General features: G+C 46.1%; 1 protein-coding gene across 1 annotated transcript; it reads left to right on the top strand.

The window, feature by feature from the left end:
- The first annotated feature begins 22,137 nt into the window (after nt 1-22,137).
- HEY1 (hes related family bHLH transcription factor with YRPW motif 1) lies at nt 22,138-26,974 on the top strand. The gene is made up of 5 exons (XM_073550612.1): nt 22,138-22,427; nt 22,727-22,802; nt 22,881-22,964; nt 24,486-24,567; nt 25,625-26,974. Exons 1-5 carry the CDS (start codon nt 22,342-22,344, stop codon nt 26,197-26,199), a joined length of 903 nt encoding a protein of 300 aa, XP_073406713.1. The 5' UTR covers nt 22,138-22,341; the 3' UTR covers nt 26,200-26,974.
- Nucleotides 26,975-72,089: the final 45,115 nt, after the last annotated feature.

Below are 72,089 nucleotides of genomic sequence, written 5' to 3' on the forward strand. Positions count from 1 at the left end.
CCTCTTCTTTTACAGTGCTGTCACTTGCTGGCTTCCATCTTCTCATTTCTTTTTATGTTGCACTGTTACAGATCTCACCTTCCTTGTTTCCGTGGAAAGGTAATATTCATTTCCCTTTCACTTGTTCTCTTTAGAATTAGATGGTACTTTTTTTTTCTTTCTGCCCCTTATACCGCTTTTTACTTGCTTTTACTTACATTTTTTAGGACTTACATTTTTTGGGCTCTGACTGTTATACAAAATACCATAACTTTCCCTGCTTATTTATCACCCCTCTTGATGTGGGCCCGATGCTATTGCATCGGGAGGGCAGTGGCAGGAAAGACGGTGGTTTGCGGACTGGAGATGGGGTACGGCACCATCAGAGGGCACCTGCACCCCATCTCCAGCACAGGCTGCAAGCCGCGGTCTTTCCTGCTGGCTGTGACTGCAGAGGTGGGTGGGCAGGCAGTGGCAGGATCCGGCGCGTATCCAGACTGCGTCGGGTCCTAGCGGGGGTCAGGTGGCGGGTCCTGGTGGCGATCCGGCGGCAGGGGGGTCCAGCGTGGGTGTCCCGGCGGTGTCCCACTGGTGGTACTGCGCAAGGGCCTGGTACCACCAGCGGGTGCCATATTGGAATACACATCACTTGGGTATTCCAACATGGTGGTCGACATACTTCCGGACGGAAGATGACGGACAATTTTAGGTAAGTATATAATAGATTTGATACCTGATGTCCGGACGACCACTTTTCCTCTCGTTAAGCACTTACTTGCTCCTATGTCACATCACAGCTCCAGAGTCTTACTTATGCATTATATTTGGCACTTTATAACTGTGTTAATCCTTTATTGCATATTACCTTGTCTATATAGAGAGATTAACATATCTTTACCAATTTCAGTATGTGCACTCCCATACATATGTGCACACAGACTGATATTCAGTATCTTGATATGTACACACATATTTATTGCTTTCTTTCTTCCTTTAATTGCTTCCAAAGTCTTGGATACAAGAAATTCTCCATTCTTCACAAGTACATTTATTGATGCCATTTTCATCATGTTGTCCTTTATAATCAGTGTACCTTTTTGAATTTATTTTTCTGTTGTCACTTTGTTACATGTGATATCTAAATAAAGCATAAATAATTATTCATAACTGTGAAGAAGGCCCAAGTAGGCAGAAACGTTGCTCTTGGCGTCCGTATGAGACAGATCTAAACCTCCTTGTTTCACTGGAAGGATAACCGCGAACAAGGCCGAAACGTTGGTTCTGTTGTTCATGCCATATGAGAGTCTACAACAAAATTACACAAGTTATACTTTCCCGCGACTTATTGTGCCGAATTTTTTTTTTACGCTACATGTGCCCATTTTTTCCAAACGGCACATTTTAGGGATTGCGTATCCCTTCTCTACAGCTTACATTGTAATGGTTAAGTGCACAGACTACGACATAGGAGATTGGGGTTCAAATCCCGGTTCTGCCCTGTGGAAAAAAAATAACATATCCCAAGGCTCCAAACACTATAATACCTACCTTAGGTGGCTGTTGTAGCATAGTGGTAAAAGTGCACAACCACCAATGTGGGAGACTGGGGTTCAAAGCTCTTCCCAGTTGGAAACCACTGCCTTGTAACAAGATTGTCAGTGTTATTTATTACATGTAATGGATGATCTGTACGCTCACATAATGCGGGGTCAACCATGAAAACTTCAGGGAATGAGAAGTAATATTGTTGCTGAACATTTTTAGTGTGTAAACAATGCTATTATTACATAAATGAGGGGAGGTATGCAGCCACCTACGGAGCGAGCCTGGGTGGCTGTGTGTCCACCTGTTTGTGACAATGTCATCTGCCGGGAGGATGGAATGTCCTCCATTCATTCTCACTATCCCGACATACTTCACCTTGCTCCCTGCTCTGCTGGTTGGAAGGATCATATTTGTATATCCAGACTAAGAGCTTATTTCTAAAAAGACGACCAGGGATATTTTTACAACAATAAGTTACGTACTGTACATCTCAGACTCAAGCAGGCGATTCATGGTGACACTTATCATGTGTGGTCCTGTCTGGAACCATTGAGATCCAGAACTAAAAGCATCAGGGGATAAGCAGCAGCCAATTAATTCAACAACTGCTTATCTCCTGGGAAAGAAAAAAAGAAATTAGGAAAATTAAGCTGTTTAGCCCATGTCTTATTTTGCAAAATACTAATTTCCTGTACCCCATAGACATTAGATTGCAGGTAGGTGACTTTAATGGGATCGTACAAGACTACACAAGAGTCTGCTGTTATTTTTTCTAAAATCAGTGCCACACCTGTCCATGGGTTGTGTGAGGTATTACCAAATTGGGGTTCAATTTTGTAAAAATAAGAAGTAATCCCCTTATCAACCACAAAAATAATATGTATAGGGCGTAAATGATGAGGAAGTGAGGATAACAGCTTGTCTCACTCGTCCCCGTTGAGAGATAAGTGGTCGTCAATAGTTCAGCCACTGCTTATTGCCATGATTCAATCTGGATATCAATGGGAAGCTCAGGATTGATGCTATCAGTGACATTTCCCTCTCCTGTCTCGTCACTTGGCCTCTTCTGGATGTTATGATTTCATTGAACAGGGCAGTGTCCTACAGCACAGACAGTACAGGACACGCTCGCTCCAGGAGTTCACACATCCATTTATTTCCCAGCCATTAAATGCAGATCACAACAAAGAACACTGATCTGTCACCAATCTAGATTGTATTTCCATTATCTGGCACGGAAAATATACAACAGAAAACAGGATGTCCTTCACAAAGGAAACTAGAATAATGAAGGGAGCGTACAATGGCCGCTACAGACAGAGTGCAGCCTATGTTCCCAGTTGAGGGGAAACCCCTCGCTCTATGAATCCATCTCCTATTAATGAAAAACACACTGAAAAGCCACCGCCTAAGGTCTCATTCAGATGTCAGGGGTTTTTCACATACGCAAAAAAACGATCTGCATTTCATCGGTGTTCGGTCATTTCTACCATCAGGGTCTCATCCGTGATTTAGATTCATCAGTGAAAGGATGACAAAGTTTCTCCTATTCATTACCGATTGTACACTGATGCCATCCGTGACTTTCATAGAAGCATAGAATTGGGTGATATTATCCAAGTCAACAATCAAAAATGGAAATGTCTCCAGGATTTTTCTATGGTCACATGTTCTTCAAAAGTACACGGACATGTGAGCAGCTTCATAGGCTATAATGGGTATGTATTCTCTCCGTGAAGACCAGCAGATAGAACATGTACGTGAAAAGCGACATCTGAATGAGGTCTAAATACTGACATAAGTTTTCAGCTCACACATGACAGCAGGTATTTACTGCATCGGGCTCCATAATTGGTAATGGAACATCTACATTCTACCACTTAGAATATTATCTAAAGGGGTAGTCTTACAGCGCAGAGTGAAACAATCTAGGCTCTCACCCTTAAAGGTGAACTCTTCAGTGCCCATGTATGAAGTTTCAGTGTTAGCGAAGAGGTTTACTCCCTTCACTTCTGACCACAAAACGCAAGATCCCACTAGCGCAATGGTCACACTTTCTCTGATATTAAAGGGGGCTTCTGGAGGTTATATAATTAAGGCCTAATTGGGTTGTACGTTTTGAAAACCTATTTATTACACCCTGTTAGGGTATTCTAAGGTAAGAGAGATCAGGCTTTTGGTTAGGAACCACAGTGGAGAGCACTTACAAGGAGCAATTTTTGCTGGGGAGGACCTGTCCTGCATTACACAACCCCCCTTGCCATCAATGTCCTGCTTTTTCTTCCATTGTATTCATTTAAATATGGATAGCAAAAAAATAAAAACTACAGATTTGTGAATTTAGACCCTTTTTTATTTTAAATTTTTTTTGTGATTTTATTTTATTTTTTTTCATATCACTTTTTACATTTAAAACAAATCGTAAAATAAAACTGAGCCCCATAATTGCAGACTTCCTGTTCTGTAAGGATCACTTTTCACTATTAGGATTCAGGTTACAATGGCAGCTCAGCTCTTGGTATTCTCCTCAATAGTTGTTGTGCAGTACCGGGCAGTGGCCACTAAACTGTGCATGGAGCTGTAGTGCATCCGTATAAAACCGGTATCGGAAAAAACAGCATCGGTGTCATTAGCGTTATTCCGGCATGAATAAAGAAATAATGAAATTACAAAGCTTCTTGTACCTTGCAATGTTAATCAAGTATAACACACCAATTTTTATGGATCCATAGACTGTACTGTCCCTTGTCATCTGTGCTGCCAGGAAAAAACAGCCATGTCTGTGTGGTTCAAAAGGAAACATAGTCCTTGTGAAAACACGGACATGTGAAGATCACCATAGTCTATGATCGGTATATGTGGAAAAAAAACGTGTCCCACGTTCCGGAAGCATGGACATGTGAAGGCAGCCTTTCACTGTTTGTATCATGCCGGAGGTGATTACAGCTGACCGCCTTTTAATAATACATGTTGTGAGGGGATGACTCACTCTGCTGATTCACAAGGCAGTCACAGGAACAGTTCTGGTAGTAATTCATCTGCTGGTTTATTGTAGACAGCCTAAACCTTAGCAGGGTTCAGAAGAATAAACAGAGAGTTTCTGGCATAATGGTAAAACAAAGATAAAGTCTATCAGAGTCCTTGTCCTGCAGGCTTCACTGCAGGTAACTAACGCACACCGCGTCCATAGCTCCCATGGGAGCCACGTGGAAGTTTCCACCTCCCTCCCAACGTACTATCCAAACTGAACCACAGGTCCAGGTATATACCACATGTACTGGTCACGTGATCATGACCTCACTGCAGGTCCTCAAACACCTGCAGGTGTAAGAGTTAGCAGGAAAGCGGAATGCAGTGATGAGCAGGAGGCAGAGCAAGAGTTAACGGGTTTATTACAGGGGATACTCCACACAGGGAGAGTATAAGAGGTATAGCGGGTAAGGCTCAGTATAGTAACAGAAAGGGAATAAATGTTCATATAACAGGTAAACTTATCAGTCTGATGTTTCCAGATGGTGAAGGCTTGAAATCCCGTGGTGGCGCCTCAAGTGACACGTGAAGTCTCTGGCCATGTTCTGTAGGAAAGTGAGGCACTGTCTCCTGATGGCAGAGGCGTATCCCGACTCTCCTAGGTGCAGCCTTGCGGTCTCGGGTCGAAGCACACGATGCAGAGTAGTCTGTGGCACCGCCATAGAATGACTGGGTTCAGAGGTGGGGGTCGGGGTTATGCTACCTGGCTCTATGTGTTCCACCCGGTCACAACTAAGTCGCGCGCCAGCAACAGTCAGCGGAACGGGACGTCTTCTCTGTATCAGAGGTGAGTGGGCACACAGTCACAAGTTGCTTACAGTCAGTATGCGCGAGGGCTGGTAATATGCAGCACGGTCCTGTACTCTGGCGTCTCTCTGCGGAGAGTGAATCAACCTTCTCCTGCTGCGCACTCTGTCTTCCTGCCAAGAACCCTGCATTGGCGCGCTCCATCCCTTTTAAGTCTGACCCGCCCCCTACAGTCGAGTGCAAAGGTCTGTCTTGGTCAGAAAGCTCTCCCACAGGCAACAATGGTGACAGCCCCAATAGTCCCGGCCCTGACACGAGAGTGGTACCACTAGACTGGTCCAACTCCCTACCCTGGTCCTGCAGGGAAAGGGGTACAGTGAGTCCCCTCCCGCACTGCGGGTGCTCACGTGAAACGGGCCCATTGAACTCTGTACATGGCCACTCAGCACCTAGTGTGCTGGAAACACAAAAACACTCAGGTTTCACATCACTGATCGCTGCATGTGCAGTGACACGTACCTCCCCTCCTCTACAAAGCCAGTGACTCTGTTACATATTCTCCCCCTCTGCCCAAAGCCGTGGGTTTTGGCATCATCAGACAACAGACAGGGAATTTGGGAGAGGGCATCTGTGTTACCATGTAACTTCCCTGGCCTGTGTTCGACATGAAACGAAAAGTCCTGAAGAGCTAAGAACCACCTAGTCACCCTGGCATTTTTACAGTCATATGTAAAAGTTTGGGCACCCCTATTAATGTTAACCTTTTTTCTTTATAACAATTTTGGTTTTTGCAACAGCTATTTCAGTTTCATATATCTAATAACTGATGGACTCAGTTATATTTCTGGATTCAAATGAGGTTTATTGTACTAACAGAAAATGTTCAATCTGCATTTAAACAAAATTTGACCGGTGCAAAAGTATGGGCACCCTTATCATTTTCTTGATTTGAACACTCCAAACTACTTTTTACTGACTTCCTGAAGCACTAAATTGGTTTTGTAACCTCATTGAGCTTTGAACTTCATAGCCAGGTGTATCAAATCATGAGAAAAGATATTTAAGGTGGCCACTTGCAAGTAGTTCTCCTATTTGATTCTCCTATGAAGAGTGGCATCATGGGCTCCTCAAAACAACTCTCAAATGATCTGAAAACAAAGATTATTCAACATAGCTTTTCAGGGGAAGGATACAAAAAGTTGTCTCAGAGATTTAATCTGTCAGTTTCCACTGTGAGGAACATAGTAAGGAAATGGAAGAATACAGGTACAGTTCTTGTTAAGCCCAGAAGTGGCAGGCCAAGAAAAATATCAGAAAGGCAGAGAAGAAGAATGGTGAGAACAGTCAAGGACAATCCACAGACCACCTCCAAAGACCTGCAGCATCATCTTGCTGCAGATGGTGTCGGTCAACAATACAGCGCACTACAGATGCATCGGTCAACAATACAGCGCACTTTGCACAAGGAGACGCTGTATGGGAGAGTGATGCTAAAGAAGCCGTTTCTGCAAGCACGCCACAAACAGAGTCGCCTGAGGTATGCAAAAGCACATTTGGACAAGCCAGTTACATTTTGTAAGAAGGCCCTGTGGACTGATGAAACAAAGATTGAGTTGTTTGGTCATACAAAAAGGCATTATGCATGGAGGCTAAAAAACACAGTATTCCAAGAAAAACACTTGCTACCCACAGTAAAATTTTGTGGAGGTTCCATCATGCTTTAGGGCTGTGTGGCCAATGCCGGCACAGGGAATCTTGTTAAAGTTGAGGGTCGCATGGATTCAACTCAGTATCAGCAGATTCTTGACAATAATGTGCAAGAATCAGTGATGAAGTTGAAGTTACGCAGGGGATGGATATTTCAGCAAGACAATGATCCAAAACACCGCTCCAAATCTACTCAGCCATTCATGCAGAGGAACAATTACAATGTTCTGGAATGGCCATCCCAGTCCCCAGACCTGAATTTCATTGAACATCTGTGGGATGATTTGAAGCGGGCTGTCCATGCTCGGCGACCATCAAACTTAACTGAACTGGAATTGTTTTGTAAACAGGAATGGTCACAAATACCTTCATCCAGGATCCAGGAACTCATTAATAGCTACAAGAAGCAACTAGAGGCTGTTATTTTTGCAAAAGGAGGATCTACGAAATATTAATGTCACTTTTATGTTGAGGTGCCCATACTTTTGCACCGGTCAAATTTTGTTAAAATGCAGAATGCACATTTTCTGTTAGTACAATAAACCTCATTTGAATCCAGAAATATAACTGAGTCCATCAGTTATTAGATATATGAAATTGAAATAGCTGTTGCAAAAACCAAAATTGTTATAAAGAAAAAAGGTTAACATTAATAGGGGTGCCCAAACTTTAACATATGACTGTACCCTTTTTCTCACTCAACCATCTCAGCGGGCATGGTTTGACACCAATTTGAATCTACAGCCTAGAAGGTAGTACTTTAGTGTATCTGTGGCCCACTTTATGACCGATCACTCCTCAACAACTGCATAATTCTTCTCGCAAGAAGAGAGTTCTAGGCTCAGATACAGGACGGGATGCCCTTCTCCATTTATTTCTTGTGAGAGTACTGCTCCTAACCCAGCCTCTGAAGGATCGGTCTGTAACATGAACTCCTTCTTAAAGTCTGGTGCGACCAGGACCGGATGCCTACACAGAGCCTGCTTGAGTTCCTGGAATGCCCGCTTTGTGTCAGGAGCCCATTTTAACAGTCGGCCTGGTTCTGCTGAGGAGGTAAGTTAATGGTGCAGCAGTCGTGGCAAAGTTTGGGATAAGCCACCGGTAATATCCCACAATCCCAAGATATGCCCTCACTTGCTTCTTGGAAAGTGGTTGCGGCCACTCCTGAATTGCCTCTATCTTATTCCATTGGGGCTTGATAACTCCGTACCCGACGATGTAGCCCAAGTACCTGGCCTCCTCCTTCCCGACGGCACATTTCTTTGGGTTTATTGTAAACCCCGCTTTCCTCAAGGCATCGAGGACCGCCTGTACTTTTGGGAAATGTGAACTCCAGTCATGGCTGAAGGTGATGTCATCCAAGTAAGCGGCTGCATATTTCCTATGTGGCGCCAAGATCCGATCCATCTCCCTCTGGACGGTAGCAAGGGTCCCCTGCAGATCGAATGGCATCCTGGTGTAATGGAAGCAGCCATGCAGTGTAGAGAAAAGCCATCGTCTCTTTGGCGCACTGACATGAGAATCTGCCAGTATCCCTGTATCCCTTTGTTAGGTTGAGGATTGTGATATACCTCGGGGGCTCCAGTCACTCAATAAGTTCATCCATGTGGGGCATCGGGTATGCATCAACACCGGAAACTTCATTGAGCTTGCGGTAGTTGTTGCAAAACCACCACTGGGCTTTGGTACAAGGACGATGCGACTGGACCAGCCACTTTTTGATTCTTCTATTGCCCTGAGGTCCAGCATCCTCTTCACCTCTGAGATTATCTGCCAGCGTGCTTCGGAGATTCTGTAGGGTTTTAGGTTCAACCATACCTGCGGCTCCGTTAGTATGTCGTGTTAAACGACCTGTGTGCGCCCTGGCAATTCCGAGAATAGATCACGCTTCTGCTGCAGGAGCTCTCGACATTGCTGCTTCTGGGTCGGTGTTAACGTCTCTGCAATCATGACCTCCTCAAACTTGGCCTCGGAACGGGCCCCCTGGCGAGGAGCCTCCAGCGATTCATGGTTCCGCCAAGGTTTGAGCAGGTTCACATGGTACGCCTGGTGAGGCTTCCTGTGACCAGGCTGAGGTACCTTAAAATTCACATCCCCAAGTTTCTCCACGACTTTATACGGGCCTTGCCACTTGGCCAGGAACTTGCTCTCCACCATTGGTATGAGTACTAGCACGCGGTTGCCGGTCTGGGACTGCCTTAGACTTGCTGATCGGTTGTACACCCTGACTTGGGCCTCCTGAGCCTGGAGCAGATGTTCCTTCATGATGGGCATTACGTGAGCCATCCTCTCCTGCAGCTGGGTGACATGCTCTATCACGCTTTGGTGGGGCGTTACCTGGGCTTCCCAGGTTTCCTTGGCGATGTCCAGGAGCCCTCGTGGATGTCGGCCATACGGGGCTCAAACGGCGAGATCCCCGTGGATGCCTGTGGAACTTCTCTAATGGATAAAAGCAAGAACGGGAGCAGATAGTCCCAGTCTCGACCATCCTTCTCAAAGGCCCTCTTGAGCATGGCCTTCAAGGTCTTGTTGAAGTGCTACACCAGGCCATCGGTCTTCGGATGGTACACTGAGGTTCGCAGCTGAGCGATCTGGAGGACTCTGCACAGCTCCTGCATCACTTTTCTTATAAATGGTGTTCCCTGATCTGTCAGAATTTCCTTGGGCAAACCGGTCCTGGTAAAGATGTGCACCAGCTCCTGGGCAATACTCTTAGCTGAAGAGTTCCTCAGTGGCACTGCTTTGGGGTATCCATAACCACCAAGATGTACCGATGGTCTTGTGCTGATTAACAAGTGGACCCACCAAGACCATGGCAATTCTCTCAAAGAGAATTTCTATCACCGGCAATGGACCTAAGGGGCTTCTGAAGTGAAACACAGGGGCAGTTATCTGTCAGGTCGGGCAAGACCTATAGAAATCTTGAATCTCACGGTAACAACCTGGCCAATAAAATCTCTGCAGTACTCTCTCCTGGCTTTTCTCTACCCCTAGATGACCACCCAGTATATGTGCATGGGCCATATCTAGAACCCTCCACCGGTACAATGTCGGAACCAACAGCTATGCCACAATTTCTACACCCCTCAATTTAGTCACCCGATACAGTAGCTTACTAGTCATAGCAAAATGAGGGAACCTGGTGTCAGCCCCCTGCTCTTGAGAAACCTGTTACATACAGTGACATTTTCAAAATCATATTTCAATGTGAGGTTTCATAGCTGAGCGGTCCCGAAGTTCTCTACGAGCACCTCTAAGTCAGGGGAACTGGGCTCCTCCAGTACAGTTTCGTTCTCCTCTCCAGCAAGGACACAAAGCGGAAATTCCATCACCTCTGCACCCGACAGTTACCTTCAGAAGAGCCTGGCTTTGAAGTGGGACAGTCAGTACAGCCTCCTTGTGCCACAAGTCCCAGAATAGAGAAAAGTCACAACCCAGTATGATGGGATGGATCAAGTCTCTCATTACCTCAACCTCATGGGTCTTATCACCACAGTCCGTCCCTATGGTTGCTCTACCGACAGAGTAGTCCTTGGCCTCTCCATGTATGCAGCGAACACCCACCAACTTATTGGTGATTAACTGGTGGGGTAGTGCTGCGCTGATTAGTGCCACCAGACTTCCAGATTCCAGCAGCCTGAGGACCCTCACCTCATTGACGAAGACAGCACATGACTGGGGACCATCACTGGGTTTACAGTCCACACCGCAGACCGGGTAAGCGTAATACAAGCACCGTCTGCAGAGACTGCAGTCCATAGGTACAGGGGGCATATTGCAACAGGAGGCTATGTGCCCGGGATTGTAACACCACCAACAGACCACTTCTTTCATTCCAGTCTTAGAGGTCCGTTCAGCACGATTGGGTCGTCTCCCAGTTGTGGGCCTAGCCACCCTCTTTGGTGATCCTGCCCCCTTTTGGGTATCCCAGTACCAGGACGTAGTAAAGTCTGGTCTCCCCAGGAATTTATCCATCTAGTACCTCTCATCCAGTCCAACCAAATCGTCTGCATTCTGGGGATAGCCCTGTATTGGCCTGGGTAAGGAATAAATGAATTGGTCCATCACCACCCGCTCAACCATCTGGGCCGGAGTGGATGACTCTGGCTGCAGCCACTTTTGGACCAGGTGTAGCAAGTCGAACATCTGTGAGCGTGGTGGTTTATCGCCAGCATATGACCAACGGTGGACTCTTTGAGCCCTTACAGACATTGTCACCCCCAGGCATTCCAGTATCTCAGTTTTTAATTTCTCAAACTCCTTGGCATTCTGGAGGGCTGTCATAATATGCCTTCTGGGGCTCCCCCGTCACATATGGCGCCAGTACCTCTGCCCACTGCTCCGGAAGAAGTCTCTCCCATTCAGCCACCTGCTGAAAAACTGTCAAGAAGGCTTCCACATCATCCCCCGGGGTCATTTTCTGCATAGCTCGCCTTACCGTTTTCCGGGCATATGCATCACCTTCCAGAGATGAGGAGACCGCCGGCCTTACCTGAACCGCCTCTGCGAGGAGCTCCATTTGTTGCATTAGCGCCTCCTGTTGCTGCCGCTGTTAAGAATGTTGTAGCGTCTGTATCAACAGCTTATTCGTTTCTTGTTGTGCTAGCTGTGCCTGCTGACTATCCAGCTGGTGGTGTTGCTGCGCCTGCATGAGATGTTTCACCAACTCCTCCATGTTGCCAGACGTCTCATGCTGGATGGCGAATTTCTCCCAGGACGTGTAATCATCCTCAGCCTCTTCCTGGATCGCTGCCCGCACTTGAACCACCATGTGTGAGAGGTGTTGACTCACTCCGCTGCTTCACAAGGTAGTCACAGGAACAGTTCTGGTAGTAATTCACCTGCTGATTTATTGTAGACAGCAAAAACCTTAGCAGGGTTCAGAAAAATAAACAGAACCTTTCTGGCATAACGGTAAAACAAAGATAAAAAGTCTATCAGAGTCCTTGTCCTGCAGGTAACGCACACAGCATCCTTAGCTCCTCTTTCCCAATACACACCACAGACTGAACCACAGGTCCAGGTATATATCACATGTACTTGTCACGTGATCATGACCCCACTGCAGGTCCTCAAACACCTGCAGATCCTGCAGGGAAAGGGGTACGGTGAGCACCCTCCCTCCCGCATTGCGGGTACTCACATGAAACCAGCCCATTGAACTCTACATGGAGGATTCTCCTATTCTCCTGTGGGCCAGTCCAAGCCTGCATTCATGCGCAGAGAAATCCAGGGCTGCAGCTCGATTCTGACTTCCTCTTCTTGCTCAACTTGTACTAAGGCGGGGAAAGTGACACCAGCACTGATGGGTCGTGGGGCAACACGAGAGCCCCGGGACCGCGAGTACCGACACTACTGGAACAGCACCGATACAGGAGGTGAGTATAGGCTTTTTTATTTTATTGGGGCCAAACATTCAGATGAAGAAGGGGTCATCCTAGTAGTCACCAACCCCTTTAAGGAGTCTTCTAGCAGAAAATGGCTCAGATAACAGTTCCATTATTCACTCATCACAAAATCACCTCTAATTATAACTCATAGCACTGAGAAAAAGCAAACCTGTCATGGAAGCTGGAGTATGTGCGTCATAAAAGATGTTAATGTGGAAACAATCCCAAAGGGCAACCAGTCCTCCCTACATACAGACAGTAATAAGCTAAAGGGTATGTGCACACAATAAGTAGTTTCTGCAGACATTTCTGCTGCAAATACTGAAGTTTTGGCAAGAAAAACAGCATAAAATAAGCCCCTTTTTCTTCATTCATTAGAATAGGTGAAGAACACTGAAAAAACGCTGAAAGAATTGACAAGTTGCAGAACTGAAATGTGAATGTGTGCATGAGACTTCCGAAGTCTAATACACGTTGCTGGCAATAGGAAATATTTCAGTTTCTGTAACAAAACTGGTGGAAAAAATGAGTCACAAAGGCAACAAATACTTAAGGTGTGCACATACCCTAATGATCGCAGCAGAAAGCATTTTTTTGAAGAGAAAACAATAAACAAAAGGGAAATGAGCCTCACCGTGTGAATAGTAGGTAGCCTCCAATGTTGCAGCTGGGATCCAAAAGTCCGTCTGACCACTGGATATGGGCAAAAGAAAAAAAGAGAAAGAAGCGGCAGCGCGGAGTTTTAACTACGAATTCCCTTTGAATACAGCTAGAAATATTAGCATGGCTGGGGCTTGTGGTGCCGTGTCCGGAGATAGGGATCTGACAGAACCCCTAACTTCCTGCCTATCTCCCGTATACTAGAGGTAAAGTCAGAGGTCTCTTCTATGACTAGACGACGTATGCAGGGTCTACATAGCTTCCTTCCCTGACCGTCTGGAAGGGGAACCCCGCATTCGGCACACTCTCTGTGCTTACTTTTCCCAGAGCACTTTTTCCCCTGGCAGAGTGGAGAGAGGGAACATAAGATCACTAAGGTGAACTTCCTCGTAGCTCACTTACCCCTTGGCTTTTAACAGAGCGGTACCGGGTTCTGTGGGAGGTCCATCAGAGCCGCCGATCCCTTACGGCTTGTGGACTTTTCTGGTTTCGCCTTCTGGGTAGATCTATGCTTCTCAGAGCGGCTGCTGCTGCTAGACCGCTGCTGGGACATTTCCGAAGGCTGAGGTTGCGTCTGTGGTAGTGGCTGTGGTTGCTCATCCAGAGACTCTGCCTGCTCCTGCGACACCATTATAAATTAATACAGGGCCAGAAGCGCCTCGCAGCTGATCTGAGGCAGCTAAGTAGCCGGCCAACCCCCCGGGTACCGCCCCCTATGGGGCTCGCAGGTGTCGCTTATCCAGGTCTGCCGAGTACCTCCTGATGTCCGGCTCCTCCCCCTCCGACTGTGCCCGCGGCGGGGACCGGAAACCCCTGATCGGGCGCGCGCCCCCCGGGTTACGCCGCGCACGCCACGGTCGCCGAGCTCCCCCAGAGGCGCCCACCCTGATGTCACGGCCACAGCCCACAGCGCACGTCCGGTGCGTCACACAGTGCGACCAGGCCGTGCCACCGGTCCGTGCCCGCGAACCAGCGGCCCCCTCCTCCGGTGGAAGCAGACGCCCCAGGTTACGCCGCGGACGCCCCTGGGTCCGCGCCCGCAGAAGGCGACCGCCGCCCCCCAGGATCGGAGGAGGGACTGACTGGACCTACTTACCAGGCACTGGCGCCGGGCCCTCAGAAGCAGGCTCTCCCCCTGAAGGCCTCTTCCACCTTCTGCCGCCTGCACCAACAGTCCCCCTGCCGTGCAGCGCTTCCAGTACTCCGGACAGACCGAGGCAGGGGACCCCCGCTGCCTGAATTGGCCTGCCAGGCATGGGATTCCATACGGAAGCATTCTGTACTCCTGAAGAGGTATGTCTGAAGGGATCCCGTCAGGGACAGGAAACCAACTGAGGCGGGAGAGAGGGCAGCCCTTTTTATGTCTGTAGGTTTTCCTGTCCCCGAAGGGACTCTCTTGTGGTGCTGTCATGGTGACTGAATAAATGACCCATTCTAGCACAAATCTACAGCAGCTCAAAGGAAGCGTAAAATGGATTAGACTTTCAAAATTCACTATATAAAATTTGTCCATGACTTTCACGCTCTATGGACACATCTTAATCATTGAATTTGGGTTTTTCATTCAGTCCCATTGCCACAGGTGAAGAGGTCCCAGTCCCTCACCACGCCGTCTGCCATTACTAGAGCCCCCTTTACATTTAGCAATGCACCAGCGATCCCGACCACGATATGACCCGGTCAGGATCGCTGGTGCATCGCTAAATGGTCGCTAGTGAGCTGCCACACAGGCAGATCTCACCAGCGATGTAGCAGCGGTCGTTACTTACCTTTCAGACGTGGCGATGAAGACGTCCTCCCGCCCGCGTCCACGTGTCGCTCGTCGGCGCCAGCAGGAAGCAGCCGACGAGAAATGGACCTGGACGATCTCGCGCAATCAGCGATAACCAGCGGGGGAGCCGGTCGGAGGTAAGTATCACACACAGCAATATCGCTGCTGCGTCACAAAAACGGTGACGCTTTAGCGATATTGCTAGCGATATCACTATGTGTAAAGGCCCCTTAACATTTGTCAGAGAATGGCTGGTGGTAACGATCTCACCGATACCAGCGTAGTCCTGTAATAAGAGTCAACAGTGTAATAAGTCACTTCATGATTTCTTCCCTTTTAAAACATTCTATGATCAACTGAGTGGTATTATATAAAAAGAGGAAATGTTTGGGAACTGCAACAACTTAGCCACAAAGCGGGAAATTTACAAAGTTACAGAGAGGAGACATCGAGAGCTGAGATACATGGTGCATACAAGGCGCCAACACTCTGCTGACCCAATAACTGCAGAGGCTAAACCTCTTATCTGGCATTAATTAGCATCAGCCGAAAACGGCACCAGAATCTTCAGGGGTGGGCTTCCATGGGTGAGTAGGCAATGCAAGCCTTACATCGCCAAGTGTCGGATGGTGGCATGCTGCCACTGGGCTCTGGAGAAGTGGAAACACGTCCTATGGAGTGACGAATCCTAATCCAGTATCTGATGGACATGTCTGGGATTGGTGAATGCCAGAACATTACCTGCCTGCACTGTGCCAACTGTAAAGTCTGGTGGAGGAGGCATAATGATATGGGGATGTTTTCCTAGGGTTGGCCTAGGCCCCTTTATGCCAGTAAATAGAAAGGGGTTGTCCGCTGCTAGGACAGTCCCTTCTTAAACCCAATGTTTGGCCTTGATAAAATAATAAAGCCTATACTCACTTCCTGTGCTGTCTCCGTTCCCTCGGTGTCGGCACTCGCTCTCCCCATTGCTGTGGAATGACGCGTGATGCCTGGCGCCCAATCAGCGCTGGCGTCACTGTCTCCGCCTTTGGACAAGCTGAACATGAAGAGGAAGCCGGAGCTACAGCTGATTTCTGACTTCCTCTTCATGTTCAGTTTCAGAAGGCGGAGACAGTGACGCCAGCGCTGATTGGGCGCCAGCGTCCGGTGTCACAACACCGCATCACAGCCCCAGGGAGAGTGAGTGCTGACACTGGAAACTGCCAGCACGGGATGCGAATATAGGCTTTATTATTTTATTGGGGCCAAACATTTAGTTTAAGAAGGGTTGTCCTAGTAGTGGACAACCCCTTTAAAGGGAACCTGTCACCAGGTTTGTCCCATATGAAATAAAACCTATACCTTTCAGCCCTGATACACAGCATTATAATATGCTGTATTTGTGCTTCCAATCTGGCCAGCAAGACAAGAAAAACCTTTCATTATACTCACCTGTGGGGTGGTCGAGCCTGGTGCCTCCTCTCTTCTTGCGACACCTCCTGTGTCATCCACACAGACTCCTGCGCAGGCGTACTTCTTATCCCTGACCAGGGAACAGCAAAGTACTGCAGTGCGCATGAGGCGGAAAAGGTCAGAGTCCTGGCGCTCACGCACTGCAGTACTCTGCTCTGGTTAGAGAAATAAGCCTGAACAGGAGTGTGATGCTGGGGTCGCTGTGTGGATGATGTAGGACGCGTCATCCACACAATGCACAGAAGGAAGACGGCATCGCAAGAACAAGTGAAATGCCGGACCAAGACCAACAACGCAGCTTGGACTGTACCACCCCATAGACGAGTATTGTAAAAGGTGTTTTTCTTTTGTTGTAGGCCGGCTTGGGAGCAGATATACAGCATATTATATCAGGGCTGAAAGGTGGTGGCTGTACCTCATATTGGACAAACCTGGTCACAGGTTCCCTTTAAACTGTGTTCCAAATTATTATGCAAAAAGAATTTAGGAGTGATAAGGTTAGGATTTTTTTTGTTTGTCACTTAAACTCATTGATGGTGATGTGTGTCAGGGCTCTTTATATCACTGAAAGCAATAGCAGATACCTGTGCAAATTAGTTTGGCAGGTGTGTCCAAATAAAGGCAAGACTACTTAAGAAGGCTGTTCCACATTATTAAGCAGCCTACATTTTTTGCCAACATGGAAAGAAAAAGGATGTGTCGGCTGCTGAGAAGCAACAAATTGTGGAGTTTTTAGGTCAAGGCATGACTACAATTAACATTGCCAAGACACTTCATCGTGATCATCGCACAATCAAGAAGTATGTAGCTGATTCCCAGCACACACATGTGCGTGCTAAGGAAAAATTGAGGACTCTTTCCAACAGGCAATTGCGTCAGGTTAAAAGAGCAGCTGCAAAAATGCCTTGTCATAGCAGCAGACAAGTTTTTGAAGCTGCTGGTGCCTCCAACGTCCCCCGAACAACAAGATGCAGGGTCCGTCAGAGGTTTGCAGCTGTGCGTAAGCCATCCTGTCGACCACCTCTATCCACTGCACACAAGCAGAAACGGCTCCAGTGGGCCAAACGATACATGAAGACTGACTTCCAAACTGTTTTGTTCACCGATGAGTGCCGGGAAACGCTCGATGGTCCAGATGGATGGAGTGGAGGATGGCTGGTTGATGGACACCCCATGAAAACACAGCTAAGGCGCCAACAAGGAGGTGGTGGAGTAATGTTTTGGGCTGGAATCATGGGGAGAGAGATTGTCGGCCCCTTTAGGATCCCTGAAGGGGTAAAGATGAACTCCATAATCTATAAAGAGTTTCTAAAACAGCACTTCCTGCCATGGTTCAAGAGGAAGAACCGTGCTTTCCACAGCAAGATCATTTTCATGCATGATAATGCACCGTCTCATGCTGCAAATAACACATCTGCATCTCTGGCTGCTATGGGCATAAAAGAGGACAAACTTATGGTGTGGCCACCATCTTCCCCTGACCTCAACCCCATTGAGAACCTCTGGAGCATCATCAAAAGGAGTGTCTATGATGGCGGGAGGCAGTTCACATCTAAGCAACAGCTCTGGGAGGGTATTCTGTCCACAGGCAAAACAATTGAAGCACAAACCATCCAAAAACTGACAAATTCAATGGACGAGAGAGTTCAGAAGCTTCTTTCGAACAAGGGGTCCTATGTGCAAATGTAACATCACCTAGAATAAAGTTTTGACTTGAAAACTGTTTGATTTCATTTTGTAATAAGCTGATAATTTCACAATTTTTTTGTTCAAAATAAATATAAAAAGGTTAAACTCTGCTGTGCATAATAATTTGGAACATGCATTTTGAGTGTTTCTTATTTTTAAAAATATACTGTGGTCATAGGCAGTTTATTCAAAAACATTGCAATTATACTAGAATATTAGATGACTGGAAAATAACAATGACTGCAATTCATATAGGTAATTTAGAGAAGATATGAGGAAATATTTTTTGCATAATAATATGGAACACAGTGTAAATGGAACCTGTCAGCTGTTTTGGCCGATATAAGATGCGGCCACTGCCTTTCAGGGCTTATCTTCAGCATTCTATAATTCTGTAGATAAGCCCCCGGTCCAACCTGCAAGAGAAGAAAAATGTTTTATTATACTCACTCGGGGGGTGGTAAGGTCCGATGGGTGTCGCAGGTCTGAGTCCGGCGCCTCCCCTCCTGCTTCATCACTCCCTGGCATCGCGCTCCTGCGTAGGCGCTCTTCTCTGTCCTGTTGAGGGCAGAGCACAGTACTGCAGTGCACCGGGTAAGGTCAGAGGCCCAGCGCCTGCACACCGAAGTGCTTTCCTCTGCCCTCATCAGGACAGAGAAGTACGCCTGCGCAGGAGCGCGATGCCAGGGAGTGATGAAGCAAGAGGGGAGGCGCCCATCGGACTGGACTGCCCCCTGGGTGAGTATAATAAATCTTATTTTTCTTATCTTTCAGGTCGGATTGGGGGCTTATCTACAGTGTTATAGAATGCTGCACATCAGCCCTGAAAGGCGGTTGACGCATCTTATAGTGGCCAAAAGAGGTGACAAGTTCCCTTTCATTTTTCAGCCTAGCAGGACATTCCTGATAACTGTATGCTTCCAACATATTGGGAACAAGGCGGTGGACGCATCTTATAGTGGCCAAAAGAGGTGACAAGTTCCCTTTCATTTTTCAGCCTAGCAGGACATTCCTGATAACTGTATGCTTCCAACATATTGGGAACATTTTAGGGAAGGCCTTTTTCTGTGCCCCCAGTGCGTGAAGCAAGGTCCACACATACATATCTGGGGGAGAACTTGCCTGGTGGCACATTGCCCTGACCTCCATCATTCTGGGATAAACTCAGCTCCTCATGGCTGCAGAATGGGAGATGCATTGTTTCCAATGGCAGACCCCCTGAGCTGGAGCCGGGCTGCCTCTTACGCCATTTTCCCACTGTCCGCTTTCCTAAATGTGCCATTGGTCTCTTCCTCGGTCCGGCACAAGCAGGGGTGGGATTCAGCCGGTTCTCCCCGGTTCGGTAGAACCGCTTGTTAAAAAAGCAGCCGGTTCCCCGAACCGGGGAGATTCATAGCTGCGATCCGGTACTTGCAGGCTTGCAGCGCACAGAGGAGGAGAAGGGCGGGCTCTGCTTCCAGCCGGAATGAATGGATACCGCGCACAGATACCTGCACAGTCAGTGCAGTAATACGCACACCCCGCCGGGCCCCAGCGCACTGATACCTGCGGAAGTGTGGCAATTAGGGTAGACCGCTGGACGAACAGGACAGGTGCGTGTGCTGCGGGGGCTGAGCTGAGGGCCGCCGCCATCCAGCCAGGGGTCATCAACGCCGCCACGCCGGTAACCACAGGCAGGCTGCAAGAGAGTGCAATCACCCTGTATGTACTCTGGACAGTGGACTGCTGCACGCAGCTGCACCAACAGCAGGTCAGACTCAGAGGAGCCATGTGTGTTGTGTGGCCTGGCTGTGCCTGTTGTGCCCCATTATACAGTAATGCCTGCGGCTGTGCCCCATTATGTACAATGTGTGCCCCCCGACAGTCTCTATGGGATATGGGATCGATTGAGGAGGCTGGGAGTGGGACTCTATGGCATGTGGGATTGAGGCAGCTGGGATTCTATGGGACCTGGGATTGAGGAGGCTGGGACTCTATGGGATGTGGGATTGAGGCAGCTGGAATTCTATGGGACCTGGGATTGAGGAGGCTGGGACTCTATGGGATGTGGGATTGTGAGGTGGCTGGGAAGGAATTCTATGGGATGTGGGATTGAGGAGGCTGGTCTGGGCTGGCACTCTATAGGATGTAGGATTGAGGTGGCTGGGACTTTATAGGATGCAGGATTGAGGAGGCTGGGACTCTTTGGGCCCTGGGATTGAGGAGGCTGGGACTCAATGGGATGTGGCACCGAGGCTGCTGGGACACTATGGGATATGGGATTGAGGCGGCTTGGACTCAAATGGATCGGAGATTGTGGAGGCTGGGATTCTCTGGCACCTGGGATTGTGGAGGTTGTGCCATTAGGAGACTTTAGGCACCTTGGGCACTATAAGGCCTGGGAGTGAGACGAGGAGGCTGAGACTCTATGGGACCATAACTTGTGAAGACTGGGACATTATGGTGCTTAAGGCAACTAGGGCACTATAAGGCCTAGGATATCAGGAGGCTAGGACACTATGGGACCTGGAGTTTTAGGCAGCTGGGGCACTTTGTCACCCGTCAATTGAGAAGCCTGATACTCTATGGGACCTGGGATTGTGGAGGTTGGGACAATGTGGTTCATGGGGCTGTAAACAGCTGAGATACTATGGAACCTGGGACTGGAGGAGAATGGGACACTAGGTCACCTGGACCTGAAGAAGATGGGACATTATGGTGTCTGGGCTTGAAGACAACAGCTAGTTAATTGAGGAGAATAAGACTTGTTGAGTCTGAAACACTATTGGATCAAAGCTTTGGGTGTTTGGGAATATTTATGGAGCATAGGATGTGTTGATATATGGGTATTATTTGTTGTCTGTGACTTGTCAAGACAGGTATTTTGTGGGATCTTGGACTTAATAAGGTTGGAAATCTATGAGGCTTGAGGGGACTGTGACACTATTAGGGTGTGTGCAAACATTGCAGAATCTGCGGAATTTTCTGCGCGGATTTGTATAAATCCACAGGTCAAAAGACCTGCGGTTTATCTGTGGATTTTCTGCGGATTACCCTGCGGTTTGACACCTGTCATGGAGCAGGTGCCAAACCGCTGCGGAATCCGCACAAAGAAGTGACATGCTGCGGATTTAAAACCGCAGCAAATCCATGCGGAAAATTCTGCACCGTGTTCACTGTGTTTTTCATTTTGCATTGCCTTCAATGGTACTGGAGGATCTGCAGAAGAGTCTGCAACGTGTGCACGCGCCCTTAGGCTTTAGACTTAAAGAGAGTGTGGTAATTTGAGGCCTTTAACTTAAGGTGGCTGGGACTCTAAATTTATTTTTTTTCAACTGTTTGACTGTACTCCTACTTGTATATGTTTGAGGAAAAGGTGTGTGTAAATGGGTGTGGCTTAAAAATGGGTGTGGCTTAAAATGGGTGTGGTTTTCCTACACACAGACCCTGTTGTTAAAAATTTGAATCCCACCCCTGGGCACAAGGACAATATTCCTAAATTCTTGGGTTCCATTAGGTTTCTGCAGGGCCATGGAGCTTTGCCAACTTTTTTTTTTGGGGGGGGGGCGGGGGTCCAATTATAGGGTCCTAGGACCCCTCATGCCCCAGTGTCCTATCCTGCCCTCACATTGGTGCCCTGTGTATTCCCGGCCCGCATTGCACCTGGCTGGTGGTTGTGGGGCCCCAGTCACAGCTATGCACAGGGGCCCCAGAGATGTCAGCTTCATCAGCGCTATGGGGACGTGCCATTCATACATCGGCAGCAGCAGAACGCTACCGGGACCCGTCTCCCTTCCTGCAGCCGCACTATTTCTAGTGGCTGACACGCTCTTTGCTGGAGGAGCTGCTGTCCCGGCAGTCACATGCGCGCTCCTGGGGGCGCAGTAGGGAGTCTGGTTCCGGCTGTACACAGCGCCGTCTCCCCGGGGCACATGGAGCCGAGATTACATTACAGGGCAGAGCGCCGGCGGGTCACTCCCCGCTCCCGGCCGCAGGCTCCCACCGCCCGGGCAGACTACTTTCCCACGCCCTGCGCGTGCTAACATGCCGTCCTGCAGACTCCGGCCTGGCGCGGCGCCCAGCCAATCAGCCGCTCAGTGGGCGGGGACAAGTCGCGAGCGCTCTCTCCCGTCCATCAGCCATCTGAATGAAGCCGGTTCTTCCATCCAAGTGTGTTGGCCGTGACGTCACTGAGCGGAGGGGCGGGGCGCCGCGGGAGGATTATTGGCTACAGGCGGCTGATTGTGTTCCCGCAGCCGGCGCCAGCGCGCGGCCTCCCCTCCCTCTCCCACACACCATGTAAGAGGCGAACCGTGGGAAAGAGGAGCCAGAGGAGCAGCCGCCGGCCTCACAGCAGCAGCAGCAGCGTCACTACTCCCGAGCGCAGCCATGAAGCGGACGCACGACTACAGCTCCTCGGAGAGCGAGCTGGACGGGAACATCGAGGTGGAGAAGGAGAGCGCGGATGAGAACGGGTAAGAGAGCACTCCCCTGCGATCACATCGATCGGAGCCTTTACTGCTTTTATGCACAACTTCCCCAATCCGTGCAAGATCCCTCCATATCGGGAATGGTAGATGATCGCACAGACATCGGTGCAACTCGAGTCTCCAGGACCCGCGATCCCGGCTGCAGATCTCCTGTGTGTGATGTAGCAGAGCTGACCCCGTGTCTGGCCCCTCTGGCACTGCTGCACAGCTCCGGATTATTACTCTTTTCTAGTATATGTCGTTTTCAGTATTAAATTAACTTTTTTCATATTTTTTCTAATCAGGAATCTGAGTTCCCCTCCCGGATCTATGTCCCCATCCACGACCTCACAGATTTTGGCAAGAAAGAGGCGCAGAGGGGTGAGTGCCCGGTGCACCGAGCGCAGCGCCGTCCAAGGTGTCACTGACTTGTCACTAAACTCTTGTGTCCGCCAACAGATCATCGAGAAGCGCCGGCGGGACAGGATTAATAACAGCTTGTCGGAGCTGCGGAGGCTGGTGCCCAGCGCCTTCGAGAAACAGGTGATTAGGTTGTGTGGCCGGGGGCTGTGCGCAGGGAACTCGATGTCATGAAGGGATCTGCGCTGATGCAGCAGAGCAGAGTTTGTCATTGAGCCTAGTGACGAGCTCTGCTACGTGCATTAAACCGGCCGATCGATGGGATGCACGGAGCGTACAGAAGCGGTCGATTACACAGGTCAACGAAAAAAATTTTTTTTTCTGGTGTCCAAAATATTTTAATGAATTTGGGGTATTTTTGGGGTGCTGATTCTGAATATGTCATCAGTTTTGCCAGATTGGCTCAAGTTTTTGAGATTTTTGGTATCTTATTTATAGCACTTGTTGGTAAATGCGACGCATCATCTCATTAATTTCTTTGGATTAGTACTTGAACTGAGCAGTTCTCAATATAGTTTTGTGTTAATTAGTGTTCTAAAAGTTTGTTCATAGCTTGATTTTTGCACTAACTTTATGTTGTTGTCTGTTTTCCAGTGAAAAGCATGAACTCATCATGAAGAAGTTGTCTTAACGATCCAGACTCATTCTGTTACATTTGTGGTGAATATACACTGCCAAAACATAGAAGAAACATAACACACTTCGTAAAAAAAGTGTATTTTGCCTATTTTGGGGTTATGCTTGGGGACCAAGACAAGTTTTGGGCACCACACATAGTGTGCAAAGCATGTATCGAATTATTACGAAAATGGAGCAAAGGACAAAGAAAAAGCTTCAAATTTGGTGTTCCAATGGTGTGGAGAGAGCCAAAAAATCATCATGATGACTGTTATTTCTGTGCAGTGCAAGTGCAAGGATTCAATAAGCATAAGAAACGAAAATGGGAGTAACATGGAATCTGCAAGAAGGCCTGTCCCTCATTGTGAAGATGTGCCTGTACCTGTGTTTACCATAAATAACAGTCATCATGATGATTTTTTGGCTCTCTCCACACCATTGGAACACCAAATTTGAAGCTTTTTCTTTGTCCTTTGCTCCATTTTCGTAATAATTCGATACATGCTTTGCACACTATGTGTGGTGCCCAAAACTTGTCTTGGTCCCCAAGCATAACCCCAAAATAGGCAAAATACACTTTTTTTACGAAGTCTGTTATGTTTCTTCTATGTTTTGGCAGTGTATATTCACCACAAATGTAACAGAATGAGTCTGGATCGTTAAGACAACTTCTTCATGATGAGTTCATGCTTTTCACTGGAAAACAGACAACAACATAAAGTTAGTGCAAAAATCAAGCTATGAACAAACTTTTAGAACACTAATTAACACAAAACTATATTGAGAACTGCTCAGTTCAAGTACTAATCCAAAGAAATTAATGAGATGATGCGTCGCATTTACCAACAAGTGCTATAAATAAGATACCAAAAATCTCAAAAACTTGAGCCAATCTGGCAAAACTGATGACATATTCAGAATCAGCACCCCAAAAATACCCTAAATTCGATGAAATATCTTTGGCACCAAAAATGCTGTTGACCAGTGTTATCAATGGCTGATCCGTGCTCCGTTCATTTCTTGCAGGGATCAGCGAAGTTGGAAAAAGCTGAGATTCTTCAGATGACGGTCGACCATCTCAAGATGCTGCACACCGCAGGGGGGAAAGGTGAGCGGGGACGGGTTTATGTCGCACATGCTGGTATTCTAGCGCATAGTGGCGCTCATAGCGTCTTTGGTGGCGGGATTTACTTTTTTTTAAACCAAAAGTATTCATGCTCCAAAAATGTTGTGGTCTAATAATACCCCCCCCCCCCCAAAAAAAAAAAAAAGAAAAAAAAGCACATGCTAAACCCCATTTAGGTACATTTTATGAAATTGTCTGGTGCCCATCACAGCACAGGCGTCACTATTCAAAAGCAGAATCTGACATTTTAAAACTGTGCAATGATTGGTTGTAATTCTTGAAACACGGGTAGCACAGGGTTGTTGTTTGTGTTTGCCCCCCCTTCCATTCCCCATGTTAGGCTGTGTGCACACGCTGCGGATTTTGCTGCGGTTTTGGCCGCTGCGGACCCGCAGCAGTTTTTGCTGCGGTGTACAGTACCATGATTCCCTATGGGAATCAAAAACCGCAATGCAGACGGTGCGGAATTTTCCGCGCGGATTATCTGCGGTTTTCAATCCGCAGAAAGAATTGACATGTCAATTCTTTCTGCGGATTCTCCTGCGGTTTGCCATCTCCTCCACTGAGGAGATGCAAAATCGCAGAGCAATCCGCAGGTATTTTGACCTGCGGTTTCACCTGCGGATTTTACAAAATCCACGCGGATGAATCCGCACCTAATCCGCAGCGTGTGCACACAGCCTTAGAGTTTAGGAAATCTTCTCCTATGTAACTTATGCATGTTATATTTTAATACATTCAATTCTGTAACGTTTGAACATTTTTACCTTGAAAGACTCGAACCTGTTGGCGTTTGTTTGCGGAGTTACTATTTTTCGCTGCTGTCTTATATGGTGGCGTCAGTGTTATGGAGATGCAGGAGATGCAGCAGAGTTGTATTTGTCATCTACATCAGACGTTGCCTTGTGTCTAAGTATAGGTTGATGGAGACAGGTTCCCTGCAGTCCTATGTAACAGCATCGCTCTGATACATGTATATGAAGTGCGTAATGTGGCCGTGATTGAGTCGCCTGTTACTCATGTTGTCATTTTGTTTTAGGCTACTTTGATGCCCACGCCCTTGCCATGGATTATCGCAGCCTGGGTTTCAGAGAGTGCCTGGCAGAGGTTGCCCGCTACCTGAGCATCATTGAAGGACTGGACAATGCTGACCCTCTCCGAGTCCGGCTGGTTTCTCACCTCAATAACTATGCGTCCCAGAGAGAAGCTGCCGGCAGTGCCCACAGCAGCATCGGACACATACCGTGGGGTGGTGCCTTTGGGCACCATCCTCATCTGTCTCACCCTCTCCTCCTGGCACAGGCGCCACATACGAACACAAGCAGCACGACGTCTCCTACAGAAGCCCACCACCAGAGCAGACTTCCGGGGTCGCCACACGCTGATTCTCCGAGTCTGCGGGTTCCCTCTAATGGGAGTCTTACGTCAGTCCTTCCAGTGGTGACTCCTTCTAAACTGTCTCCCCCGCTGCTGTCCTCGGTGGCATCGCTCTCCGCGTTCCCATTCTCTTTTGGATCCTTCCACTTATTGTCTCCCAACGCACTGAGCCCAACGGCGCCAGCGCCTACGGGGAAACCCTACAGACCCTGGGGTACGGAGATCGGAGCTTTTTAGGACTCTGACATGGACTGAATAGTTTTTATGCAAGGGGTAATGCGGGGGGAGGGGGATCTAAGGTCCAGCTGTGCTGGGCATCTCATGGCGCCATGTATGTGCCAGTCGGTGTGATACCACGGTACCATTGCAAATGATTCCCCCTTTTTCTTCTCTAGCATTTCATGAACACTGTACATTGCAGGAACAACCTACCGCTCACACAGGGCCTGGCTGAAGATTTAATATAAGTTGCTTTTGCCCTGGCAGAGGGGCAGTTTAACCCATAGTTTAGGAGTTTTGCGCCATTTTCCTATTAAAATGATGGCATATTTTAGTCTTAAATTGTGGAAATTTTGCCTTCAGCAATAACACTGTACTCTTACGTTTTTCTAATATTTTTTGAGTTGAGATATTCTATGAGAGATGTCCTTGATATGTAAAGTATTATTCTTGACTTTTCTATTACCGTGCGTTGACAAATCACAATTACCAGCTTTACCGAGGCCGAGCAGTGCCCACCGAAGCTGCTGCGCTGTCTGGAATATCAACCCAAGTCCTGTCCTCTAATGTAATTATTCGCCAGTCTGCTGCACTAGAACCTTTATTTAACAGGTAGACTAATTTAAGAAGAGCGCCCGTCCCCCCTGTATATATGTCACTTACGGTATGTGCATGGATGCGTTTTTACGTGCCTGAAAGGTTTGTTTTTGTTTGTTTTTTTTGCTGTACTGGGTTTAATCACTGTTGTACTGGTCTACTGTGACTAAATAAAAGTCCAAGTGTGATCATTTCATGTACGCGCTTAAGGGTTTACTACTTGGGACAATAATTGACTTTGGCCTATAGGAATTTTGCTAGAAATCTTATGTGCATACAGGGTTTATTGGAGCAGAAACCTGAACGGGAACTCGCCAAATATTCCTCAGAACCTTGGAGTTTCTGCTGCAGAAACTGAGCAGAATATCCAAGTTTTTTTTTAGGAGGATTTGGAAAGTTTCTACTCCAAAAAAAGCAAAAACCCCTGTGTGCACCTCCCATGAGTCTGGCATGAGGCTGTAATCGCAGATGAGGTTCTTGATCCAAAGCCGGGAGGTGATTCACAAGGGATGGAAATATAAAGGAGTGGTCTTCTGTGTCTTGGGAAGCTTTAGATGTATTTTTTTTTTTTCTATTTGATTCCAGGTTTAATGAGCTTATTAAGTATTGTGGATTATTGGCCGGTCCGTTTATCCCAAAAAAAAGTCAATTTTAGTGTAGAGAGTCTTGAGGAAAACTAATTTTTGTTATCTCATCCTTGCCTTGTAAAATTTCATCTGTGTAAGTGTATTATTAGCGATCAGATAATGGCCAATTCATTTGGCTGTATAAAGCTCACAGTGCCCCCAACTGACCCACGGACAGCCCAGGCACTGAGATTCGGCCACCTGAACCTGGCTTAAGGCTTGTTTCACTATTTGTTTTTTTTTTGTTTTTTGTTTTTTTTTTTATATATGAACTTTTATGCATTTTTATACCCCCCCCCCTCCCCATGAAGAGGCCTATAGGAACCCCCACAATTGCTCCCCCACAAAAAAGTCAAATTATTTTTTAAATCTAGAGCATGCTGCGTTTTGAGAAAAAGGTAACTGCATGAGAATTAATCAAAAAAACACTTTAGCTTTTTATTTTCATGACTTTATCAAAGCTGTCAAAAAGAAACCATTTGGTGCCTGTTAGCAACCAATCACAGAGCAGCTTTCATTTTACCAGAGCTTTTTAAAAACATGAAAGCTGAACCCTGATTGGTTGTTATGGGCAACAAAGTTAGACAGACAGCTTTGACAAATCCGGACCAATACCCGGTGTGACTTGGTCTTCTGAGCTGTGGCCGCAGGAATCCAAAACGCCGCAGTCACTCATCCTCCCCTCCTGTGTGACTCTGAGCAGGAAGGCCGCACAGACCTGGCTACAGTGCTCCGGTCACCAAATGTGTCGTGCCAGTGCTTGACTCGTGCTCTGGTGTGGCATTGATATGGCTGCGGGTCACCATGGATGCCCGTTGTCGACAACCTTCTGCCGCGTTGTGGTCTAGTGACAGCCCAGGCGAGTTTTCATTCCCCTCATAGCTGCCATGGTCGGGCACAAGTCGCTCATTGCTATTGTTTGTGCCAGTAATATTGGAGTTCACCACACGCCAAGCGTTGTCTGACGGCTGTAACCCGGCTTCAGTTATGTCTCCCAGGACAGTACTGCTGGTGACCTCGGCCGGGCTGTAATACTATATCCGTATATGTCCAGCATGTTGGTGGCTCTCCATAAGGGGTCTATCCACCATAACTGTACAAAGCTATCGTAGGTCTGCAGATAGGCGGACTACAACTCCCAGCACACCTCCTGCTACACAAAACAGATTTAGCTATTCAGCGTCACGAAAACAGAGACTAGTGCAATAAATCTCTATTACTGGAAGGCTGGAGTCTCTGACTACTTCCTCCACTCCAGGCCTCAGGAAGGCTATGTGCACACGTAGTTTTAGGTGCTGCGGATTTGGGAAAATCCACAAGTCAAAAGACCTGCGGTTTCACACCTCTACAATGGAGAAGGTCTGAAACCACTGCGGATTCCGCACAAAGAATTGACATGCTGCGGATTTGAACCCACGGAAAAATCTGCAGCATGTGCACAGCGGTTTTCATTTTACCATTGAAAACAATGGTACTGTACAACGCAGCTAAATCTGCTGCGGTTCCGCAGGGCCAGAAACGCTCCGGATCCGCAGCAGAATCCGCACCGTGTGCACATGGCCTCATGTATCACATCAAGGTACTTATTACTGTGGGGGTCTTTTGTGAGCAATTTTTATATAGTTATACATGGGCGCCATCAAGTGGCTGAACATGGCATCACCACTGCATATTTAAAAGAAGTAATACACAAAGTAATCGCTGGTGTTTGATGTTTTCATTTTAGAAAATATTTCTGTAGATAACTTGTGAATTGCAGAATTCCACACAGTTTCCTTACTGAATTAGCATAAAATATTTATCTGTGCGTCTCTCTCTTTATAGAATATATATACAGTATATATTAGTCATGGCCGAAAGTGTTGGCACCAGAGGATTACCTATGGTTTTGGCTCAGGGAGGGGTTAAATTTCTGAGAGGGCCCCTGACCAGGTAACCCTGATTACAACTATGGTGGCACCCCCTTATTGTAGGTATGGGGGAACATCAGCAGATGACAGTTATGACTAAAAATCTCTAAACAAAGACCACTGATATTACCGCCATATGGTGACCATATAGTGGTAGATACCAGTCCTGCAGAACATGTAATACATTACAGTTACAAATAGTAACTTACAGCTGACATTCTTTCTGGTGGAGTCATTCACTTTTCACGTCTTTTCCATTTGGCCCAGACCGACACGACGACTCCTCCAGCCAGGACTCGGCTGCAGAGATTACAATAAAGACATGTTTGTTCACATTTCCTGCACCGTCCCTATCCCCAACCTGCATAAACATCCTGCTGATACCCCAATACTGAGTCACTGCTGCTATATGTGTCCCTCTTACTGCACCTGCTCTGTGGTACTGTATGCCCTCCTAAATGGTAAAACAAACCCTCTAGAATATAGTAATGCTGTGTGCAAGTTCCCTAGAAAACTGGGCCCACATGTTGCCCCCTAGAAAGTAATAATGCCTACTGTGTGCCCCTTTGACAGCCACAGTAACCTGAGTTCCCCTATAACAATAAGTGCTCACTTTACTATTAATGTCCCGAGTCTTCCCCCTGTACACAGTATGATGCGCTCTTACAGTTAGGTCCATATATATTTGGACAGAGACATTTTTCTATTTTTGGTTCTAGACATTACCACAATGAATTTTAAACAAAACAATTCAGATGCAGTTGAAGTTCAGACTTTCTGCTTTCATTTGAGGGTATCCACATTAAAATTGGATGAAGGGTTGAGGAGTTTCAACTCCTTAACATGTGCCACCCTGTTTTTAAAGGGACCAAAAATAATTGGACAATTGACTCCAAAGCTATTTCATGGACAGGTGTGGGCAATCCCTTCGTTATGTCATTCTCAATTAAGCAGATAAAAGGCCTGGAGTTGATTTGAGGTGTGGTGCTTGCATTTGGAAGGTTTTGCTGTGAAGGAAACATGCGGTCAAAGGAGCTCTCCATGCAGGTGAAACAAGCCATCCTTAATCTACAAAAACAGAAAAAACCCATCCGAGAAATTGCTACAACATTAGGAGTGGCAAAATCTACAGTTTGGTACATCCTGAGAAAAAAAGAAAGCACTGGTGAACTCATCAATGCAAAAAGACCTGGGCGCCCACGGAGGACAACAGTGGTGGATGATCGCAGAATAAACTCCATGGTGAAGAGAAACCCCTTCACAACAGCCAACCAAGTGAACAGCACTCTCCAGGAGGTAGGTGTATCAATATTCAAATCTACCATAAAGGGAAGACTGCATGAAAGTAAATACAGAGGGTTCACTGCACGGTGCAAGCCACTCATAAGCATCAAGAATCAAAAGGCTAGACTGGACTTTGCTAAAAAACTTTTAAAAAAGCCAGCAGAGTTCTGGAAGAACATTCTTTGGACAGATGAAACCAAGATCAACCTCTACCAGAATGATGGAAAGAGAAAAGTATGGCGAAGGCGTGGTACAGCTCACGATCCAAAGCATACCACATCATCTGTAAAACACGGCGGAGGCAGTGTGATGGCTTGGGCATGCATGGCTGCCGGTGGCACTGGGTCACTAGTGTTTACTGATGATGTGGGGAAGGTGACCTGACGGGCGGACTTGTCAGTAGGGAAAAGGGACGGTTTGTGCACTTTAGACATGTTTAATGACAGAAGGGAAACAGCTGGGGAAAAGTGTAGAATGAGTGCAGTACCTTAGTTTGACCACAAGATGGCAGGCGGGAGCATACAGGACTTGACAGCAGCTTATGGCTTTAGAGACCGTTGGTCATGGGGGGCAGGGAGACAGGAGCCCAGGAAGGTTATAAATAGGACAGGAGAGGTTTCCAGAAAGTTCCAGTCCTGGGAGGAGCTCGACAGGAGAGGAGACAGTGAAGGAGTACGAACAGTAGTGGAGAGCTCAACTAAGGGACTGAGGAGAAAAGAAGTCAGGGGGGTGGTCCCGACACGAAGAACCGCAGAACAGACGCGGCCCCGGGGGTACCAAATTGACGATGATCTCGGACCGGTGAAATGCTGGTGGAAGATAGGCCTAGGGCAGCCCCAGTGAAAGAGCCGCGAGGAGCGTCACTGCGACAAATGGAAGGTGCAAGTACCTGGGCCTGAATATGGAGAGCTGTGGAAGTGCTGCGGTGTCCAATAAACTCGGACCTGTTTTACCCGAAATCTGCCTCAGTCTAGTGTCTGTGTCGTCTGTTCGCGGTAAACAGGGGACCACCCCCCAAACTGGGCCACCTTCCTACATTTGGCGTAGTCGGCATGATCACCGCCGCCAATACTTCAACTTCAGCGGCATGCGACAGAAGAAATCAAAAGGACTTTAATTGCTTTACTTCTGGATTAAAAATTTGGGACTTGTTTTTGACACCAGAGGAACCGGAGCGGTACAAGAACTAAAAAATGTGTGTGGCTATTTGGCGCCAAAAAGAGACACAGACATTTCTAATTGGACTGGACGATCAGGGGTTATATCAAATCCGCCCCAGGGGGGAGCGGTGTTCATCTGGAGACAACCGACCCCTCATACTAGACCCTGTAAGATGGGTGGAGAAGCCGACCACCGCCCCACCCAAGAACGGGAGTGGCCCGGGTGGAGAGACCTGCTGCGGCTGTTTGGCGCCATTTAGCTACTGAACACTGGACGGAATGAGACGCTGCAGCTGTCGTGGCCTCGGACGCCTGGAATGGCGGTGGCTCCAGGAGATCGAGTCTCGTCGGGAGACCTGCCCAGGGAGCCTCCCCGCGGAACCATCGAGCCTGGAGGCTGGGGTTATGACCAACAGCTGGGGAAGGAGCAGTGGGAAAGCCTGCCGGGAACCACGGCGCCTGGGAAGGTGAGCGTTCCTCCGGCCCCGCCGGCGGCACCCCAGGCAGATTCCGTCCCCACGCTCCCCGTTCCGGACAGGCCTTGGGGCCCCCGACAACGGCCCTCGGCCTCCCCGCCTGACTTCTCACTCTTCAGTGACCCCGGCTCTGCACGACTATATGGTCCCTGCCAGGCCGACCGTCGCCACTTACAACGACCCCGATCCACCCAGCCTGGCGGCACCTCGTACTGTGTTGCTGGTGCGGAACCAACCCGCGGCCGCCCCTGCCGCGCTCCATCTTCCGGCAGTGGCCTATCCACCGGGGCCTGTCGCCACGTCGGCCCCACTCCCGGTCACTGCTGTAATCGGGCCGCCTGCCGCCACGGATGACTCACCGGCATCTGCGGCCTTGACTGCGGTCCCCATAGGCCTCCATATAGTATAATGCACTCCCAATAGGCCTCCATACAGTATAATGTGCTCCCCATAGGCCTGTATAGTATAATGCACCCTCCATACAATATAATGCACTCCACATAGGTAGATGCTATATAGTATAATGCACTCCCCATAGGCCTCCATACAGTATAATATACTTTCCATAGGTAGATTCTACATAGTAAAATGCACTCCCCATCGGCAGACTCTATATAGTATAATGAACCCCCATAGGCAGACTCTATATTGTATAATGGCTGCACACAGCATTCATCTTGGCCAAGGGGCTACATCGAAGCCCTCAACCCTAGATCTCTTGATGAACCCTTCATTTTCTAAGGGGGAAACGCGACAGGAACAAGAGGGAGCTAAATGCTGATAAGTACCACAATTGTGTGGGATTTATTTTCTTATAGTTACTGATATTTTACTTTGTACCCACTTTATTTCTGATCTCTGGGAACAAGAGGGAACTATTTTTGGTACCTATGCTAAAAGGACTATGGGAACAAGAGGGAGCTAATGACTGATAAGTACCACAATTGTGTGGGATTTTTTTCTTATGGCTACTGATATCTATATGTAACTTTGCACTCACTCTATTGCTGTTCTCTGGGAACAAGAGGGAACTTTTTTTGAACCTATGCTATAGGACTATGAGATTACTATTGGTATTTGCAATATATCTATGCACCAGTTCATCTAATCACTGTCTGAACTGCAGCCTGAAATAGTCTAATCTTCAGCATTGATGATAAAAGTCAATTGTTAATGATGTGACTGTGCCCTCTGGCTAGATCCCGTCCTGATTATCTACAGCAATATAAGACTTTGAGATATTTATCTCCCTATTGATAGGGTCGGCGGAACGCACCAGATATAAATAATAGGAGGTGCGTTCGCCGCCCGGGGTCCACCGTGCGGTAGATGGTAAGACCGCTGCTGGACAATGGCAGATGCACCAAAAGGAAAAGTACTGCGCTCGGGTTAACGTCACCCGAATGCTAAGAGCGGCTCTGTTAAGACACCGAGTCGCCTTACAATAAAGAATGTAAGGACGCTGGCCCTGTTAGCCTCACAGGATGACCAGCGAGTGGCGTTGCAGCCGCAACCGCCAATGGATGCTGCTACCGCAGCGCGGCAGTAACTATAGCCGCTGCACGACGGCGCCGTTAGGCCGGACACCGTCGGACGCTAGTGTGCAGTGCAGGAGGCACAGTGTCGTGTAGCTTGCCACAATCTGGCACTGTCTAACCAACACTCTATCACCATTCGTATTATCAGAGGGAAGGGGTTTCTTAATAAGTCAGTCACCAGTCCATGCATCCATCACCATACACACAGCATAATATGCTACACTAGCGCATGGCCGAGCCGCCATGCGGGCTTTTTATAGCCATGTGCTTCCGAGACCTTCCAGTACCCTGGAAGGACCAATCAGATCCGACGCAGGACCTGAGCATGTGACCCCTGCTCTCCAGTGAGAGGTCACCTTGCGGGCATGCCCAGTAGCACGGCACGAGGACTTAGCCTCTGGAGCGGTTCCCTGCAGAGAAGGTTGCGCTACCATTGCTGCACCAGAGGTGGCAGCAACATCCAGGCTGTCAGAGCAAGTCTGAGCAGCACCCGGAGCGGTCGGAGGAGAATGGGAGACCGCTAGATGTCTGGCTCTGGATTCCTGCTGTGCAGTGTCAGGAATCCGATGCCTAACATTACCCCCCCTCCTAAGGCCCCCTCCCCACTGCACTCAAAAGCCGCGATCAGGAGCGGTGCGTGGATGTTTTCCACCAGGTCCGAGCCTTGGGCCCATGACCATTCCAATCCACTAAAAAAAATTTTTTGCCACGGACAAACCAGCGCCCTACGATGGCATTAACCTCAAACTCGTCAGACGAAAAGTCTGACGACCCGGCCAATGACTCAGAAAACCGGACCATGTGAACTAGTTTGAGGAGGGACACATGAAACACGTCCGAAATGGCTAAATGTGGAGGAAGAGCCAGGCGGTAGACCACCGAGCTAATTCGCTCGAGAACCTTGAAAGGTCCAATATATCGCGGCGCGAACTTAGGGGACTCGACTCGTAGTTTAATATTTCGAGTGGAAAGCCATACCATGTCGCCAGGAGAGAAGCTAGGAGCGGGTCGCCGATGCGTGTCGGCGAACGCCCTCATCCTTTCCTTAGACGCACGGATAGCATCTTGAGTGCGATCCCAAGTGTCCCGAGCCTCCACTGCCCAGTCTGCCACCCTGGAGTCAGTGGAGGACACTGGCATCTGGACAGGGATGCGTGGATGTTGGTCGTAGTTTAGGAGGAAGGGCGTCTGACCAGTGGAGTCAGCCACCGCATTGTTTAGGGCAAATTCAGCCCAAGGTAGCAAGGATGCCCAGTCATCCTGCCTGGCAGAGACAAAATGCCATAAGTAGGTGACCAAGGTCTGATTGGCTCTCTCGACCAAGCCATTCGTCTCGGGATGATAAGCGGAGGACAAATTTAGCTCGATGCTGAGTAAGCTGCAGAGCTCCCTCCAAAACCGAGACGCAAACTGGGGCACTCGGTCACTCACGATTTTGTCCGGCATGCCATGCAAACGGAATACGTGCTTAATGAACAAAGTGGCAAGACCACGAGCGGAAGGCAAGCGTGCGAGTGGCACCAGATGCACCATTTTGGAAAAATGGTCGGTGACCACCCAGATGACCGTACTGCCACCAGACTTGGGCAGGCCAACTATGAAATCCATGCCAACCATCTCCCACGGTCTATCCGCCACTGGCAAGGGATATAACAGCCCCGCCGGCCTCTGTCTAGAGGGTCTGTTCCAAGCACACGAGATGCATGCTTGCACATATTCCCTGACATCTCGAGCCATATGCGGCCACCAATATGACCTTGCCAGGAGTTCGGTGGTCCGTTTATTACCAAAATGACCACCCACCCTGGAGGCGTGTGCCCAGGCAAGGACCTCCGGCCGTAGCTGAGGAGGCACCAAGGTCTTGCCCAGTGGCAGTGACTCGAGTGAAAATGGAGCCACGGTCGTAAAACTCTCCGGTGGGAGAATAATCCTAGGCTCAGCCTCTCCCTCTTCCGCTGAAACCACCGAGCGTGAAAGAGCATCCGCACGGACGTTCTTCTCTCCGGAGAGATAGTGCAGGTTGAAGCAGAAGCAGGAAAAGAAGAGTGACCACCTAGCCTGACGGGAGTTCAGGCGCTGGGCCGTCTGGAAAAAGACCAGATTTTTGTGGTCTGTGTATACCTGGAAGGGAAACCAAGCCCCCTCCAGCAGATGTCTCCACTCAGAAAAGGCCAACTTCATGGTCAGCAGCTCCCTGTCACCGATGGAGTAATTCTTCTCCGCTGGTGAGAAGGTCTTTGAGAAGAAGGAGCATGGATGCTTCCGACCTTGAGCATCCTTCTGGAAGAGGACTGCTCCTGCACCGACGGAAGAGGCATCTACCTCCAGTATAAATGGCTTGTTCACATTGGGACGATGTAGGATGGGAGCGCCAGCAAAGTGGAATTTGATAGACAAGAAGGCCTTGGAGACCTGTTCAGACCAAGCATTAGGATTAGCTCCTTTCTTGGTGAGAGCAACCAAAGGAGCCACCAAAGTGGAAAAGTGCGGTATAAATTGGTGGTAATAATTTACGAACCCTAAGAAGCGTTGCACCGCTTTGAGTGAATGGGGTTCCTGCCAGTCCATCACCACTTGTAGTTTGGCCGGATCCATAGCCAATCCCTGCGCCGAGATGATGTAGCCCAGGAACGGCAAGGACTCCTGCTCAAACTGACATTTCTCCAGCTTGGCGTATAGAGAGTTCGCCCGTAGACGGTCGAAGACCCTGCATACGTCTCGCCAGTGAGTGGTCAAATCTGATGAGAAGATGAGTATGTCATCCAGACAGACCACCACCGAAGTAGAGAGCATGTCGTGGAAGATGTCGTTGACGAAATCTTGGAAGACAGCTGGCGCATTACACAGGCCGAAGGGCCATCCCTGGTATTAAAAGCTGTCTTCCACTCGTCTCCCTCGCTACTGCGGATCAGGTTGTATGCCCCCGGTAGATCTAGTTTCGTAAAGATCCGGGCCCCTCGAAACCTGTCAAACAGTTCAGAGATCAGCGGAAGAGGGTATTTGTTCTTTACTGTTATGGCATTGAGACCTCTGTAATCAATGCAGGGACGTAACTCTCCGCTCTTCTTCTGAACGAAAAAGAACCCTGCACCAGCCGGCGACACCGACTTCCTGATAAAACCTCTAGCCAGGTTCTCCTGGATATATTGTGACAAAGCTTCTGTTTCGGGGAGTGATAGGGGATACACACAACCTCTAGGAGGTTCTGTGCCTGGCATGAGGTCTATCGGGCAATCATATGGGCGGTGTGGCGGGAACGTCTCCGCAGATTTTTTGGAGAAGACGTCCGCGTACTGATGGTAGGATTTAGGAAGCACGGAGAGATCCGAAGGCACTTCAGTGGAAGCCACCTGAAGACTGCCCTTCAGACACCTTCCCTCACAATCCTTGCTCCAAGCCAGTATTTTCCCTGATGCCCACTCGATATGAGGAGAGTGGCAACGGAGCCAGGGAAGCCCAAGTAGCACCTGGTCAATACCATCAGGCAAAATGAGCAGGGACAAGATCTCTCGATGGGAGGGAGAGATAGAAAACCCGAGTGGAACTGTCTGATAGGGTTACCTGAGTGAGCAAATGCACCCCATTAACCACCATGATGGTCAGTGGTTGAGGCAGCAACACCTGAGGGATAGTGTGTTTCTGGGCGAAGGTTGAGGACATAAAATTCCCTTTGGCCCCGGATAACCTCTGCCTCCCAGGTGAAGGGACCACTGTCTAAGGTACCCTGGAATACCGGTTTGGGTGAGAAGGGTTTCATGTTAGACTGACCACCTCCTATGACCACAGGACATAGGCATTTTCGCCCGCAAAGGACATATGCTAGCCGAGTGACCAAATTGTCAGCACTGATAGCAACGTACATAGCTTCGCACTGGTGGTGGCTTGGAGTCGGTGCGAGACACCTCCATAGGTTCAGAGGGTACGAGCTCCTGTGCAGGATATCTCAGCGGCTCGGTGAAAGTGGGAGCCAAATTAACCCTTCATCTGGATTGTGCACGTTCCAGCCTGCGCTCCGTAAACCGGAGGTCAATGCGGGTGGAAATTGCAATCAATTCCTCCAGACTTGTGGGAACTTGTATAGTAGCTAGAGCATCTTTAACATGCCCAGCCAACCCTCTCCAAAACACCGGGACTAATGCTTTGTCCGGCCACTCTAATTCGGAAGCCAATGTCTGGAACCGGACGGCATAATGGCTGACCGAGAGTGACCCCTGTGTTAGGGACAGAAGTTGAAGAGAGGTGTTGTGTGTGATCTGTGGTCTCAAAAAGACCTGCTTCAGGGCAGCGAGGAACTGGACCTGGTGAGGCCGGTGTGTTGGGAAACCCTGGGAGGAGGGTCGGCTCCCTGAATAGCACCCGGTGTGCCCTGTGTGTTGGACGGTCTCAGGAGGAGACGGACGTCCTGAATAGCACACAGACAGGACTCATAAGTTTTTTGATGTGTGTGTTTTTTTCTTTTCCCTCTCAAGTCAGCTTGCGGTGGCTCAGTGGGGTCAAGAAGGTGACAAGCGGCTTGCTGTAACTCGGCAGGGTTACGAAGGTGACAAGCGGCTTGCTGTAACTCGGCGGGGTTACGAAGGTGACAAGCGGCTTGCTGTAACTCGGCGGGGTTACGAAGGTGACACCATCAGCTGTGTGTGAGCGGCAGCTGGAGGGGTCGGAGATCGGTGACAACAGGAGCTATGGTGGTGCCAGCAAGAACTTCTGTGGTATCATACTTAAAGGGCCAGTACGGGCCCAAGAGACAAACTGTTTTGTGTGAACTGTGGTCTAAGGAGGCCTGTAGAAAGGACATGGGAAAATCCCGAAAGGGGGTGGTGACCCAAATCGGGTGGTAACCCAAAAAGGGGTGGAGTCCCAGAGGGGGGCGGTGACCCAAATCGGGGTGGTGACCTAAAAAGTTGTTGAGTCCCAGAGGGAGGTGGTAACCCAAAAGGGGGTGGAGTCCCAAGGGGAGGCCAAGTCCAAAAAGGGGATAGTGGTCCAAAAAGGGGCAGAGTTTTCAGAAGAGGCAGCACTGGTTACTTCAGGGAACATGTCTGGGGAACTGGGGAACAGCCGTGTGTGTATGACTTCCTGAGTGCGGGACATGCTTTCCGGATGACGACATGCCGCAGGTGTGTACTGTGATGTTACACCGTCTATGGACGGCTGGGTTCAAAGAGTCAGGTGACTCTGACAGGAACTCCTCTCGATGTCTGTCTGACCGAGAACAATATCAAGGTTCGCTGCCACCATGGGGTCACTGTGGACTATACGGTGGACAGAGTGGTAATTGAGGGGTCCAAAAGGATTGAGTGCCAAGGTGGCAGTATCCCACCAAATTTAGTGTATCCCTTTGAGAGGGGCCGGGACTTTATCTTGTTTAAAGAGGCAGGGGATGGAGACCGTTCTATTGTTGAGCTAGCAGACATTGAGACGGTGACGACTCCTAAAGTGGACAGGTCAGATATAGAAGGGACCGGAAGAGAGGGTGCGTCTGCCCAACTTACAGACCTGACGTCTCATGACAGGACTGATGGTGAGCTGGTAGATGAGACGACTGGAGCAGACACACAGTCAGGCGATGACTGGAGGGTTCACTCGGCTGATGGGGCTGACCCAGTGGTACCCGTTGAAAATATAGTTAAAGAAGTAGTGGTGTGACACGTGATGGCCAAAAGGGAACAGGATCATGAGATACAGTTGATAAAAGAGACAGTGGAAGAACATGTCAAATGAGAAAGAGTCCTGAGACAAATGGCCGAGCACAGGGTCGAGGAGCTCGAGAAAGAAGTCTTGGAGCTCAAAGAAACTGTAAGAGGTCTTCTGCAGGAGAAGAGGTTGGACGACGACTTACAGCGGCTGAGCGCGAGTGATAACAAGACGGAACTGCTAGTACCCATCTTGGCAAAGGGTCTTGAAGAGGTTAAATCTCATGAAGATTTGGAGCCAGGAGCTGAAGAAGACAGTCACCCGGTCGGGCAACTGTAGTGAGGGAAGTGTCCGTGGTAAACCCAGAGCCTTCTGTCCAGGAAGAAAGCAAGACCACAACCTTCAAGTCTGTTATTGACGTACCCGAAGGCATGCAAGAAGCCTGTGCTGAGGATGGTGTGCATGAGGCTTTCAAGGAGACGGTCAAGGCATGTAAGGTGCACTGGGCATCTTAGACTCAGCAGTTGGTGATAATATCAGCCAGGGAAGACACAGCAAAGCGGGTAGCTGTCCTGAAAAACAGGCATCTGCAATGCTTTCACACCAAACAGTTGTTCAGGTGGAGTAATACGAAAGCTGCTCAACGCCTAGAGATAGCAAGGGAAGCAAAGAAATGGCTGGGCTCGGGGGAAGTTATAATTCCCGTACCCAAAGGTCTGATTGGGAGAATCATTGGAAGACTCGGGAAGGTAATGCAAGACCTTGTAAATATCTCTGGTGTGGCAAGGGTGAGGATCCCTCCGGATGATGAAGTCCAGTTGTCAGCTGAAGAGGGCGTGATTCCCGTCATGGTGGTTGGCTCCATGGAAAGCCTGAGGAACTTTCGGATGCTCTTGGAGTATCGGGTGAGGTACCTGCAAGAGATTGAGCAGTTGAGGCTGGACCGACTGCAGATCAACAAAGAGGTGCGGAACATCAGGTGGCGGCCGCCTTCAACCCAAGATGTAAGGGTCCCTCCAAGAAGTGACATGGCAGGTGGCCGAAAACTAACAGCAAGGCAAGGACATCAAAAGGCTGCAAGTGGAGGTTCGACAGGCTGTACGAGGCTGAGAGACCTTAGTTCCTGTGAGACACTGAATGGGTCAGACTCAGGCCAGACAGTAGGCTCGACTAAGACTTATGACCGCACCAACCGGGAGAGCTGGTCGGGAAACGGAACAGACAAGGAGAGGATGGAGACTAAACAGTGTCTGATGAGGCAGACGGACTGTGACTGGAAGGCCAAAGAGCAAGGCAGATATTCTGACCGCTGGGGGCGGGGGAGGCCTAACCAAGATATGAGGCCATATGACAAACAAAACAGCCGAAGATGGTTCTCTAGACTGGTAGGGCAAGATGACATGGGTGCCCGGTCTCGAGATCCCGTGGTGATGTTGTGTGTTCAACCCTACAAGTTTGAACAGAGGGGGGAGGTATGTGGTGTAGTGACCGCTGTGTCCGCTAGGGGCGCTGTGTGGGTGTCCCAGGATGGACAGATAGCCATATCCAGAGTGGTAACAGGAGCAGGGTGCTAAAGGATCGTTATGCATCCCAAGGTGGGGTGAAGGCTTGATTATGTGCTGATCAGCAGAGCTGATCTTTCATGTCAATGTGTTAGGGAGAAGCCTTCAGGTGATTGGTGAGATGGGTGGGATCAATCACCTACAAACCCACCTAGGGGCGGGTGTCCAGAAGGCCATAGTAAAGTGTATGCGTGTGATTGCTTGTAGGGCCTGTGATGAGGTCATAGCCATGTGATCCGGTGGGCATGGCTACGGACCATATAAGGTGGCCAGGGTAGATCACATGGGTGAATGCTTGGACCCGATTGGTTCCTGTGGAAGGTCTTGTGCAGGGAGATGTGTCTGTCTTCCTGAGTGCACATGTGTATAATGGCTGCACGTGTCTGAGAGTTCCCAGGAGGGGGAATGAACATCTGCACTGAGAAGCATGAGGTAACCCTGACAGGGGATATAACTGTGAGGCTAGAGAGCCTGTGTACCGGAGATAACAAAGCCTGGGGCACGGGGTTAACAGAGCAGAGCTCTGTCATGGACGCTATGCTGATTTGATATGAACTTTCTTTTGCTGTTCATGGTGTATGATGCCTAATAAACCGCATGGACTGTTGGAGTTATATGAGAAACCCGTGCCGGACCTGGTTATTTGGCTGCCTAGTGAGAATCTCCTACCTTAATGACAAGCGCTACCTTACAGTATGTAAGCCAAAATCTTTCTGATAAAGTATCTTGTAAAGAGATGAGTCCAAGGTAGAGCACATCATTCCACTGTTTACCGAAAACGGAATGAGGCCTACTAAGAAAAGAACACAATACCTATTGTCAAATATGGTGGAAGTTTAAAGATGTTTTGAGGTTGTTGTGTTGCCTCGACTGTGTGCAAGGCATCATGAAATCTTAAGATTACTGTCATGTTCCTGGGTTCAAAACCTTGAGCCTGCGTTTGCTTGTCAGCTTCTCTGTCTGTCGAGCCACTGCAGTCACACCATCATTCCATGTGTTTTAGTTCTAGTATTCTGGCTACAGTCTGTTCAGTTTAGAACTCAGGTTATACACAGGTGTTTTTATTTGTCTGTTCTATCACCTTTTGGGTGCGGCTTTATATTCTTCTCCTCTGGCATTTCCTGATGGTGATGATTTTCATATGGATGTGCATACATTCTGTCGTTGTTAAAGCCAGACAGGAAAATTCCAGCTAAGGGTTTTGTCTTTGCTGTTTCTGTAATTTTCTCTGCACTTATCTTCTGTTGCTTACTAGGAATAAGGTGTTATATTATCTAACAGTACTTACTTATACTGGCATTTTGTGGTTTATTCTACTCACTTTGGGATTTTTCCTCGGTGGTTAGGGCTTTCTCTGCTCACACAGGAACCACTAGGCATTGAGGGGTCAGGATCTCTAGTATGTTCAGGAAGCAGAAGGGTCAGTTTCAGTTTTTAGTTTATTACCTATTAAGCCTAGTAAGATGCTACACAAGCATTACAATTACCAAAGGATTTTGGTCGCAATGTAATGGCCAGTGTCAGAAAACTAGTTTGCTTGCTAGCTCATGGGTCTTCCAGCAGGACAATGACCCCAAACATACTTCAAGAAGCACCTAGAAATGGATGTAAACAAAGCAATGGAGAGTTCTGAAGTAGCCAGCAATGAGCCGGATCTAAAAAACCTGTGGAGAGATCTTAAAATTGCTGCTGGAAGAAGGCACCCTTCAAATAGAAGAAACCCAGAGCAGTTTTCAAAAGAACAGTAGTCCAAAATTCTAGTGGAGAGGTGTAAGAAGCTTGTTGATGGTTTTAGGAAGTGATTGATTGCAGTTACGGTATATCACAAAAGTGAACACACCCCTTACATTTTGGTAAATATTATATTATATTATATATTTTCATGTGACAACGCTGAATATACAATGCTTTCATACAATGTAATGTAGTCATTGTACAGCTTGTATAAAAATACAAATTTGGTGCCTTCTAAATAACTCAATTCACAGCATTAATGTCTAAACTGTTTGCAATAAAAGTGAGTACACCTCTAAGTGAAAATGGACAAATTATGCTCAAAGTGTCAATACTTTGTGTGTCCATCATTATTTTCAAATACTGCCTTAACTCTCTTGGGCATGGAGTTCACTAGAGCTTCATAGGCTGCCATTGAAATCCTCTTCCACTGCTTCACGATGACATCACGGAGCTGGTGGATGTTAGAGACCTTGCTCTTCTCCACCTTCTGTTTGAGGGTGCCCCACAGTTGCGTGATAAGCTTTAGGTCTAGAAACATGTTTTACCAGTCCAGTACATTTAGTCTCAGGTTTTTTTTAACAAGAAAGTGATTGTATTGTAGTTATGTTTGGGGTCGTTATCATGTTGGAATACTGCCCTTTGGACCAGCTTCCGAAGGGAGAAGTTCATGCTCTGCTTCAGTATGTTACAGTACATGTTGGCATTCATGGTTCCCTCAATGAACTGTAGCTCGCCACAGCCGGCAGCACTCATTCAGCTCCAAACTAGGACACTCCCACCACCATGCTTGACTGTAGGCAAGACACACTTGTCTTTGTGCTCCTCACCTGGTTTCTGCCACACACACCTGAAACCATCTAAACCAAATAAGTTTATCTTAGTCTCATTAGACCACAGGACATGGTTCCAGTATGCCATGTCCTTAGTCTGCTTGTCTTCAGTAAAGTGTTTGTGGGCTTTCTCATGCATCATCTCTAGAAGAGGCTTCCTTCTGAGATGACAGCCATGCAGAGCAATGTGATGCGTATGGTCTGAGCACTGACAGATTCACCCTCCACCCCTTTAACCTCTGCAGCAATACTGGCAGCACTCACACGTCTATTTTGAATAGACAACCTCAGTATATGATGTTGAGCACATGCACTTAACTTCTTTGATCGACAATGGAGAGGCCTGCTCTGAGTGGAACCTGTCTTGTTAAACCACTGTATGGTTTGGTGTTATGAATGAGTCACCGTAGGAGGCAAAAACAGAAATACTAGCTAAGTCCAGAAAACCAGAGAAGTAGGCAGCTATCGGATTGCAGACCCCTGAACCTATCAACAACAACTAGCAGTAGCCGTGGGGGGTTCCTACGGTGCCCTAGACCCCCCGATCACAGCCGGAGAACTAAATAGCCTAAAGACAGAAAGGGAAATCTAAAGTGCCCCAGAGCAGACTCCAAAGCAATAGGCAGCCCCCAACATATAATGACGGTGAAGCAAGATGAAAAAACACTCACACAGATAGAAAGATAGGCTGAGCAAATGATGGGGCCAAAGGTAACTAAATAGGACAGGATAGAAAAGCTGCTGTCTGCAATCCGCAAAAACCCTATCAAAACATGAGCCAACAGACTGATCGGGAAAAAAGCCCTGAAGACGCTAGGCTTCAAAAAGACTAAATTAGTACTCAGGTATTTTCTGAAGACAGAGCAAAAAGGAATTTAGCTCACCCCAGCAGGGAATGGCAGAAATCCAGAAAAACAAGGCAAAACAAAACCAAAACACAAATGCAAAAAGCAGAGCAGAAAACTTAGCTTTTGAAGAGCAGGAATCAGACTGGTCTCCTAGAATCCCTCAGAGAAATCACCAGCAAGGCAGAAGGGCGTCGGCTGCCTTATACCCAGTCAGCAATTCCAGTCACCCAGTCATCATCATCCTGCTCAGGTGCTTGGTAATCAGCCTCACTACCTTCCTTCACCAGAAGAGGGAGTTCATCAGACCTCAATGGTGAAGGGGAAAATGAACTCACAACAGTACCTCCCCCTTGAGGAGGAGTCACCGAACCCTCATCCACGCCACCAGGGCGATCAGGGTGAGCCCGATGAAAGGCACGCACCCATCTTTTGGCATGAATATCAGAGGCAGAGACCCAGGAATTATTCTCCTGACCATAACCCTTCCACTTAACCAAATACTGGAGTCTCCGTCTAGCCAGACGGGAATCCAGTATCTTGTCTACCTCATATTCCATGTTACCTTCAACCAATACAGGGTCCGGAGGTGCCACCCCAGGAACTACTGGTTCAACAAACCTCTTCATCAAGGACTTATGAAACACATTATGGATTTTAAATGTGACAGGAAGAGCCAACCGAAAAGAGACCGGATTAATAATCTCCAAAATCTTGTAAGGTCCAATAAATCTAGGCTTAAACTTAGGAGAAGCCACCTTCATAGCGATATTTTTTGATGATAACCAAACCATATCACCAACCTTAAACTGGGGACCAGTGGTCCTATGTTGGTTGGAAAACCGCTGGGCCTTTTCCTGGGAGAGAGATAACTTATCCACCACTTGGTCCCAGATCTGGTGCATTCTCTCCACCACAGTGTCAACACCTGGGCAGGCAGAAGGCTCCACCTGCCCTGAAGAAAATCGAGGATGAAACCCAACGTTACAAAAAAAAGGTGACATCAAAGTGGCAGAACTAGCTCTATTATTTAAAGCAAATTCGGCCAAGGGCAAAAATGAAACCCAATCATCCTGATCAGCGGAAATAAAACATCTCAAATACGACTCCAAGGTCTGGTTTGTTCTCTCTGTCTGCCCATTGGTCTGAGGGTGAAAAGCAGAGAAGGACAACTGAATTCCCAGCTTGGAACAGAAAGTCCTCCAAAATCTAGACACAAACTGAACTCCTCTGTCAGATACAATGTTCTCAGGAATCCCGTGCAAGCGAACCACCTGTTGCAAAAACAGGGGCACCAACTCAGAGGAAGATGGCAACTTAGGGAGTGGTACAAGATGAACCATCTTAGAGAACCTATCACAAATCACACAAATAACAGTCATTCTCTGAGAGACCGGCATATCAGAGATGAAATCCATTGAAATATGGGTCCATGGCCTCCTGGGGACCGGCAAAGGCATCAACAACCCACTAGAGCGAGAACAAGGTTTAGACAGGGAGCAAGTCCCACATAACTGCACAAAATTCCTGACATCACGAGACAAGGCGGGCCACCAAAAAGACCGACTCACCAGATTTCTAGTACCAAAAATACCTGGATGACCAGCCAATGCAGAGCAATGAACTTCAGACATCACTCTCTTCTTCCACTGGTCAGGAACATACAACTTTCCACTGGGACAACGCTCAGGTTTGTCCTCCTGGAACTCTTCCAGAGCACGTCTCAAATCGGGCGAGATGGCAGAAAGAACTACCCCTTCGCCTAAGATGGTAGCAGGCTTGGTCACCACAGGAGTATCAGCAAAGAAGCTCCTAGAGAGAGCGTCAGCCTTGACATTCTTAGTGCCAGGAAGAAAAGAGACCACAAAATCAAAACGTGTAAAAAACAAGGCCCACCTAGTCTGTCTAGGGTTCAAGCGTTTGGCCGACTCCAGGTAAATCAAATTCTTGTGGTCAGTGAGGACCACGACTTGATGTTTAGCTCCCTCCAACCAATGTCTCCACTCCTCAAATGCCCATTTCATGGCTAACAGTTCCCGATTCCCCACATCATAGTTACGTTCAGATGGGGAGAACTTTCGGGAAAAGAAAGCACAGGGATTCATTTTAAATGTTACAGGATCCTTTTGGGACAAAACAGCTCCTGCACCAATCTCAGAAGCGTCCACTTCTACCTGGAACGGGAGCGAGACATCAGGTTGCCGCAAAACCGGGGCAGAAGTGAATCTTCGCTTCAGCTCCTGAAAGGAAGAAACAGCCTCCGGAGACCAATTCAACACATCAGCACCCTTCTTAGTCATATCAGTCAATGGCTTGGCAATACTAGAAAATTTTGCTATAAATTTCTGATAAAAATTAGCAAAACCCAAAAACGTCTGGAGGGCCTTCAAAGAAGTGGGCTGAACCCAATCATAAATGGCCTGTACCTTGGCCGGGTCCATTTCAATAGTTGACGGAGACAAAATAAATCCCAAAAATGAAATCCTCTGTACCCCAAAAAGGCATTTCCATCCTTTGACATACAGGGAATTCTCCCTCAAGATCAGGAACACAGTCCGAACATGTTCCACATGAGAATCCCAATCTTTGGAGAAGATCAAAATATCATCCAGATAGATAATCAAAAATTTATCCACAAAGTCTCGGAAAATGTCGTTCATGAAGCACTGGAAGACAGAAGGGGCATTAGTGAGCCCAAAAGGCATCACCAGGTACTCAAAATGTCCCTCCGGAGTATTAAACGCCGTCTTCCATTCATCCCCATGCTTAATGCGGATAAGATTATACGCCCCCCTGAGGTCAAGCTTGGTAAACCAGCAAGCACCTTTAACTCTGGAGAATAGATCCGAAATCAGGGGTAACGGATACTGATATTTAATAGTAATTTTGTTGAGGGCACGATAATCAATGCAAGGCCTTAATGAACCATCCTTTTTGGCCACGAAAAAAACCCCAGCACCTAAGTGTGAAGAGGATGGCCTAATATGACCCTTCTCCAACGCCTCCTTAATATAGGATCGCATAGCCTCGTGCTCGGGTACAGATAAATTGAAGAGCCGACCCTTGGGAAATTTACACCCCGGGCTCAGTTCAATTGCACAGTCATAACTCCTATGAGGAGTCAAAGACGCAGACTCATTCTCACTAAATACATCATAATAGTCCGCCAAATAGTCAGGAACATCATGCGACTGAGGAGAGGTGGAAAAAACCGGAGCCTCACTAAGGGCACACCGACAACCCCAACTCACCACAGACACAGATTTCCAATCCAAAACTGGATTATAAGTTTGCAACCAGGGAAACCCCAGAACAATGGTATCATGCAAATTATGCAACACCAAATATTTGCAATTTTCTTGATGATCTGGGGCGACCCGCATTACCACCTGGGTCCAAAACTGAGGTTTATTTTTCGCCAAAGGAGTAGCATCAATCCCCATCAAAGGGATAGGCGTCCGCAGAGGTGTCATAGGAAATCCACAACGTTTAGCAAAATCCAAGTCCATAAGGTTCAGGGCTGATCCCGAATCCACAAAATCCTTGGCGGAAAATGTGGACAGGGAGCAGATCAGAGTAATTGCCAGAAGAAACTTAGGTTGAACACCACCCACAGAAAACGTGTGTGCAAAACGTTTCTCTCATTTAGGACAGACAGAAATAATATGCGAGGCATCTGCACAAAAAAAACACAGCTTATTACGCCTTCTGAACTCCTGACGTTGCTCCCTAGACAAAACTCTATCACATTGCATAGGTTCAGACACTTGTTCAACAGGTGGCAACACCTCTCGTGCAGTCCTGCGTTCACGTAAACGCCGATCAACCTGAATGGCTAATGACATAGAATCGTCAAGACCAGAGGGAACAGGAAATCCCACCATAGTATCTTTTACGGCTTCTGACAATCCCTTCTGAAAGAGAGCTGCCAAGGCATTATCATTCCAGGTAGTAAGTACTGCCCACTTTCGGAATTTTTGACAGTACAATTCTGCAGAATCTCGACCCTGGCTCAATGCCAACAGGGTCTTTTCAGCCTGATCAATAGCATTAGGTTCGTCATACAACAACCCCAAGGCTTGAAAAAATGCGTTCACATTAGTCAGAATAGGATCATCTGGTTTCAAAGAAAACGCCCAATCCTGGGGATCACCACGCAGCAAAGAGATGACAATTTTAAGCTGTTGCGCGGAGCTCCCTGACGAGTTAGGCTTCAAGGCAAAAAATAATTTACAATTATTTTTGAAATTCAAAAATTTAGACCGATCCCCAAAAAACACATCAGGAGTAGGGATCTTTGGTTCAGCAGCATGTGAATGAGCAAGGTAGGCAGAAATTCCCCGCACTTCCGCAGCGAGCTGCTCCACACAATCAGACAATTGCTTTATCTCCATTGAGAGAAAAAAAAATTCCCCCTACGGCCTCAGAGATATAGAGGAAAAAATATACACACCTTTTTTTTTTTTTTTTTTACAATTCTTTCCTGCTATTGAGTATCCTAGGATCTGCGGTATGGCTGGTGATTCTGTTATGAATGAGTCACCGTAGGAGGCAAAAACAGAAATACTAGCTAAGTCCAGAAAACCAGAGAAGTTGGCAGCTATCGGATTGCAGACCCCTGAACCTATCAACAACAACTAGCAGTAGCCGTGGGGGGTTCCTACGGTGCCCTAGACCCCCCGATCACAGCCGGAGAACTAAATAGCCTAAAGACAGAAAGGGAAATCTAAACTGCCCCAGAGCAGACCCCAAAGCAATAGGCAGCCGCCAACATATAATGACAGTGAAGCAAGATGAAAAAACACTAACACAGATAGAAAGATAGGCTGAGCAAATGATGGGGCCAAAGGTAACTAAATAGAACAGGATAGAAAAGCTGCTGTCTGCAATCCGCAAAAACCCTATCAAAACATGAGCCAACAGCTGATCGGGAAAAAAGCCCTGAAGACGCTAGGCTTCAAAAAGACTAAATCAGTACTCAGGTATTTTCTGAAGACAGAGCAAAAAGGAATTCAGCTCACCCCAGCAGGGAATGGCAGAAATCCAGAAAAACAAGGCAAAACAAAACCAAAACACAAATGCAAAAAGCAGAGCAGAAAACTTAGCTTTTGAAGAGCAGGAATCAGACGGGTCTCCTAAAATCCCTCAGAGAAATCACCAGCAAGGCAGAAGGGCGTCGGCTGCCTTATACCCAGTCAGCAATTCCAGTCACCCAGTCATCATCATCCTGCTCAGGTGCTTGGTAATCAGCCTCACTACCTTCCTTCACCAGAAGAGGGAGTTCATCAGACCTCAATGGTGAAGGGGAAAATGAACTCGCAACAGTTTGGCCACCGTGCTGCAGTTTCAGGATGTAGGCAATCATTTTATAGCCTAGGTCACCTTTCTGTAGAGCAAGAATTGTATTTTTCAGATCCTCAGAGAGTTCTTTGCCATGAGGTGGCATGTGAAGCTTCCAGTGACCAATATGGGAGAGTGTGAAAGCGATAACACCAAATTTAACACACCTGCTCCCCATTCATACTTGAGACCTTGTAAAACTAATGACAGTAGGAAGGAAAAATGGCTAATTGGGCCCAATTTGGCCATTTTTGCTTAGGGGTGTACTCACTTTTGTTGCTAGTGGTTTAGACATCAGTGGCTGAGTTATTTAGCGGGCGCACCAAATTTACACTGCTATACAAGCTGTACACTGGCATTGTACATTGCGTCAAAGTGTCACATCTTCAGTGTTGTCCTATGAAAAGATATCATAATAAAATATTTTCAAAAATGTGACGGGTGTACTCAGTTTTGCGATATACTGTATTTGTTCCAAAGGGTATGCAATCAAATATTAAATTTAGGGTGCCAACAATTTTGGCTGGCCCATTTTTGGAGTTTGTGTGAAATTATGTTCAATTTGCCTTTTTCTTCTCTATTTTTTTGTGTTGTTCCAATAAACACAAAGGAAATAAATATGTGTATAACAAAATATGTGTAATTGTAATCATTTTCTGGGAGAAATACTTCATTTTCTGGACCAATTTCAAGGGTGCCAACTCTTTTGGTCATGACTATATACGGTAGTATCAGTGCATCCACATAGGTAAGTTTGTATACCATAGTTGAGTTGAGCTGTAGACCAGTTCTTGCATATATATATATATATATATATAAGTGGTCGCGAGTACATTGTATGACCCTCACCACATTGCATCCTATAGACAAGGAGGGCTGTGCTGCTTTATTTCTCACTATTAATATTCTGATTTTGTGAAGTGGTGACATATGTCTAATATATACTGTACACAAGAGTTACAGCCACTTCATTCTCTAAACTGAGAGTCAAAATGCTACTGATTATAAAGTGGTAACATATCCCTTCACTGGGAATATTCCTTTAAGACGATTTCACTAAGTAACTGTGTCACTTTGTTATATCCCACACTCATGATATAAAACTATTAAGGCTATGTGCACACATTGCGGATTCTGGTGCGGATCCACAGCGGATTTGGCCCTGCTGATACGCAGCAGAATCTGCTGCGGTGTACAGTACCATTTTAACCAATGGAATCTAAAAAACACTGTGCACATGCTGCGGAAAATTCCGTGCAGATTTGCTGCTGTTTATTTTCTGCAGCATGTCAATTCTTGTGCAGAATCCGCAGCGCTTTTATACCTGCTGCATTATAGAAATCTGCAGGTGTAAAAACGCAGGCAAAATGCACACAAAATCTGCAGAAAATTTGCAGGTAAAACGCAGGTCATTTTACCTGCAGATTTAGCAAAATCCGCAGCCAAATACGCAACGCATGCACATACCCTTGCAATTCTTCTCTTTCTCCATAGCCCATCTCTACTCCAGTCACTGCTCAGTATTACCACCAGACTTGGCCATGTCTCTTGACATGCCACATCTGCTTCTGTCTCTGCCAGTGCCGGCACTGACTTCCTCTACTTTCCCAAGTGAAAAAGTGAATGTCAATCTCCTCTCTCTTACAAAGCCGTGAATCACTCCTCTCCTTCTCAGTTCATTGTTATAATCTCATAATAAACTCCTACATGTTCCCCGTGCTTCAACAATGACCTATTGCTCTCATTCTTCCTTATAACCTTCTCTCCAATGCCCTCCAGCTTTTTCCCACATCTCGCTCCATTCATGGATTGTTTTACCTCGCCCCATCTCACTCTCTAACAAGTTTACGAGCTACTCGAAAACCACATGACCAAACGATGGAAATAAGTGTTTGACAGATGAAGCTCATGTGCCAGATTACCCCTATGATTGTTTAATGTTCTCTATTAAAATCATGCAAAAATATGAGACTTGAGAAAGGATCCACCTTATTCTGGAATCACGGCCTGATTCTGGATATAGTGTTATACACAAGAGGTCAGAGCAGAACTCAGAAATGGGTTCTTTGTCCTGCAGTGTGTCACACTCATCAGGCCTGGATCCTGTCTGGTGGTGTACCCCAAATAACAGTGTTAAATGATGTGTGTCTAAGGCTGGTTTCACATTAGTGTATTTGTGCGCAACGTATGATCCACATAGATCCGCATGCGTACATATATTTAACATGTTGTACGCAGGGACATGTGTTTGCATGCGTTCACATGTGGATACATACGCATGCGTCGTTTCGAGATGTGTGGCAGTGTGTGGCGAATGCAGCATGTTGCATTTTTTGAGGCATCAATTATGCACAGCCATGCGCATGCGGATGATTGCGGAATGAGTGCGTCAAAACGACACATTACTGTCTATGGGAATGCATTGTTAAGCAAGGACATGCGTACGCATGTGTTTGATACGAATGCGTACTTCAGACTGAACATGTCCTGGAACTGATTTCAGCCACTCCTAATACAAAGGGGTATAAAAGGGGGTGAGTACATAGCAAGTTAATTACTCTAAAGACTCTGGATGTGAGCACAAGACTTTTGAAGTAACTATAGATGCCTTGAAAATGTCTGTATTGCATTCTGTACTCTGTACTATTTTTTTTCTGTTCCTTGTAGTCTGTTTGCTGCTCCGGTCCCGGACTGCTTTCCTGGTGCTACCTTCCTGGTGCTGCCTTCCTGGTGCTGCTGATCCTCCAATTGACTGCCACTTCCCCTGTAACAACTTCGCCAACCACTCCTTGCCTACCATCACAGCCCGACACCCCCCAGGTCCACAATGTAACTCTCTCCCGCAGACCCCAAAAGTAAATTCCATTATTTTTCTTTTTTTTTATTTAGTTGTTAAATTTCAAATTATTTTTATTTTTGTTTTAAAAATTCTTTTGATTCACAATCCCTGTTTCCCTGTGTTTTCTTTATCTCTTTATTTAAGCATGTGTGTATTGTTGAGTGAAGTATTAATGGGTGTTCTAGTCAAGGTGTTTTGTTGTGAGCACTTTTGACCTGACTTCTGAGTTTGGGCTCCCTCTGGTGGTTGCTGTGGGTAATGGAGCTAGTCGGGTTGACAGAAGTCAATCACCTGAAGAGGATTATTGGAGGCCAGGTGTTACAGACAAGGAAGATTTAAGTCAGCAAGCTTCCCTCAGTTGTTGCTGGTGATTTGGTTTTCTTCCTGTGCATTTAGAAGTCCGCTGGCTGCTTGGTCCTGCATTGTTCATATAAGTTATTTGTTTGCTGGAATCTTTTTGCATTTGATCAAGTTTTTTTCTTTCTCTGATCTCTGCTTTGTTGTGTGGGCTCAGCATTGTTCCCTGCTGGGACCAGTGTTGGATCCCATTCCATATGCCACAGCTTATGTCAGTATGTTCAGTATTGCTAGTCCCCTGTTATATCAGTATCTTTTGTTTTGCTTCCAGTTCACACCAGAATTCTGATCTAGTGGGGGAGAGGTCGTGTGGCCTCAGTATTTTTGCATATCAGACTTGTTGGATTTTTCTTAGGATTTTTTGCATAATTGCAGACAGTATCTTTCCTGTCCTGTTCTATCTATACAGTTTGGGCCCCATCATTTGCTTAGTCTATTTTCTGCCTGTGTTTGTGCTTCATCTTGTCTCACCGGCAAAATATGTTTGTGGGCTGTCTATTCCTTTGGGGTTCTACTCCAGGGCAGTTTAACTTTCCCCTTTCTTGCTTTAGGCTTCGTTAACTCTTTGGCTGTGCCGAGGCGTCGTAGGTACGTCCCACGGCTAATTCTAGTTGTGTTGTTAGTTTTAGGGGTCTGCAATCCGCTTAGTTACCAACCTTTCTGGTTTTCTAGTTGCCTAGCTTATTCCCTGGCTATCCTCCTCAGTGACCTAATCATAACAGTGTTTATTATTAAAGTTACAGTCAAGGTGTTAGTATTAAAGTCAGCAAAAGAACAGGTACATAACATTACAGGTACAGTTTACTTAGCGGCTTAAACCATTTCGTCTTGCCATGCCACAAGTCCAATATATGATACAAAGTAGGCAGTAAATTTATCCCTCATTTGGGCAACTTTCACTGTAGTCATCAGAGGGTGATCTTGGTAATCCTGCAATGTGGTATTAACAGGTTCCTCAAGTTCTAAGTTGGGTCGCTCTTTTGCCAGGATGTAATTGTGCAGAATAACACACGCTTTCACAACCTCGTCAAATGTCTCAATTGTAAGATTGATAGCTGTACCCAAAATGCGCCATTTAGATACCAGCAATCCAAATGCACACTTCACAGTTCTTCGTGCCCTTGTCAGTTGGTAGTTGTAAATTTTTTGGGTGTGATTCAAGTCCCGACTTGAGTACGGTTTTATGAGGTTGGCACACATTTGGAATGCCTCATCCCCAACCACAACAAACAGCATTGGCGGTCCTTCAGTGTTCGGAAGAGGTCGTGGCTGTGAAAAATTGAAATCATTACCATACAAACGTTGGCCCATGACTGAGTTTTTGAAAGTCTGGGAGTCATTACCTTGTCCAAATGAGCCAACATCCACGGTGACAAATTGACAGTCAGCATCTGCAATCGCCATGAGAACAATCGAAAAGTATTTTTTGCAATTGAAATACTCAGATCCGCTTCCAGCTGGTTTTGTAATCCGAACGTGTTTGCCATCCACAGCCCCCAAACAGTTTGGAAAATTGCAAATGTCCAGAAATTTTGCAGCATTTTCCAGCCAGATTTCAGTTGTGGGTTGGGGGAGGAATTATTCATGCAGAACGTCACTTAAAGCACGGCAGGTGTCTCCAACAATCCCAGAAAGGGTGGCCACTCCTATCCGGAATTGAAAATGTAGAGATGATAAGGTCTCTCCGGTAGCCAGGTATCTGCCGAACAGAAAATGGGAAAAATAAATAAGTACATGGCTTTTCAAACAATAATACTAACAACATGTGTTTGTTTTTCAAAATTACGTACCTCAAGGTCACCAACAGATGTTCCTCTGCAGAAATTGCTCGACGTAATTGTGTGTCCTGCCTGGTAATGGATCCTCGGACATGTTGCAGCAAGTCATGGAAGTCCGACATTCTCGTGTACTCGAAAAACTTCTCAGGGTTTTCATGCAGCTCTGTGTACAATGAGTGGTAGGCTCCACGGCTCTCTTGGACTTCTAAGATGTGGTGTTGCCAATAACAACATCGACACCGTCTCCGTCTTTCTCTTCTTCTTTCTTCTTCACAAGCCACAGCAAAGGCAACAACCAATTTCAAATCAAGATTAATAAGGAAGCTCTACACGCTAAGATCCATCTTGCAGCTGGATACAGCAGCAAAAGACGAGGATTTCCTCAGTGCAGTGAGTCAATATATATAGAAATCCCATGAGACACGCCCATTGTGTGTCTGGTGTCAAGGAAATTCTACTGGAAAAGCATTGGAAATATCGAACGCATGCGCATAAACAACGCAAACGCATGCAAAAACGCATACAAACGCATGCACACGCAGCGTTTTTTGCCATCATGTGTAAGATAATGAGGATAAAAAACGCTGCATAAACATGCATTTCTATAAGTTTTTGCATGCATTTGCTCATGCAGATGATACGCTGTGCACATAAACGCTATTGTGAACCTAGCCTTAGCTAAACATTATTAAACTTTCTATAAGTTATAGCCACGTGTCAGAACTTTGCATCAATGATAGTCTGGGTCCTGAGAATTCAACCAATGCTTAATATAAAGGAGCAAAAGCTTTATCCTCACGGCAGGTACAAGGTGATTCTTTGGAGATCAGTGGTTGTGTCAAAAACCAGAACCTTAAGGCTATGTGCACACGTTGCAGATTCACCTGCAGTTTTTTTCCACGCGGAACTGCAGGTAAGGCCGGGGTCACACTGGCGAGGAATACGGAAGAGTGAGAGGCGTTAAAAGCACGCATTACACACGGACAAATGATTCTCTATGGGGCAGCTCCCATCAGCCGTATATTTCTCGTCCGTATTCTACGGTCCGTGCCAATCGCAGCATGCTGCGATTGTCAGCATACTACCCCCATAGTACGCCAATGCAAGTCAATGGGTGCACTAAAAATACGCATTACACACGGACCACACATGTGACTTGCGAGAAATACGCACCCGGTGTCTTTTAGAAAAGCCGGCAATTCAGTGCGCTATACAGTAAACTCACACTGACATGTTTAATAAAGAAACGAAAGAATAGATATATACACAAAGAATACATATATATATATATATATACATACATGTCATTGTGACAAACATATATATATATATATATATATATATATTTATATTTCACAGAGTTCTTCATAGCAGAATAGCCGCTAATTAAATTGCCGGCTTCTATCAAATCATTCCCCTACCCGACATGAAATGACACATGGATTACATTCAGTAAAGCATTTCATTTCATGTTTTTTTAAATGTCCCTGACTAATAATTAGATGAGGGTTTATGTGCAAAATTTTGGAGTTGTAGTTGTTATTTTAATGGGTTAATTCGTTGTTAAAAAATGCGTGGCCTTCCCATTGCCCTATTGTGGTGGCGAGTGGGTTAATTTAACAAAGGGTTAACGTCACCATTCGATTGTAAGGTGACATTAACCCTTTGTTAGATTAACCCATTCACTACCGCTACAGGGCAATGGGAAGCCCACGCATTTTTTAACAACGAATTAACCCCTAAAAATAACAACTACAACTTCCAAATTTTGCACACAAACCCTCAACTAATTATTAGTCAGGGACATAAAGAAAAACATGAAATGAAATGCTTTACTGAATGTAATCCATGTGTCATTTCATGTCGGGTTGGGGAATGATTTGATAGAAGCCGGCAATTTAATTAGCGGCTATTCTGCTATGAAGAACTCTGTGAAATATAAATATATTTATATATGTTTACCTCAATGACTTGTGTGTGTATATATATATATATATATATATATATATATATATACATATATGCATTCTATGTGTCTATATCTATTATTTCGTTTCTGTTAGAAACCCTGCCATAGGGCTCCATTATATGTTCATTTTACAAGGCGGCGAGAAAATCACGCCTTACGGATGCCATACGGATTACATACGGATGCAGACATGCGCAAAATACGCAACCACACCTTGCTTACGGATGACATACGGAGCACTATTTAGGGGTCATTCATCTGTATTACGCATGTAAACTACGGACCGTATTTTGCATCGGTTAGTGTGACCCCGGCCTAAAACCGCAGGTAAAGTGACCTGCGGTTTTCCTGTGGTTTGGTCTGCAGTTTTGCCCTGCGGTTTCATACCTCTACTATGTTAAAGGTGTGAAACCGCTGCGGAAACCGCCCAAACAATTGACATGCTGCGGTTTGTAAACCGCAGCAAAACCGCGCGAAAAAAATGCACCGTCAGCACAGCGTTTTTGAAAATCCATAGGGTTTCATTGTACTGTACTTGGTCTGCGGAACTGCTGCGTTTCCACAGGGCCAAAACCGCTGCGGAAACGCAGCAGAATCCGCACCATGTGCACACAGCCTAAAGAACAAAACTTCTCACGTGACCATAAAATGTAAAAGTTTTTTTTTATGGTAAATATTTGGAAATGAACATGAAAAAAACTTCTATGTGCCAACCCAAAACCTCATTCAGTGTATGAGAAAAAAATTACTATATCTCATTAATGTGCTGAATCTGATTTTCATCCTTTTTTGCTCCATGTGTCCAATTTTTCATATACATTTTTTTTCCAAGCAAAACAGTAACAGGTTAATGATATCCATTTTGTTCACTGACTCATTCACTTGAATGGGCATGTCCAGATAAAAAAAAACTATGCTTATCTCAGTGTTATTGTGGACATTCCCATGGGTATATCTTCTATCCATAATAAACACATACATGTTACATGGATGCATATATAAGGCCTAACCAATACTGCTCCAACAACTCTAAAATTTAGGATAATGGAGGCCAATATTTGGTCAATGCCTCTGTGCAGTTGCCCCATTCGACCACGCTATTATTCCACCTTGCTTGTTACATAAGCTGACGAGACTGAATGATGCTAGGTTAACACTGTGGCTCCTGAATGCACAGCACGTGGCTGGAGACATGCTCCACTAATCAGGATGTTATGGTGGATACTACTGATAAGGCATAATATTCAAATGTGAGAATACCCCTTTAAAGGAGTTGGTCACTACTCGGTTATCCCCTCCTCAATCCCTATGTTGCACCCTGTAAAATAGTAACACTTAGGCTCACCTCCGGTGATGGCGCTGTTCCAGTAGTGACAGCACTGCCTCTCCCAGGAATTGTGTAACATTATTGTGCCATGTGATCCCTCCAGCCTATCAGTGCTGGCTTCACTGTCCCTTCAGACGAATCACACACATCGGGTGGAACTGAGAGAGCTGCAGGTCTCATTTCCTCCGGCTATATGTAATTTGTCCAAAGGAACGGCGCCAGCACTGAAGGTGCGTATAGGTTTTATTATTTTACAAGGGGGAAACATGAGGATTGCGAAGGGATTGTCCGAATAGCGGACAACCTCTATGAGGATGAATGCTTTAGATTGGTTAACATTATTTCACAACTACGTATTCATACCAAAGAGAAGGATTAAAAATCAATAAGGCCGGGGTCAGAAGAATGTATGAAAAATCATCCAATTTTCATCCATATTTTCATTCATACTGTCATCCATGTGATATTTTTATTTAGACATTAATAATTAAAAATGTTAAATACTCATAGACTTGAATGGACGTATGAGAAAACTCATCTGAACAGCCGGAAGCCATACTGAATTACATTGGTCGGTGTGTTGTCCGATTTTGACTTGTCCGTATAACACACTCGTCAGAGAGAGCCCTAAAACTGGGCCAAGATCCAAATCGACAAGGCAATAGTCGTTGCACAGTGGCACCTCTATATGAGCATGGCCTAAACATGGAGATATCTAAGCTCTGACGTAGATTCCTTCTCGGCTTTCACCGTATAGCGCTTTGGCTGCATATAATTGAATGCGGATGTCAATCGTCTTGAAATATTAGGCTTTACAAAGAGAATTTCCGTTACATTGTATGAAGAAATGCATTCTGAGGCAATTTATAGGACATCCTTTCTCAGGCACAAGGTGTATATTGTAATACAATATTCATCTTTTCAGATTTACATAAAAGACACATTCTTCAGCGTGGCCTATTGGTTACATTTTATAGAAGCCAAGTTGGATTATATTTAGACTGAATTTCTCGAAAGTTAATGATACCATTTAACTCCTTTACATGAACAAGGACCATTGTTAAATTTCCCAAGTTTCGTTGCTTAGTGAGCCAGGAGTTGTTTAGGCTTGCAATTTTGTAAAGGGGATTAAATATGGAGAGGTTTTCCTGGGATTTATTTATGCCCCAAATCATACTAATAAACTTCCCAAAATACTTACGGATTCTAGATTACTCGTTCATTTTATTCTAAATTGTAATTGTTAGTTTAAGACAATAAACTGATGTATTACAGTTAGGGTCAACAACGGGCAATTGGGCGGCCAAATAAAGATGCCAATATTCAGGGGATTAGTTTACTATCCAATATGCCTAGGGGGTCTACTGACAGTGTATAGGGGGTTCAGTCATGTTGGACTTAACATGCTTGATCCTGTGTTCCTGCTCGAAGTAAGCCATTGCCATAGGGTCTTCTATCAGTCCATTCCACTGTCCCCAAAAATAAAAATGCAAGCTTGGCCGTGTGAACCATGCGGGTTTATTATGGGTCAACAGTTTATGTGAATGATTAGCTTAAGAAATGACTGGTTAAATTTGGCCCCATTTAGTTGAGGACAACAGTATTTTTTTTGTAAATGTAATTTTAGATGTCCTATGATGACCTGCATTTCTATTTCTGATACATGGATGTATATTTATATATCTCTATGAATTATTTTTTCCTATATTGTATAATAGACATGAACTTTTCGACTTATACTAATGACTTGATGACATGCACAAGGAAACATTAAGTGCTCCGAACAATATTCCTTGTACACAGTTGATGACTACCTGTCTCTTTGAATATTCCTATGTGCTCTATGTTGGTCCGTACAGAGGAAATTATCAACAAGTAGAGGATATCCGGTACTAGTATTGAATGGCTTTTAGTTTAAAGGTACTTCCCTTCTTGTGGGAATTTTATGTAATCAGGATCAAACCCCACAACGTACGAATGATTTCATACAGTTAGACTTTGAGACTTTATAAACATGTCTGCTCCATTGTACACAAGTAAAAGACCATTGTTACCATAGAAAACACTTCCTTTTTCAGTTCACAACTCAGAGGGAAATGTTACACTTTGAAAAAAAAATTCTACTTTGTTCAAATTTGTGTTTCTGTTTTTTTATGGGGCTATGCACACTTAAGATGATTGAGATTAATGCTTCAAGATTTCTGCTATTCTTCATATCTGGACAAAGGTATCGCCACACATCACTTAATAATTGAATACAGGAGTTTTATTTTAACAAGTATATAAAATCCCACCCTGCGCCATGCCGTCTGCCTCTACTAGCCATTGTGAACGAATTGCTCATTCTAAAGGGCTCACTAAATTTGAGTTCTGTAATAGAATGTCACTGATGTAGCAAGTGGAAAAGCAACTGGGAATGGTATTATTGATGAGGACCACAGCAATTCAGACATGAAGCTAAGTCCACGTAAAGTTATAGAGCGGGGTCACCATGTGCTGAGTGCACAAAACTTGCCAACACCCTGCTAACTCAAAAACTGCAGAGTCCAAACCTCCTTTGGTATTGAGATCAGCACAAAATTGTGCTCCGCTAGTTTTATGACCTAGGTGTCCATGGCTGAGTAGCTGCATGCACGTTTTGCATTGCTGAGCAGAATCGCAAGTGTCTGGGTTTTGCGATAGACCGGAGAAGGTTACCTACCTGACTGCATTGTGCCAACAAGTATGGTGGAGGACACATAATGCTATGCTTCAGCACAGCAAGACATTTTAGACTATGGTAGCATCCAATTTTGAGGGAACATTTTGGTCAAGGCCCTTTTTTGTTCCCCATGACTGTGCTTAGTGCACAGAGTTTGGTGTCGAAGAACTTCACTGGCTGCACAGAACCCTGACCTCAGCCCCATCCAACATCTTTGAGATAAACTAGAATTGAGATTATGAGCCTGGCCCCCTCCTCCAACATCAGTGCCTGACCTCGCAAATGCTCTTCTAGATGATTAGGCACAAATTGCTATCAACACAGTAAAAAATCTTGTAGAAAATCTTCCTGGAAGCGTGGAAGCTGCTATACAGTTGTGGCCAAAAGTATTGACACCCCTGCAATTCTGTCAGATAATACTCAGTTTCTTCCTGAAAATGATTGCAAACACAAATTCTTTGGTATTATTATATTCATTTAATTTGTCTTAAATGAAAAAAACACAAAAGAGAATGAAGCAAAAAGCAAAACATTGATCATTTCACACAAAACTCCAAAAATGGGCCAGACAAAAGTATTGGCACCCTCAGCCTAATACTTGGTTGCACAACCTTTAGCCAAAATAACTGCGACCAACTGTTTCTGGTAACCATCAATGAGTTTCTTACAATGCTCTGCTGGAATTGTAGAGCATTCTTCTTTGGCAAACTGCTTCAGGTCCCTGATATTTGAAGGGTGCCTTCTCCAAACTGCCATTTTTAGATCTCTCCACAGGTGTTCTATGGGATTCAGGTCTGGACTCATTGCTGGCCACCTTAGAAGTCTCCAGTGCTTTCTCTCAAACCATTTTCTAGTGCTTTTTGAAGTGTGTTTTGGGTCATTGTCCTGACCTCTGAGGGAGACCCAGCTTTCTCAAACTGGGCCATACATTATGCTGCAAAATTTGTTGGTAGTCTTCAGACTTCATAATGCCATGCACACAGTCAAGCAGTCCAGTGCCAGAGGTAGCAAAGCAACCCCAAAACATCAGGGAACCTCCGCCATGTTTGACTGTAGGGACCGTGTTCTTTTCTTTGAATGCCTCTTTTTTTCTCCTGTAAACTCTATGTTGATGCCTTTGCCCAAAAAGCTCTACTTTTGTCTCATCTGACCAGAGAACATTCTTCCAAAACGTTTTAGGCTTTTTCAGGTAAGTTTTGGCAAACTCCAGCCTGAATTTTTTATGTCTCGGGGTAAGAAGTGGGGTCTTCCTGGGTCTCCTACCATACAGTCCCTTTTCATTCAGACGCCGACGGATAGTACGGGTTGACACTGTTTTACCCTCGGACTGCAGGGCAGCTTGAACTTGTTTGGATGTTAGTCGAGGTTCTTTATCCAACATCCGCACAATCTTGCATTGAAATCTCTTGTCAATTTTTCTTTTCCGTCCACATCTAGGGAGGTTAGCCACAGTATGGGCTTTAAACTTCTTGATGACACTGCGCACGGTAGACACAGGAACATTCAGGTCTTTGGAGATGGACTTGTAGCCTTGAGATTGCTCATGCTTCCTCACAATTGGGTTTCTCAAGTCCTCAGACAGTTCTTTGGTCTTCTTTCTTTTCTCCATGCTCAATGTGGTACACACAAGGACACAGGACAGAGGTTGAGTCAACTTTAATCCATGTCAACTGGCTGCAAGTGTGATTTAGTTATTGCCAACATCTGTTAGGTGCCACAGGTAAGTTACAGGTGCTGTTAATTACACAAATTAGAGAAGCATCACATTATTTTTCGAACAGTGCCAATACTTTTGTCCACCCTCTTTTTTATGTTTGGTGTGGAATTATATTCAATTTGGCTTTAGGACAATTCTTTTTGTGTTTTTTCATTTAAGACAAATTAAATGAAGATAATAATACTAAAGAATTTGTGTTTGCAATCATTTTCAGGAAGAAACTGAGTATTATCTGACAGAATTTCAGGGGTGTCAATACTTTTGGCCACAACTGTAACGCCATAGGGTGGATCAACCCCATACTAAAGCCTGTCTGGATCCCAGAAACTTACTCTGCTTTTATGCACTCACACTGATTACAAGAAAACAGGTGACAGATGAGAATTTTACCTTTAGTGGCCAAACCCATTTGTGTCAACTTCTGTGCATGTTAAGCCTGTTTCACACTTGCTTTTTTTTGCAGCGCGTTTTTCCAGCAAAAAAACGCATTGAAAAAACGCATACAAATGCATACAAACGCTGCGTTTTTTTCAAGCATTTTTATGCGCATGCAGGAAAAAAACGCAGCGTTTTTGTGCGTTTGTATGCGTTTTTTGTGCGTTTGCGTTTTTTTACAGATTTTGGAAAAACCCCCCAAAAAAGAAAAAAAAAACATTCAACAACACACAAGACCAATGGGACTTCATTGTGGGTGTGGTATGTTAATATATAGACCCTGTCTACAGTATTCTTCACATTTGCTTGATTCTTCTCGTGACCATGGATCTGCTCTGGAAGAGTTTTCACTTCAACTTGGATTTGGACATCGCGATGGCTCAGGCGTATGCAGTTGCTTGCCATGAACAAAGGAAGAGAGAGAGGGAGCGAAGACGGCAGCGGCGGCGTATGTGGATACATCCGATTGTTGAACTCCGGGAGAGCCGTGGGGCATACCACACCCTCTACAGCGAGCTCCAGGCAAACCCGGAGAAATTTATAGATTATATCCGGATGTCCCAAGAAAGTTTCAGGGATTTGCTTGCTCGTGTCCAACAATCCATCCGGAGACAGGACACACAGCTCCGTCATGCGATTCCTCCTGAGGAACGGCTACTGGTAACATTACGGTATGTAATATTAAACCAAGGGGTGCGGTCTGATGTTTTTTTTTTAAATTTAGTATTCAAAACCTTGGGTAATTAGTTTTCGTGAATGTACTAATATTTTATTTTATAGTTTTTTAAAATAATATACATAAATATTAATTTTACTTCTTTGTCTGTTCACAGATTCCTGGCGACTGGAGAAACCCTATCTTCACTACACTTCCAGTACCGTATTGGAATCTCTACCTTGTCTGGAATTGTTGCTGACACCTGCCGGGCTCTCTGGAATGTTCTTTGTCCAGAATTTCTGCCCCTGCCCACCGCTGAAAAGTGGATGGAAATTGCTGACAAATTCTGGACAGTATGCAATTTTCCCAACTGTTTGGGAGCTGTTGATGGTAAACACATACGGATCATCAAACCCAAAAGAACGGGATCTGAGTACTATAATTACAAAAAGTACTTTTCAATAGTACTCATGGCCATTGCGGATGCCGGATGTATGTTTGTAGCAGTGGACATTGGAGCATTTGGCCGTGGTAATGACTCACAGGCTTTTAAAAACTCAGACATGGGCCGGAGGTTGTATGGCAACCAATTTAATTTCCCTATGCCACGGCCTCTTCCTCACACCGAAGCTCCGCCACTGCCCTTTGTAATGGTTGGCGATGAGGCTTTTCAAATGTGCGGAAACTTACTGAAACCCTACTCCAGCCGGGACTTGGACCCCACCAAAAAAATATTTAATTACAGGCTGACCAGGGCCAGAAGAACTGTCGAGTGTGCTTTTGGGATTCTTGTCTCCAGATGGCGAATTCTGGGCACGGCCATTAATCTTAAACTTGAAACAGTCGATGAGGTGGTGAAGGCCTGTGTGGTTCTACATAACTTTGTGATGGCTAAAGAGCACCCGACCTTTGAACTGGACGATGATGCTCCTAACCCATTGCCTGAATTCACTCAGCACACTCTCAGGTCATCCGTTGAAGTTGGCCAAATGAGGGACCAATTTGCGGCCTACTTTATTTCTGATGTAGGACGGGTGCACTGGCAAGATGAAATGGTGTAATGTTTTTGTTTGTTTATGGTAATAAAAAACCTTATTTGATACCATTACTGAGTGCACTATATTTTTTAAAATCCAATTAAATAAAAAACTTCCCATGTATAACTGAATTTTTTGATGTTCACACACCTGGGCAGGTAAATACACATATGAGTTAAAATGCAGCATTGCTAGTCTGCGTGAAATATATTGGAACGAGCAAAGCTGCAGGCCATGAATCAGGAAACCAATTTTTTTCAAGAGAAAATTGTCAAACTAGTTGAAAAAAAAGTATGTGATTTTTTCAAAACCCAACCCTCAAAACCCAACCCCACCCAATGAAAGTCAATGGGGAATACAAGTCAGCATTGAGTGGGTGAATGTAATCAGCTCAATTCCAACTTTTATTTAAAATTGTGGTAGTGTATAAATAGACAAGTTTCTAGAGTTATTACACTAGGCCTTGGAATGACTATACTAGGCCGTGGTATTTCAAATATGAGTATAGTAGGCCTTGGGCCTACACTAGTATAGTCATGTGAAATACCACGGCCTAGTATAGTCATACCAAGGCCTACTGTAATAACTCGATTTTTACCAACTAGGATCTTGTTTCACGAAAAACAAACTGGTGAAACTTGACAAGTTTCAACAGTTTGTTTTTCATGAAACCAGATTCTAGTTGTTAAAACTAGAGTTATTACACTAGGCCTTGGAATGACTATACTAGGCCGTGGTATTTCAAATATGAGTATAGTAGGCCTTGGGCCTACACTAGTATAGTCATGTGAAATACCACGGCCTAGTATAGTCATACCAAGGCCTACTGTAATAACTCGATTTTTACCAACTAGGATCTTGTTTCACGAAAAACAAACTGGTGAAACTTGACAAGTTTCAACAGTTTGTTTTTCATGAAACCAGATTCATGTTGGTAAAACTAGAGTTATTACACTAGGCCTTGGAATGACTATACTAGGCCGTGGTATTTCAAATATGAGTATAGTAGGCCTTGGGCCTACTAGTATAGTCATGTGAAATACCACGGCCTAGTATAGTCATACCAAGGCCTACTGTAATAACTCGATTTTTACCAACTAGCATCTTGTATCACAAAAAACAAACTGGTGAAACTTTTTAAGAAAGAAACTTATTTTTTAGACAAGTTTCAACTTTTTGTTTTTCATGAAACCAGATCCAAGTTGGTAAAACTAGAGTTATTACACTAGGCCTTGGTATGACTATACTAGTCCGTGTTATTTCACATATGACTATACTAGGCCTTGGGTTGGTTTTTAACATGTATTTATAATAATAATGTATTTACCCATCAGTGTGTGTGAGCGGCGCAAACAACATTAATGAAACTTTGTAATGGTGAACCACAAATGTAAATTTATTTTTAATCACAAAAATAAACCAAAAAATTATTTTTTCCGGCGTTTGGGGGCAGATGGTTTCAATTTGGGGGTGTGCAGGGAATATGCAACACTTGCAGTTGAAGACGGTGTTTGAGGGGAAGGGGCAACAAAACTTGTGGGGGAAGGTAGTCCAGTTAAGGGAATTAAACTAGGAACACTTGGAGGAGAGGAAATCTGTTCAGGTACATTTGTTGTAATGGCATGTCGCCGTAGGCTTGTGTGCCTGGACCGACTTTGGCCCAATGCCCGCCTTGATTGATTTCGCCTTGAAGTTGGGGCAAATATTGAGTGTAGGTCCCCCGTCTGCTGGGGTGGCTGCTGCTGCTGCTGAGGTGGCTGCTGCTGCTGAGGTGGCTGCTGCTGCTGCTGAGGTGGCTGCTGCGGCTGCTGAGGTGGCTGCTGCTGCTGCTGAGGTGGCTGCTGCTGCTGCTGCTGAGGTGGCTGCTGCTGAGGTGGCTGCTGCTGAGGTGGCTGCTGCTGAGGTGGCTGCTGCTGCTGAGGTGGCTGCTGCTGCTGCTCTTGGTTGGCAGTGCTCGTCCTTGCAGGAGGACTGGTGGCGGCAGTGATGGTCCAGGTTTGCGGAGTGGTGGTGGCAGGGCTACTACATGTTGTTGTAGCGGCAGGGCTGTTCCATGTTTGCCTAGTAGTGGCTGAGCTCCACGCATGCATGGGAGTGGCGGTGGTGCTCCAGACAGGAGCAGCGCTTGCCATGGTGGTGTCGGTGAAGTGACCAGCTGCACTCAGACTTGTGGTGGTGTAACGGTGGGTGTCCTGGCTTTGAATAGAGGTGTCCGTGCAGTGGTATGCAGCACAAGTCGGTAGTGAGGTGAAGCGAGTCAATGGTGGCACAGGTGGAAATGACACCACTGACTGCTGACCGTACCGATTATGCTGCATAGCCTGCAAGAAAGCATTGTTGCAGGCCTGCAGCACATTCAGCTGTTGCTCAGGACTAAGGTGTTCCGCCATGCCCTTTTCAATCTTACTAAAAAAATGGTGTGCTGGTGTGTTGAGGTCGGCCTCCAGACGGTCAAGGCGCTGTTCTACAGAATTGAAGCGGTGTTCAAAGTGGTTAAAACCACGTTCCATGAGTGCAAAACCGCTTTCAACTCTGTCGGACAGCGACTTGAGGCTGGAATTAAAGGCCTCGCTCAAATGCATAAACTCGGGCAAGACATTCCTGTCCAAGGCCCTCTGCCTCTGGCGGGTAGTGCCCGCATAACCAGTGACAGAGACCTGGGACAGGGGAACACCTGATGGCCCAGCTTCCTGGTCACCAGCTGTGTGTGTGGCTGACCTGCAAGGTGCTTCATAGCTGTCGGATGGCTGGGACGGGTCAGAGGACGTCCGAAGAAGGACCGCTCCAGGGCCAGGTTGCAGGGTGCTGCTCCAGGTGCTGTGGAAGAAAGGAAAATCATTACTACCATGCCTTTACAAGAAGCATCAGCTGTGGATTAGAAAAACACAGATTAATAAAAATAAAAACCCAAAATTTATAATACTTACGATCTCGTGGCAAGGACCGGTCTTAGGAACTGCAACGCGTGATAGTGACGGTATCTAGTTCTGGTCCTTGACGCAGATCCACTGCGAACCTGGCCCTCAGCACGAACATCACTGTTGAAGCGGTCCTTGATCGAACGCCAACGTGTTCGGACTTTGTCCACTGTTGGGAAAAAAAAAACAGTGCCGTCAAGGACAACAGTCACTGCGGCACAATATAGCAATACAATACTCAAAGCAGTCACTGTAGAGCCCGATGACACTGTTGGGTTTCCTGCTAGAATATACCTAGCACGAAACCCAACAGTGCCGTCAAGGACAACAGTCACTGCGACACAATATAGCAATACAATACTCAAAGCAGTCACTGTAGAGCCCGATGACACTGTTGGGTTTCCTGCTAGAATATACCTAGCACGAAACCAACAGTGCCGTCAAGGACAACAGTCACTGCGGCACAATATAGCAATACAATACTCAAAGCAGTCACTGTAGAGCCCGATGACACTGTTGGGTTTCCTGCTAGAATATACCTAGCACGAAATCCAACAGTGCCGTCAAGGACAACAGTCACTGCGGCACAATATAGCAATACAATACTCAAAGCAGTCACTGTAGAGCCCGATGACACTGTTGGGTTTCCTGCTAGAATATACCTAGCACGAAACCCAACAGTGCCGTCAAGGACAACAGTCACTGCGGCACAATATAGCAATACAATACTCAAAGCAGTCACTGTAGAGCCCGATGACACTGTTGGGTTTCCTGCTAGAATATACCTAGCACGAAACCCCACAGTGCCGTCAAGGACAACAGTCACTGCGGCACAATACAGAGCAGGGAAATACTCACTAAACGCCTTTTTGGAGGATGCTGTGGCGCTGTCCCAGCCATCCATCAACGCTGCGGCCACCTCATTCCATAGCCGCCGGGTCACCACATTGTCCTTGTACAGCCGGTCACGGCTGTCCCACAACGGCGCACGCTCCTGGACCAGGCTGATGAGCTGCTCATTATCCAGGTAGACCTCTTCATCCCGTTGTGGAACCTAGACAAAACACATTCATTAGAATAATCAAATTTAAATTGAATAAAAAGTTACAAAAAAAAGAAACATAAAAAAGAGTAAAAATAGAAGACAAAAAATAAAGAACATTACAAATCATTTGATACATACATTCCGTATCACCACCGGGACTTGGTTTCGCTGCTCCTGCTCTTCGCCCTCACTAGTCCCATCCGCAGAAGATGATGATGATGATGTCTTAAAAAAGTTGAAAAAACGTAAGAGATTTGGAGTAGCAGCAGATATACTTACCAGATGCACGAAAATAATCACCTCACGGTCTGCTTGCGCCAATTCCTGCCGCGATGGGGAATATTCGGATTCTGAAGACATACTGCATGTAAAAATAATAAAAATCATTAGTACATACATAATTTAAAAGGACTGGCATATAATGTAATATACTCACATTCTTGACGCTGATAGAAGATGGGTTCCTTGGTGACTGTCTGCTCTCCAATCTGTCAGTGTAGTAGTGGCAGAGTTTTGGCAGGCACCTCCTTTATATAGACTTTTTTTTTTTTGACTTTAGAAGTTTATAACTAGTACAACAAGTGGACACCACCAAAAAAACGCAGCGCTAAAAAAACGCATACATGCGCATGCCAGTGCGCACGTATGCGCATCCATAGGCTATAATGGCCATTTTTAGAGCAAAACGTGCGCATACGTGCGCATGCGCTTTTTTGCAGGACCAAAAAATGCAACATGTAGCGTCTGTAAAATACAAATGCACACCCCAAAAAAACGCAGCGCATGAAAATCGCATACGTGCGCATGCCAGCGCGCAGGTATGCGCACCCATGTTAAATATAGGGGAAAAAACGCATGCGCACGTATGCGTTTTTTTCAAGCGCAAAAAAACGCAAATGTGAAACCAGCCTTATCAGGCCAAAATCACCAGGGTATGTAAACTGTTGATCAGGGTCATTTGGATGTTTTGAGTAGTCATTATGATTTAAAAAGAGAAAACACAGTAATTTGACAATAAATGGCTTCACCCAACCACTAACCATGAGTGGAGAAAAAGTTTTGGTGTTATCATTCATATTCTCTGAAAAAGGTCAGGAAAGCAAAAAAGGTATTAGCTGAAGTGGTAGAATTCAGAGGATTCTACCTGGTTTGGTGGAACCGCTTGTTAAAATGCCAGACTGTCAAGAAGCAGCCCCCCAAATCAGTTCCCCAGCCAGGAATTTTCAGCTGAATGTGCATCTCAGCATGTACATTCAGTTGAAATATATTGCGGTACAGAAAGCCACCGGCTTCCTGCACAGCAATAGTTAACAGCTGCCAGCCAATCACGGGCTGGCAGGTCACGTCGGCTTGCATGTCGCCGGCGTATGATGTCACTGTCATGCGCCGGCGCATCCACACCTCAAATGAATGAGGGAGAGGGCGCCGCTGGACCACGGCCAGGTAAGCAGAATTTTTTAAACCTTTTTTTGTACTGAATGCCGCATTATGGAGACAGGATGGGAGACACATGGGGCAGGATGGGAGAACATATGGGGACATAATGGAGACACATGGGGCAGGATGGGAGATCATATGGGGACAAGATGGGAGATCATTTGGGGACAGGATGGGAGATCATATGTGGACAGGGTGGAGACATATGGGACAGGATGGGAGACACATGGCGCAGGATAGGAAACACATGGAACAGGATGGGAGACATATGAGGCAGAATGCAGACAAACGGGGGCAGAATGGAGACATATGGGACAGCATGGGAGATCACATGGGGCAGCATGGGAGATCATATGGTGCAGAATGGGCGATCTCATGCGACAGGATGGAGACACATGGGGGCAGGATGGGAGAACATATGGGGCAGAATGGAGACACATGAGGGCTGGATGGGAGAACATATGCAGTCAGGAATGATTCACAAGGGGAATAAGTCATAAGAAGGCCAGGATGTGAGACATTATTACTGTAGAGGCTAATTAAGGGATATTATTACTGCTGTGATGTATTTTATTTATGTGGATACTGTTTACTAGTAGGAGGGTCTTGTTACTTTGCAGGGTGACACTATGTTGCCTTTTTTCTTCATCTGGTGTAGTATAGAAGTTGGGGAAAAATTGAGGAATTTGCTCTGGAAGCTGTACTTTGGATAACTCGGTTATTTTCTGCAGTGACGATTCCTGGCTGAAAGAAGTGATGCTGGTCTGCGCTGGATGAAGATGAAGGACTTCAACTAGAGATGTCATTGGTGAGTCAGTGTGTTACCTGTACATTATATGCTATATACATTATACAGAGCTCCAGTGAATAATGTCACTTGTGATCACTGTATTACCTGTACACTGACACTATATACAGAGCTGCTGTGTATAATGTCACTGATGATAACTGATTTACCCGTATACTGACACTATATAGAGAGCTCCTGTGTATAATGTCACTGGTGATCACTGTCTTACCCTTAAAGTGACACTGTATACAGAGCTCCTGTTTATAATGTCACGAGTGATCATTGTATTACCTGTACACTGATGCTATATGCAGAGCTCCTGTGTCTAATGTCACTGGTGAGTCACTGTATTACCTGCACACTGACACTATATACAGAGCTTCTGTGTATAATGTTACCAGTGATCACTGTATTACCTGTACACTGACACTATACACTGTACACTATGTACAGACTCTTGTGTATAATGTCAGTTATGGTAATATTAGTATTGTGGTTTTTTTTTTATCAATGATCAGTGTGGTAGTATTCAGTTACTGTGGTGGTAATATGTGATCTGGTCAGGATGTGGTGGCATTTCTCTCTATATGTGATATTATTTGGTCACTATATGGTGATAATATGTGATCTGATCATGGTGTGGCAGAATTTATCTCCTGTATGTGGTATTATTCGGTCACTATGTTTGGCCCCGATAAAATAATAAACCATATACTCACCTCCCATGCCAGCGCCGTTTTAGTGGTGTTGACACTCTCTCTCCTAGGGGCTCTTGTGCTGTGTTGTGACACGTGACGCCAGCGTTCAATCAGCACTAGTGTCACTGTCCCCACCTTCGTACAAACTGAACATGAAGAGGAAGTCTGAGAGCAGCTGCAGGCCGGACTTCCTCTTCATGTTCAGTTTGTCCGTAGGCAAGACAGTGAGTACGAAAATCATACCTGACCTGTCTGTGATCCATAGATAAACAATGTGGAAAGATGATCAAATATTTAAAATGCTATAAAAGAGTCTATCAATAAAAAGCAACATAAAATACAATTATATAACACAAAAAAGAACATAAAAGACATACCACATAATCCACTATACAGTATTATTGGCACCACAAAGTACTCCATATAGAATAATGGGGCCCATATATTGCTCCATACAGAATAATGAGCCTTATATAATCCTTCACACAGAATAATGGCCCGATATATTGCTCCATACAGAATAATGGGCACCATCTAAGGCTCCATACAGTATAATGACCCCATATAATTCTCCATACTGAATAATGGCCTCATATATTTCTCTGTACAGAATAACTGGCCCTATTTAAGACTCCATACAGTATAATGACCCCATATAATGCT

The sequence above is a fragment of the Dendrobates tinctorius genome, unplaced genomic scaffold, assembly GCF_039654945.1.
Source record: "Dendrobates tinctorius isolate UK_male_01 unplaced genomic scaffold, ASM3965494v1 ptg000165l, whole genome shotgun sequence".
In the NCBI taxonomy this organism is placed as follows: domain Eukaryota; kingdom Metazoa; phylum Chordata; class Amphibia; order Anura; family Dendrobatidae; genus Dendrobates; species Dendrobates tinctorius.

Bases quoted from the DNA above. Each gene is read 5' to 3' on its own strand.
- HEY1 (XM_073550612.1), top strand. From the start codon at position 22,342: ATGAAGCGGACGCACGACTACAGCTCCTCGGAGAGCGAGCTGGACGGG. The intron at 22,803-22,880 runs GTGAGTGCCCGG...GTCCGCCAACAG, and splicing joins CAAGAAAGAGGCGCAGAGGG to ATCATCGAGAAGCGCCGGCG. The intron at 22,965-24,485 runs GTGATTAGGTTG...CATTTCTTGCAG, and splicing joins CCAGCGCCTTCGAGAAACAG to GGATCAGCGAAGTTGGAAAA.